Below are 72,089 nucleotides of genomic sequence, written 5' to 3' on the forward strand. Positions count from 1 at the left end.
ATATATATATATATATCATTTAAAGATAATAAAAACAACAATACTTTTATTGTTTATTAATATATTTATCTCTCTTTTACAAATTTTTACAGTTTCTCATCGGCCGCTTGTCGGCAACAAGCTTGTAGCAAACGAGATAAGCATTGAAAGTGAACAAGACGAATATATGAATGCGAGTAAGACAATGGCTGCGTTCAGCAGAAAAAGCAGCTTTGCAACTGTTGAAAAATTCTTTAATATGATTGGTTTATACCAGTGCTGGAATTTACTTGCACATTTCGGCCCGATTCTGTAGCTTACGCCTACTGCCCCCCACTCCTCGCTCGCGCGTTAGCAACGGGTCGCCAGATACGCGTAACTAAGGAGCGCGACGCTACGTCTCAGGAATGTCCGCATGTAAAAATGTCTAAATGCCCTAACCCTAAATATAACGATAAGACTTATTAAATAATTAAATCAATATATTATATATTCCGTTTATATAATTTACATACTTTTGTGATACTTTATTCAAAGCTTTCTCTTAACCCGATTTAGAATTATATCAATTTATAACGTTAAAATATATGTAATTTATTTTTGCGTACATTAAAATCATATTATCGATAGTAGTGTATCTAGGCCGGTTCTAAGCCATGGTCCTCTGAGGGGGGGTGAGGGGCGAGGGGAAACCGGCGGGGGAGGGGGGTGACGTCACGGGGGAGGGGGAGGGGGTGACGTCACCGTGGGGAGGGGGGTGACGTCACGGGGGAGGGGGTGACGTCACGGGGGAGGGAGATGACGTCACGGGGAGGGGGTGACGTCACGGGGGAGGGGGTTGACGTCACGGGGGGATGACGTCGGGGGGGGGGGGTGACGTCACGGGGGTGAGTATGACGTCACGGGGGGTGGGAATGACGTCATGGGGTGGGAATGACGTCACGGGGGTGACCGCGGCGGAACGGTAGGCGCGGGGTCCGCGGAGAGGGGGAGGGGACCGCGGCGGAACGGTAGGCGCGGGGTCCGCGGAGAGGGGGAGGGGACCGCGGCGGAACGGTAGGCGCGGGGTCCGCGGAGAGGGGGAGGGGGACCGCGGCGGAACGGTAGGCGCGGGGTCCGCGGAGAGGGGGAGGGGGACCGCGGCGGAACGGTAGGCGCGGGGTCCGCGGAGAGGGGGAGGGGGACCGCGGCGGAACGGTAGGCGCGGGATCCGCGGAGAGGGGGAGGGGACCGCGGCGGAACGGTAGGCGCGGGGCCGCGGGGAAGAGGGAACGCGGAGGTACGATGTCGCTTGTAGGTGTGGCAATGGTGTTGGAAAAGGATGACGTTCGCGGGAGAAAGAGATAAAGAGAGATAGCGCGAGGCATGCATGTACCGATGAGATAGCGCGAGGCGATGCGAGAGAGAGCATACGCGAGGCGGTGCGAGAGAGAGCATATGCGTGGCGGCGCGAGGCGATCACAGGCACGAGGGAGAGGATGACGTTCGCGGGAGAAAGAGATAAAGAGAGATAGCGCGAGGCATGCATATACCGATGAGATAATATTATAATATGTAAACCACTATCGAACGACTATCGAACGGCCATTGAACGGCTATCGAACGGCTTTGAACGACCATTGAACGGCTTTGAACGGCTTTTGAACGGCTTTGAACGACTATCGAACGGTCATTGAACGGCTATCGAACGGCTTTGAACGGCTATCGAACGGATTTGAACGGCTTTGAACGACTATTGAACGGCTAATGAACGACAAAACAATTATTTATACACCATTCAAATATTTAAAGTCTATGTGCATGTACTGAAATGTAACATCCGTAGCCTGATAAGGTGGCTGACGCCGCTATCTAACGTCACGTACTGAAATTTAATACTGGGCTATGAAAGAGGAAAAGGGAAGAATAAGAGAGAATAAAATATATTTTAACAGTAGTTTATTCTAAATAATGTTTGGTTGAATCTTTATGATGATTCGTCCACCAATTGAATATTTTAAATACATTTTGTAAAGCGCAATTTTTCAAATGTTTTTCACAGCGCATAGTATTAGTAACATCTAACTTATTTAACGAAGTGATATCTTCATAATCCGCATCCAAGGTCTCAATAATAACGTTGTTTCTCGCATCATCGTCAAGTATATCGACCAGCCATTCTCGTTTTTCGCATCCTTTAACGTACACGATAGGAGATGCTCCATCTTCCTCTTCCGTCGCACCCATCACAGCTCTCGTAATTAAACGCCTAGCGAAGCTGTATGGAACGTTTCCATCCTCCCATTGAAGTCCATGGTGATGTCCGATTAACCATGAAGCTTGGCATCTCTCAGATTTTGTAAGCGCACGCCATGGTACGGGACTTGCAAAAAAGTAATGAGAGAGAACAGATCCATTTCTCAATATCGCTACTTCCTTCACGACAAAGTTTCTCCCGATAATGAATCCCTGCAGATCCACAAACGTTGGCGCGATCATGCTGATAATATTACCGTACGATTACAAGAACGATGTACGACTGTTGCCGATCGTCAAAATCTCAATCTTTATATATTTTGACATTGGAGGGGATATTTGCTGATTTAGGTAATTTTACGAACTACGTTGGTCAATGGGCAATATTCGACAACACGATCGTGCAAGATGAGACAATAGGCGGTAGTATTTGTCGGTATATCCTCCTTGCACTCAAACTCTAATCTCACGTCCACGGTGGAATTTTTGACAGACTCGTTTTGTCGCGAGCAATCGATAACCGCGAGAGGACCGCAATGTAGAAATTTTGAAATGTTTAATAACACATCATCATTATCACATCCGTAATAAGATTTGCGAAAACGAGAATACATATCGAACAAGAGGGCGAATCTATTTTTATCGAAATCTAAATTCAAATCATCGTAGGGATAAAATTCCGAGTTCAGATAGAGTTTAACGTTGGTCAATTTGCAGTCGTCGAATGTAGTAATATCTTTTGACACAGCATTTTTTCTACCAGTCTGCAGCGCAAAGATCACGTATCGCGGCTTCTCCAGCTGAGAGGCGGCTTTCACGGTCCACGAATGCTTGGTCGTATTATGCAATAGAGGAAATTCGTATAGATCCCAAGAGCGAAAACTGATATTCAAGTATCGCCCGCTTTCCAACGCGCGCAGCAAGGATAGTTTATTGACCTCGCTCAATATTACATGTGGCATACGCCATTGTATCTTGAATAATTCGATATCAGCTTCAGCCGAAGCATGTCCAAATATGCAATTGTTATCGTTGCGCGAACGTATCAGAATTAATTCGTGACGAGCGTTGATCACAATTCGCTTATAATCTTCGCAAAAACCCAATAGTATGTTTAGCGGCACGCAAAAATTGAAGTAAGATTCAACAGCATTATGTGACATATTCCACGCAGCATTCCCCAAGATTTTACCTTTCTCGGTTGTTAGAGAGATATAGTTTTTAATCGTAGAAGTTATTCCAACGTTTCTGTTGCGGTCAATCTCCACACCGTCGAGTTCATATCGAAGTTCATCAAACATAAACGCGACACAATTGTTTCCCAATACCACTCTTCCCTCTTCAGCTACTTTACGCACCATCAACTTTCCTTCAACGTATAGAAAACTTTCACATGGTAACGTGTACAAATCTTGATGTTGTATCGGTATCCGTATCTCGTCGCTATATCCAAGCGTTGTGTTGGCGTATGGATTGTACGTATGAGTCTCAATCTTGATGATACGGTCGTCAAAGATCGGCTCATCTCCGATATTCAAGATGTCAATCATATTGTTATGTATTTCGTACGACGAATCCCAATGATTTTAAAAACTCGCGATTCAACGCGCTGAGCTTCTTTTTAGCGTAACCAGATATCTGATTATTGTCACCCGATACAGTAGTCACTCGCCTTCTAGCAAAAATATTGTCCCTCGCAAAGATATTGTCTCTCGCGTGCTCCGTGCTTCCGTTCAACACAAGCATTTCATTTGTCAAAGGCTTTATTTTTGCCGCCGCCGTATATGCAATCTTACGGTAATTTCCTCTCCTCGAAAATCGAGCAAATGTCCTTCTTGATCAACAATGCGTATCGTTAAATCAGTAATGCTCCGTGCGACGATCGGTAGATAAATGATCTGTGCTGGCGTTTCCGATATTTTATATCCTGGCGGCACGCTCGGTGAAAATTCATGTATCGTGTGTACGCGCTTGTCATTGCTGTACGCGCCAGTGGTTACGCTGCATTCTATACGAATAATATTTACGCTAATAATATTTATTGGTACATCCGATTCGTGCCATTTCCGAGGCTGTAATATACGATTCGACGAGAATCCCAACAACGATCCAACGTTGCCCGGTTTACTAAAATTTATTCTATAGACACATTTGATTTCACTTTTTAGCGTATTATGATTAGCGCGAAGCATTATTGGATATTCATCGTGTTCTTCGTCATCAACAATATCGTTGGAATCAACTACGCGTCGATGTCGTAAAATTGCATGTCGGAGATATTCGTTTATAGCGTGTAATTCGTACGATCCCTCGGGAATCGTAATTTCCTTATCGTCGTTATCAAAATAAAATTTATTATTCCAAGAATTCACGTTCGATATCGTATGATACGTTTCAAAGTCCGTTAAACCAAGCTCGTAATCGCCATCGTCTAAATCTATAGCCGGAAAGTAACTTACAGCAAGCGCGCTACTCTTGCCGGTCAACGTAAGTGTAAGTGACATGCTGGAAAACTGTCAAACGAATACTGAGTCGCGATGGTGAATTGTCAGGCTTTAAATTTATATCGATCATCGACCGTTTGAAGAAATCCAAGACACAATTGTCCACAAATACTTTGATTATAATTTTGATAGGCCGTGTGATTGTATTCTATATTTGCAACATTCTGTCCAAAATATCGCACTAATTCCTTGGGTGGTCGCAGATTTCCAAAACTATCGAAATATACTACACGATCTCCCCTCTTTGCATACGCAACCCAATGAGTACCGGAACCATCGACCTCATCCAAATTGACAATACCGCTCTCATTTCGTCGTACACCGTTTATCGGTAAATTATTGCGCATGAAAACACCTCTAAAAAATTGTATACGCATACGTCTTGCAAGCTGTTCCAATTGTACATTGGTTGTTACACCGACAGGCATTTTTATTTTGACATTTTTTTTTTTTTCTTGGCTGCTGTTGAGAACCCTCGTCCACGCTTGTATGGAGCGAGATAAAGTCCGTGACCTTCCATGGCGCGATTATGACGCTGCATTTCTTCGAGCTGACGTTGCGTCGCCTTGCTATCGTTCACCGCCTTCGCGATTCCCGCTGCTCCGCCAGCCAACGAACCGAGAACTCCCAATAATGGTAAAATTGGTAAGATACCACCGCGCTTCGCTATAGGAAGTATTCGTTTTTTCGCAGTCTTTTTCTTCATCGATGATTTTTTTGTTTTCAGCCCCATACCGAATTTTGTCTTTGCCTTCATAGCCGCCCAAACAGCTGTAGCGGCTGCTCTTTCGCCAAGAGTCGAATCTCTCGCGGTAATACGCGTTCGCGCTTTCGTAGCGAGTATATTATCCGCAACGTGTCGTCGACCAAGATCGTTGCTTCGGGAATAAGCTATGTCGTGCTCGCGACACGCGGCATCCAATGGATTGATACCTCGATCGCCTCTAGCCAATCGTGTTTCTAAATGAGTTCCTGGTCCGCAAAACTGATAGCCTGGAATATGTAATTCGATAGGAAGTGCGTTTATCGCACGATTTAACAAACCGCTACCTCTTATAATTTTTGCTGACATTTGTCACAATTTTTTATTAACGGTGTTGGACCGTCGAAATGTGTTTGTTGCCACGACAAATTATAATGTCGCGTGCATCGACGATACTGTTGAACCTCTGAGTCAGCTTTTATATGTTTGGGAAGCCTGTCCCACAATTGTTCCACGTAGCTACCAAAGTCTCGCAGTAAAACAATCTTGGAGATAATCTGTAACTGCTCGGTGGTAAGCTCGAGAATATCGCTGTCAACCGATAGAAGAAGAAACATTTTTGAGACTGAGCGGTCTCGATTCGGTGCGCCTCTATAAATAGGGCCCCGATGACTCATTTTCCAAAATCTGATTTGAGATTTGCGAGAGCAGACATGCGGTTCGCGCGACAAGCGACGATAATCAAAGTGATAAATTTTGACGATAAAACACGAGTAATGTCCGAGAAAGAAATACGCAAGCATGGAAACATGCTGCCGACTACTATACGCGGTATCATTTGCGGTCCTTCGAATTGCGGTAAAACTAACGTGTTGATAAGTTTGATAGAAAGTCCACACGGTGTACATTTCGAGAATGTGTACGTATATTCGAAATCGCTTCAACAACCGAAATATCGATACTTGGAAAATTTGCTATTATCGATCGATGAAATTGGCTATTTTACATTCTCTAATAATAGTGACGTTATTCCACCGAGCGAGGCGCTTCCGAATTCCATTTTTATCTTTGACGACGTGGCGTGCGATAAGCAAGATACGATAAGAGAGTACTTTGCAATGGGTCGACACTCGAGCGTCGACTGTTTCTATCTTTGTCAAACGTATGCCAAGATACCCAAGCATCTTATACGGGACAATGCAAATTTACTGATTTTATTTAAACAAGATGGTACAAACTTGAAACATGTATACAACGATCATGTAAATACTGACATGTCTTACAGCGATTTTCGCGCATTCTGTCAGAAATGTTGGCAACACAAGTATGGATTTGTAGTGATTGATAAAGACAGTTTACAGACTAATGGAAGATATCGAAAAGGATTTAACGATTTTGCAATACCCTAAAGTGGTTAGTCGCTATCGATACATCGATCGAGCAACATGACGACGACGATTGACAGTGACGATCGTGAGAAGATTGCGAGAGAGATTGTAAAAACGAGTGAATCAATCCGCAAAAAATATCGTTCTTTAAAAACCGGTCAAATGGAGGAAGACGTCGCATTGGAGAGGCGCTTTAAACCAATTATCAAACCTCTAAAACAACTTGTCGAAAATACAATCAATGTGGAATCTAATGAAGCGAAAATCGAACCATCGAGTATGCTCGAAGACAAGCATCTGAAAAAAGAGTCTGGAACAAAGCGAACAAGGTCAAATATATCATTGAACGGTTCGCTAATAACTTCTACTCCAAATCAATCGAAACGTAAGCGAATGAAACAATTATCGAATGTGATTACTTCTACTCCGATAAAAGATGTACAATCGAGTCAAATATTGCACGAAAGATCGTCTCCGTATGTGGAAGAAGTTTTCGAAACCACGCCTGAAACGCTTGTGACATCGGTTCAACATCTGCTACAAACGTCCGAGGGTCAAAATACATTGCGCACACATCTGGGTCCACTAGGGCAAAAATATGTTGGAGCTATTTTGAGTCAAGATAAAAATAACAGTATGGATTATGTTTACGGTGTTAAATTTTGCAACGAAGGAATGATGCTTGGTGATCAAATTTTTGATGTGGATAAAGATGACAATATAATTATCGGTGGAATAAGATACATGGGAACACCAGGTCTCTATGAGTTGATTTTCAAGAGAATACCCGACGGTGACGTATACAATGATGATGATAAAATTAAATACAAAAATATATTACTGGCGACAAATGCACATAGACGTGGCAATGATATGCGTAATCCAGTGTTAAGTAACAAGGGATACAAGTATAAAAATATAATAGCACCATTAATCTCTATTAAAAATATAATAGCGCCTGGAAAAAAAGCTGGAAGAGGTATAAACATACCGCGCGCTATGACGTTAAACGATAATAAGATCGATTACGTGCATTGGAATGATCCCAACGAGTTGGTAGATCGCTTGCGATTGCTGGAAGCTTCGCGTCAAGCCGGCAACAATGCCCACGACAATGAAATATTATCAATTATCGAGGAACTTTACGAAGCTGGCCTTATTATAAATTAATCTATGCGTCGGCGAAACGAGTCAGTCTGTTATTATTGTTTGTATTGAAATGTCGATTAATAAATTTGGATTATCGTTGGGAACACCCAGCAACTCATACTATCAATGGAATGGATTACTAAGAAATTACGTGCGCGATAACGCTCTGTGTCAGACAGCCTCCGGCTTTGACGCAAGGTCGCGCAAGATACGACGCGTAGCGCAACCAGAAGATGATACTGATGCAGCAAACAAACAGTACGTGGAAACACGTGTCAAGCTTTTGGAAGACAGACAGGAAGAACTTGAGAAAAAAATAGTCACGCTCGAGACGAATGTGCAAACGCTGCAAATAATGATGGATGAGATGAAGAAAATGCTTCGGTATGCAACTCACGCGCAGACTACATCTAATTCAGCGCAGGAGAAGAAAGATATATAAAGAATATATGTGGAGGAATTATCTCATTATTACAAATTATGCCTCGATCAAATATGTCGCAAAAGACCTCTGAAAAACAGCTGCTCGTGGAAGAATTGCATGCTCCAGCGAGAAAAAATTTTCCACGTAGACGTGTCATAGTACGCGGATACGACGATCTGTGGCAGGCGGACGTGGTCGAGATGCGTCTATATGCACGATTCAACAAAGGCTACAACTATATACTCACAGTTATCGATGTGTTGAGCAAGTATGCGTGGGCTGTACCGCTCAAGAGTAAGAGTGGAAACGAGACGGCTGATGCTATCGCAAAGATAATTCGAGACGATGGAAGATGTCCGAAAAATTTTCAAACCGACAGAGGAAAAGAATTTTACAACACAAATGTACAGAAACTCGTGAAGAAACACAGCATTAATCATTATTCAACGTACTCTATCATGAAAGCCTCGGTCGTGGAACGATTCAACCGAACGTTAAAGAGCAATATGTGGAAAATGTTTACGTTTAATGGAAATTACAAGTGGATCGACGCGTTGTCCCGGCTCGTTAGAGAGTACAATGCGCGAAAACATCACACTATCGGCATGAGACCTATCGATGTTACCCCCGCGATCGCCGATAAACTTTTAAATACGGTATACAACAACGTAAAGATTGCGGCACCGGCAAGATTCAAAGTAAGCGATCCGGTACGCGTGAGTAAATTCAAGACCATTTTTGACAAAGGTTATACGCCAAATTGGTCGACCGAAGTGTTTAAGATCGTTAAAGTGCAGAAAACTAATCCCGTGACCTATGTACTCAAAGATTCGCGCGGAAATGCCGTCGCCGGCGGATTTTACGAATACGAGTTACAACGCGTTGCCAATCCCGACATACATCTCGTGGAAAAGGTAATACGCAAAAAGGGCGACGAGGTTTATGTGAAATGGCTGGGATTTGATGCAACGCACAATTCTTGGATACATAAAAATAATATATTATAAATATGTTAACAATAATACATAATATTAAAGATATTTTACAAATATATAAACAAAATTGTACACTTTATAAAATATACATATAATTTACAATAAATATACATATAATTTTAATTTACAATAAATATACAATTTTTATTTACAATAAATATACATGATTTTTATTTACAACGGTATTTTGTAATGTCCCCACGGTAGCGTGTCGGTGGTTTCGGGTACGATATACCGCTTGTCATCGTACGGACTTAGAGCAATTTTTGTCTCGCGAATAGTGTATACTTCGTGTAATTTAGATCTTATACAAGACTGCTGACGCGTCATTTCAATCTCTTCGTTCAAACACTGCGTGTAATCGTTGAACGTTATCGTTCTCGCGACGACGTTACTCTTGACACCTTTTACCTTTTTTGTGTCTTTCTTACCATCTACTCGCAACGCGTACATTTTTGCCCTAAGCCCGACGAATTCGGTCATGATGGCGCCATTATTTTCATCCTTCATTAAACCCGGTATCTTTTTATTCGCGAGCGGTATACCGTACACATTGTCCACCGCATAATCGCTGGTATCGAATCTGTCAACGTTGCACTTTATATTCTCATATACATCTTCACACTCGATGTGATATATGAGACTGTCGGTGTCGGTGTACATGACTTTACATTTCTCTCGATACATAGGTATCATATAATCGTGGTGAAACTCGTACAAACATATCTTGGATATGTCGAGTATACACATACCCACGTAGATTGGTTTATTAAATTTCACCTCGAGATTGCGCAATTCAACGGCGATCAGATTCTCCGAAAACACGCTTCTACTATGAAAATTTGGTTTTGCGATCATTGCCTCTGCGCCATATCTTCCATCCCAATGTGTCACGAGCTTAATATTAACGTGATTGCGCACATTTTCCATCGTTTTGCCAAATACCGCATTATTCATTAATTTATATAAATTTTTTTCAAAATCATTTTTCGCGAGTGTTCGGAATTGTGTATTCAGTTCGATATAACTGTGAAGCCATGGAGATTGCGAAAACTGTAATATTCGATGTATTTTTGTAACGCGAAGTCCGTGTCGCGTGCATTGCTGCAGGTTGCGGTAATGTATTACGTAACGTTTCTTATCGTATAAGGTTGCGAGCAGCTTATCCTGCCGCTTACCAGGTGGTTTGTCGCGTGTCGGGCAAAACGGTAGATCAGTGTGCGCATCGTGAACACGTTGCGGATACTCGAGATCGACTTCAAGGATGTAGCCTATAGGCGAATCGAGCGCGATCGATGATGTATCAAAATCGGATACGTCGTCGACCCATCGAAAATCTGCATAGGGCAAGGGTTGGCACATTGCCCATCCGTACAAATTATTTACATCAAAGTAGGTAAGATACGTTGAAGGTTTCGATGGGTCGTACGATTGCATATACTTATTATTAGCATGTGCGTATCTGTTGGAACATTGACTCAAACCACCGCGTATTCCGCGTTCGATAAATAAAACCATGTCGATATCCGTAAGCAATTCGAATGTAATATTTGTATGCTTCAACATGGCATCCCACGTATATCCGGGAAGAGTGTAGTAATACGCAGGGTCGAGCCCATAACTTTTAATACAACTCTCGCGGAAATTTTCAAAAATGTCTGCTAATAACAAGACATCAATTTTGAGATACAAGTCGCTATATTCGCCCAGCGTTCGAATGGAGAACCGCTCCCACACGTTCTCGGCGTGCGCGTAATCGCTCTCGGATATCGTGTCACCGGTCAAGGAACTGTAAAATGATTCGCGCGGCGGTAAACACGTATCTTGCAACCTGTCGACGCAGTCAATATATTCGTATGGAAAGACGCCCTTCCGTGTTAATAAATTGAAATTGTCATTCGATAAATTTTGAAATTCAGATTTTAAAATTTTGAGTTTGTCTTTATTCAAGAATGATGCCAATTTATCGAGACTAGCTGTGAGAAATTTATACGAATCGATAAAACGCAATTTAATATGATGTTTTGATTTCTCTTCGGTAAGATTAACATTTTTCGTAAATGATATATATTTTTCCTTTGTTATTGGAAGTAACTCGATTCCCCCTTCGAACGCTGTAGCTATTTCCTTGATAATGAAGTGCGCGTCGTAACCGGATAAATTATGAAAAACTATTGGAATGCAAAAAGAATCTTTATAATTTAGATTACAATTTGAATGCGCGGGACCTCTGTATCGCCCGGTCAGATGGCAATGATCGCGTACGCGTGTATCGTCTTGTACAAATGGTTTCTCGCAAATGTGGCATTGTGTCGCGCTATGAAAATTTTCCCATTCATTAGATGTTAAATTTACCATGGGGACATTAGCTGATAAAATACTTTTTACACGCAGTGCTAAATTTTTAAGTTCTTCGACGAACCATGATATGCAATCGATATCGCGACGAGAATGATACGCGGATAACGAATCATCGTACAAACAATGTACATAATATGCTAAGCTAAATACTTTGTGATGTTGGTAGTTTCTCTCTTCCTCCGTCTTCTCTAAAACACACTCCAGATCGGCGTACACGACGAAAGGAAGCCGCTCCTTCCGATTATAGTTGGTGAATGTGAGCCACTTGTCCTTATCGCTCGGTAATCGGATAGCGCACTCGTTCATCTCGCGACAGTCCACCGTATGTGATTGTAACTTGTTGTTCGAGCCAAAGTAGTGCAAACATCTGTAATTGCGTATTTCTTTCTCGGACATTACTCGTGTTTTATCGTCAAAATTTATCACTTTGATTATCGTCGCTTGTCGCGCGAACCGCATGTCTGCTCTCGCAAATCTCAAATCAGATTTTGGAAAATGAGTCATCGGGGCCCTATTTATAGAGGCGCACCGAATCGAAACCGCTCAGTCTCAAAAATGTTTCTTCTTCTATCGGTTGACAGCGATATTCTCGAGCTTACCACCGAGCAGTTACAGATTATCTCCAAGATTGTTTTACTGCGAGACTTTGGTAGCTACGTGGAACAATTGTGGGACAGGCTTCCCAAACATATAAAAGCTGACTCAGAGGTTCAACAGTATCGTCGATGCACGCGACATTATAATTTGTCGTGGCAACAAACACATTTCGACGGTCCAACACCGTTAATAAAAAATTGTGACAAATGTCAGCAAAAATTATAAGAGGTAGCGGTTTGTTAAATCGTGCGATAAACGCACTTCCTATCGAATTACATATTCCAGGCTATCAGTTTTGCGGACCAGGAACTCATTTAGAAACACGATTGGCTAGAGGCGATCGAGGTATCAATCCATTGGATGCCGCGTGTCGCGAGCACGACATAGCTTATTCCCGAAGCAACGATCTTGGTCGACGACACGTTGCGGATAATATACTCGCTACGAAAGCGCGAACGCGTATTACCGCGAGAGATTCGACTCTTGGCGAAAGAGCAGCCGCTACAGCTGTTTGGGCGGCTATGAAGGCAAAGACAAAATTCGGTATGGGGCTGAAAACAAAAAAATCATCGATGAAGAAAAAGACTGCGAAAAAACGAATACTTCCTATAGCGAAGCGCGGTGGTATCTTACCAATTTTACCATTATTGGGAGTTCTCGGTTCGTTGGCTGGCGGAGCAGCGGGAATCGCGAAGGCGGTGAACGATAGCAAGGCGACGCAACGTCAGCTCGAAGAAATGCAGCGTCATAATCGCGCCATGGAAGGTCACGGACTTTATCTCGCTCCATACAAGCGTGGACGAGGGTTCTCAACAGCAGCCAAGAAAAAAAAAAAATGTCAAAATAAAAATGCCTGTCGGTGTAACAACCAATGTACAATTGGAACAGCTTGCAAGACGTATGCGTATACAATTTTTTAGAGGTGTTTTCATGCGCAATAATTTACCGATAAACGGTGTACGACGAAATGAGAGCGGTATTGTCAATTTGGATGAGGTCGATGGTTCCGGTACTCATTGGGTTGCGTATGCAAAGAGGGGAGATCGTGTAGTATATTTCGATAGTTTTGGAAATCTGCGACCACCCAAGGAATTAGTGCGATATTTTGGACAGAATGTTGCAAATATAGAATACAATCACACGGCCTATCAAAATTATAATCAAAGTATTTGTGGACAATTGTGTCTTGGATTTCTTCAAACGGTCGATGATCGATATAAATTTAAAGCCTGACAATTCACCATCGCGACTCAGTATTCGTTTGACAGTTTTCCAGCATGTCACTTACACTTACGTTGACCGGCAAGAGTAGCGCGCTTGCTGTAAGTTACTTTCCGGCTATAGATTTAGACGATGGCGATTACGAGCTTGGTTTAACGGACTTTGAAACGTATCATACGATATCGAACGTGAATTCTTGGAATAATAAATTTTATTTTGATAACGACGATAAGGAAATTACGATTCCCGAGGGATCGTACGAATTACACGCTATAAACGAATATCTCCGACATGCAATTTTACGACATCGACGCGTAGTTGATTCCAACGATATTGTTGATGACGAAGAACACGATGAATATCCAATAATGCTTCGCGCTAATCATAATACGCTAAAAAGTGAAATCAAATGTGTCTATAGAATAAATTTTAGTAAACCGGGCAACGTTGGATCGTTGTTGGGATTCTCGTCGAATCGTATATTACAGCCTCGGAAATGGCACGAATCGGATGTACCAATAAATATTATTAGCGTAAATATTATTCGTATAGAATGCAGCGTAACCACTGGCGCGTACAGCAATGACAAGCGCGTACACACGATACATGAATTTTCACCGAGCGTGCCGCCAGGATATAAAATATCGGAAACGCCAGCACAGATCATTTATCTACCGATCGTCGCACGGAGCATTACTGATTTAACGATACGCATTGTTGATCAAGAAGGACATTTGCTCGATTTTCGAGGAGAGGAAATTACCGTAAGATTGCATATACGGCGGCGGCAAAAATAAAGCCTTTGACAAATGAAATGCTTGTGTTGAACGGAAGCACGGAGCACGCGAGAGACAATATCTTTGCGAGGGACAATATTTTTGCTAGAAGGCGAGTGACTACTGTATCGGGTGACAATAATCAGATATCTGGTTACGCTAAAAAGAAGCTCAGCGCGTTGAATCGCGAGTTTTTAAAATCATTGGGATTCGTCGTACGAAATACATAACAATATGATTGACATCTTGAATATCGGAGATGAGCCGATCTTTGACGACCGTATCATCAAGATTGAGACTCATACGTACAATCCATACGCCAACACAACGCTTGGATATAGCGACGAGATACGGATACCGATACAACATCAAGATTTGTACACGTTACCATGTGAAAGTTTTCTATACGTTGAAGGAAAGTTGATGGTGCGTAAAGTAGCTGAAGAGGGAAGAGTGGTATTGGGAAACAATTGTGTCGCGTTTATGTTTGATGAACTTCGATATGAACTCGACGGTGTGGAGATTGACCGCAACAGAAACGTTGGAATAACTTCTACGATTAAAAACTATATCTCTCTAACAACCGAGAAAGGTAAAATCTTGGGGAATGCTGCGTGGAATATGTCACATAATGCTGTTGAATCTTACTTCAATTTTTGCGTGCCGCTAAACATACTATTGGGTTTTTGCGAAGATTATAAGCGAATTGTGATCAACGCTCGTCACGAATTAATTCTGATACGTTCGCGCAACGATAACAATTGCATATTTGGACATGCTTCGGCTGAAGCTGATATCGAATTATTCAAGATACAATGGCGTATGCCACATGTAATATTGAGCGAGGTCAATAAACTATCCTTGCTGCGCGCGTTGGAAAGCGGGCGATACTTGAATATCAGTTTTCGCTCTTGGGATCTATACGAATTTCCTCTATTGCATAATACGACCAAGCATTCGTGGACCGTGAAAGCCGCCTCTCAGCTGGAGAAGCCGCGATACGTGATCTTTGCGCTGCAGACTGGTAGAAAAAATGCTGTGTCAAAAGATATTACTACATTCGACGACTGCAAATTGACCAACGTTAAACTCTATCTGAACTCGGAATTTTATCCCTACGATGATTTGAATTTAGATTTCGATAAAAATAGATTCGCCCTCTTGTTCGATATGTATTCTCGTTTTCGCAAATCTTATTACGGATGTGATAATGATGATGTGTTATTAAACATTTCAAAATTTCTACATTGCGGTCCTCTCGCGGTTATCGATTGCTCGCGACAAAACGAGTCTGTCAAAAATTCCACCGTGGACGTGAGATTAGAGTTTGAGTGCAAGGAGGATATACCGACAAATACTACCGCCTATTGTCTCATCTTGCACGATCGTGTTGTCGAATATTGCCCATTGACCAACGTAGTTCGTAAAATTACCTAAATCAGCAAATATCCCCTCCAATGTCAAAATATATAAAGATTGAGATTTTGACGATCGGCAACAGTCGTACATCGTTCTTGTAATCGTACGGTAATATTATCAGCATGATCGCGCCAACGTTTGTGGATCTGCAGGGATTCATTATCGGGAGAAACTTTGTCGTGAAGGAAGTAGCGATATTGAGAAATGGATCTGTTCTCTCTCATTACTTTTTTGCAAGTCCCGTACCATGGCGTGCGCTTACAAAATCTGAGAGATGCCAAGCTTCATGGTTAATCGGACATCACCATGGACTTCAATGGGAGGATGGAAACGTTCCATACAGCTTCGCTAGGCGTTTAATTACGAGAGCTGTGATGGGTGCGACGGAAGAGGAAGATGGAGCATCTCCTATCGTGTACGTTAAAGGATGCGAAAAACGAGAATGGCTGGTCGATATACTTGACGATGATGCGAGAAACAACGTTATTATTGAGACCTTGGATGCGGATTATGAAGATATCACTTCGTTAAATAAGCTAGATGTTACTAATACTATGCGCTGTGAAAAACATTTGAAAAATTGCGCTTTACAAAATGTATTTAAAATATTCAATTGGTGGACGAATCATCATAAAGATTCAACCAAACATTATTTAGAATAAACTACTGTTAAAATATATTTTATTCTCTCTTATTCTTCCCTTTTCCTCTTTCATAGCCCAGTATTAAATTTCAGTACGTGACGTTAGATAGCGGCGTCAGCCACCTTATCAGGCTACGGATGTTACATTTCAGTACATGCACATAGACTTTAAATATTTGAATGGTGTATAAATAATTGTTTTGTCGTTCATTAGCCGTTCAATAGTCGTTCAAAGCCGTTCAAATCCGTTCGATAGCCGTTCAAAGCCGTTCGATAGCCGTTCAATGACCGTTCGATAGTCGTTCAAAGCCGTTCAAAAGCCGTTCAAAGCCGTTCAATGGTCGTTCAAAGCCGTTCGATAGCCGTTCAATGGCCGTTCGATAGTCGTTCGATAGTGGTTTACATATTATAATATTATCTCATCGGTATATGCATGCCTCGCGCTATCTCTCTTTATCTCTTTCTCCCGCGAACGTCATCCTCTCCCTCGTGCCTGTGATCGCCTCGCGCCGCCACGCATATGCTCTCTCTCGCACCGCCTCGCGTATGCTCTCTCTCGCATCGCCTCGCGCTATCTCATCGGTACATGCATGCCTCGCGCTATCTCTCTTTATCTCTTTCTCCCGCGAACGTCATCCTTTTCCAACACCATTGCCACACCTACAAGCGACATCGTACCTCCGCGTTCCCTCTTCCCCGCGGCCCCGCGCCTACCGTTCCGCCGCGGTCCCCTCCCCCTCTCCGCGGATCCCGCGCCTACCGTTCCGCCGCGGTCCCCCTCCCCCTCTCCGCGGACCCCGCGCCTACCGTTCCGCCGCGGTCCCCCTCCCCCTCTCCGCGGACCCCGCGCCTACCGTTCCGCCGCGGTCCCCCTCCCCCTCTCCGCGGACCCCGCGCCTACCGTTCCGCCGCGGTCCCCTCCCCCTCTCCGCGGACCCCGCGCCTACCGTTCCGCCGCGGTCCCCTCCCCCTCTCCGCGGACCCCGCGCCTACCGTTCCGCCGCGGTCACCCCCGTGACGTCATTCCCACCCCATGACGTCATTCCCACCCCCCGTGACGTCATACTCACCCCCGTGACGTCACCCCCCCCCCCCGACGTCATCCCCCCGTGACGTCAACCCCCTCCCCCGTGACGTCACCCCCTCCCCGTGACGTCATCTCCCTCCCCCGTGACGTCACCCCCTCCCCCGTGACGTCACCCCCTCCCCACGGTGACGTCACCCCCTCCCCCTCCCCCGTGACGTCACCCCCCTCCCCCGCCGGTTTCCCCTCGCCCCTCACCCCCCCTCAGAGGACCATGGCTTAGAACCGGCCTAGATACACTACTGATAATGTCACAAAATATACTCGTAATAAATAATTATAATATAGAACGATTGCAATAAAATTATAATTACGAGACAATAGACTTCCACATCACCCATGAGGTACTATTGTTAATGCTTTTTTTTTTAAGTGGTTTCCCCAGTAGGCCTATTCCACTAAAGAAGAATAATCCGTTCGCGTACATATATATATGGAAAAATTATATAAAAGATAAAAAATAAAAGAAAAAAAGAAGAGAACAATCGCGTAAACATCAAGTTGATTTTCTAAGCCGTTTATGTGAATTTACAAGGGATAAAATTGTAACGCGGTCACCTCGCTCGACGCTCGGATCGGCTCGTCGGTGTCCGGGTTCGAGAGAAGGAGAGACTCAAATTTACGAGACACAGTAAAGGGTTGAAACGATACTTTATTCAGTGAGAGAAAGATAGATACAGCGTGCCGGGCCGGGCGGTGTCGTGCGTGGAGCGGTGCCTGCTGGTAGCAGGATGCGGGACGCAAAGCGGAGGCGCAAAGCGATGGTTGCAAAGCGGTGAGAAGCGTAAGACAGGCTCGGCGGGTAATCGTTCCCGGTCTTATTTACAGGCGCTAACTGCGTGATTAAAACTAGAGGACTTATTACAAACAGGCCTTATAACTAACGGACTTAGTACTAGACAGGGCTTATTACTAACAGGTCTTATAACTAGCGGACTTAGTACTAGACAGGTCTTATTACTAGGATGCGGTTACAACTAGCGGACTTAGTACTAACAGGCCTTAAGACTAGCAGGTCTATAACTACGAGACTTAGAACTAGTGGACTTATCTCTATCGTGCGACTACTATTTACAACGCGGTCGGTACATGCACTTATGCGCTACGATCGGGTTAGGTGGCGAGGTATTGCCGGCAGGCTCGAGTGTCACGTCGAACACTGCCTTGGCAACGGAAGTCGGTTCAACCCGACGGGGCTGAGTACAACCTCGGCCCGCGGTAGGTAGGAGTCGGTCCAACCCGGCGGGGCTGAGTGCAACCTCAGCCCGTGGAGCGGTCGAGACAGGAGTCGGTTCAACCCGACGGGGCCAAGTACAACCTTGGCCCGAGGTATAGAGAGCCGGTTCAACCCGGCGGGGCTGAGTACAACCTCTGCCCTAAGAGGTGTTAGGTACTGGTTAGATCAGTGTTAGGAGCTGGATGGCAGGACAGGATCCGGTCTCGATTCCTCGGCCGGCCGGGCTTATATACCCGGCCGGGGCCTCCCACTATCCTGTCGGCCCGGGAGTGGGGTTGATTCCGCGTGGGGACCGCGAGAGAGATAGGGCGAGTCGAGAAGCGAGAGCGCATGCAGAGCGAGAGCGTGTGTGTCGGTGAGCGAGAGCGCATGCTGAGAGAGGCGGCGGCGGGACAGGTAGGGCTGGGTGAGTAAGCAAGCCGTGTATAGACATATATATATTTGTTGGATACAACAGGTCAGGCCCGTAGTAACGGTCCTACCGTTACAAAATATCTACGGGAATATTAGATGAACTAGAGCGCATCAAAAAAGATAATGATGTATCGCTCAAACAACAACGTTTATCTGTTTTCGTATATTTTAATTTTGAAAAAGAACATTCACATAAATACGTAGAACCGAACATAGAAAAAATTCGAAGATCAAATTTTATAAGTTCGGGATACTTTGATGAATCTAAAATCTTAAAGAATTCAATACTTTTTTCTGGCCGCGGTTTAAGAGACAGATCATTTTGAAAATCGCAAAGTTCTGCCTGAAGTTCTATATTTTGTTCTTCAATCGGAACAAGAAGAGGATTCTCAAAAAGAATTAGATCTTTTCTAAGCAATTCGAAATCATTAAACCGCATATCAAACTGGGTTATTAAAGAATTAATTAAATGAAGTTGTTTCTGAAAATTACAATCTTTGCCGTATTCTTCGAAAAGAATTTGGCAAGATGGATAAAAGTAAAAATTATTTTTTTCTAAATGATTTTTAAATAATAGTAATTTTCTACGGAATGAGTCGATATGACTAACTAAGTCTGATATCGTTTGGTTGGCCTTTTGCAGCTTCAAATTTAAATTATTTAAATGAGAAGTTAAATCTGTAATAACAGCTAACTCAGAAAGAAAATCTAGATCTTCGAAAAAGGATTTAAATTCGTCATAATTTATAGACATTTCTTGCAAGAAAAGGAAGATTTCTTTTCTTATTGCAAAGAATTTGTCTAGAGATTTCCCTGCGCTAAGCCATCGAACTTCGGAATGTAAAGGTATATCTCTATAAATTGCATTATGCTCTTCGAGAAAGGATTGGAACTTTCTGTGATTCAGAAATTTGTGTCCGCCTTTTATTGCATTAATAATTTTAGTAACTATCTGCATTGCAGTACACAATTTAATCGCTTTCCCACATAATGCTTCCTGGTGAATTATACAATGAATAAGGGGGAATTTTAAATTTTGCTGCTTTATTTGGCCGAAGAATCCAATTTTCGAACTTGTCATTGCTTTCGCACCATCAGTTACGATAGCCGAACATTTAGAAAAATCGATATTAAATTTTTCTAAGGTTTGTTCAACGGCTCTAAAAATATCTATCCCGGTTGTTGTGCCATGTAATGGTACAAAATTTAAAAGCTCCTCGACATATGAAAAATCGTTTTGTACGATTCGAGCAAAAATACTCAACTGGCTCACATGTCGATTATCGGTGCTTTCATCGAGGCACAACGAAAAATACGAGCACGTTGCTAATAAGTCTTTTAATTTTTCTTCTATGGAATAAGCGATGTGAGTAACTCTTGCTGCTACTGTTTTTTTATTTAACGGTATACTAGTAGCTTCTGCAAGAGTTAAAGAATTTCCAAATGATTTTACAGCTTCTATGAGGCATTCCTTTACAAATTCACCTTCAGTAAACGGCTTAGAATGTTTAGCGATTAAATGTGAAATAGCATATGATGCAGTGACTGCTTTTTCGGAAGATACAGCATTATTATCGATTTCAAAATTTGTGTTATCACTATAACCTTCTTCATATACTAATTTTAAACTATTTATTAAATTAATCTTTTCATCACAGTTATATTTTGCATATTCATTGAAATGTTTATTTCTATAATGTCTTTCGATCAAAAATTTTTTAACACGAGAAGGTTTATAACCACATAAAAGACAAACTGTTCTATTACGAATATGTGCGAAAAAATTATTCTCCCATTTCTTAAAAATTTTTGATCGAAAGACATTATAGAAATAAACAGAAAGTTCCAATCCTTTCTCGAAGAGCATAATGCAATTTATAGAGATATACCTTTACATTCCGAAGTTCGATGGCTTAGCGCAGAGAAATCTCTAGAGAAATTCTTTGCAATAAGAAAAGAAATCTTCCTTTTCTTGCAAGAAATGTCTATAAATTATGACGAATTTAAATCCTTTTTCGAAGATCTAGATTTTCTTTCTGAGTTAGCTGTTATTACAGATTTAACTTCTCATTTAAATAATTTAAATTTGAAGCTGCAAAAGGCCAACCAAACGATATCAGACTTAGTTAGTCATATCGACTCATTCCGTAGAAAATTACTGTTATTTAAAAATCATTTAGAAAAAAATAATTTTTACTTTTATCCATCTTGCCAAATTCTTTTCGAAGAATACGGCAAAGATTGTAATTTTCAGAAACAACTTCATTTAATTAATTCTTTAATAACCCAGTTTGATATGCGGTTTAATGATTTCGAATTGCTTAGAAAAGATCTAATTCTTTTTGAGAATCCTCTTCTTGTTCCGATTGAAGAACAAAATATAGAACTTCAGGCAGAACTTTGCGATTTTCAAAATGATCTGTCTCTTAAACCGCGGCCAGAAAAAAGTGTTGAATTCTTTAAGATTTTAGATTCATCAAAGTATCCCGAACTTATAAAATTTGGTCTTCGAATTTTTTCTATGTTCGGTTCTACGTATTTATGTGAATGTTCTTTTTCAAAATTAAAATATACGAAAACAGATAAACGTTGTTGTTTGAGCGATACATCATTATCTTCTTTGATGCGCTCTAGTTCATCTAATATTCCCGTAGATATTTTATCCCTTGTAAATTCACATAAACGGCTTAGAAAATCAACTTGATGTTTACGCGATTGTTCTCTTCTTTTTTTCTTTTATTTTTTATCTTTTATATAATTTTTCCATATATATATGTACGCGAACGGATTATTCTTCTTTAGTGGAATAGGCCTACTGGGGAAACCACTTAAAAAAAAAACGCATTAACAATAGTACCTCATGGGTGATGTGGAAGTCTATTGTCTCGTAATTATAATTTTATTGCAATCGTTCTATATTATAATTATTTATTACGAGTATATTTTGTGACATTATCGATAATATGATTTTAATGTACGCAAAAATAAATTACATATATTTTAACGTTATAAATTGATATAATTCTAAATCGGGTTAAGAGAAAGCTTTGAATAAAGTATCACAAAAGTATGTAAATTATATAAACGGAATATATAATATATTGATTTAATTATTTAATAAGTCTTATCGTTATATTTAGGGTTAGGGCATTTAGACATTTTTACATGCGGACATTCCTGAGACGTAGCGTCGCGCTCCTTAGTTACGCGTATCTGGCGACCCGTTGCTAACGCGCGAGCGAGGAGTAGGGGGCAGTAGGCGTAAGCTACAGAATCGGGCCGAAATGTGCAAGTAAATCCCAGCACTGGTTTATACATTTAGATCCGACAGGAATTAAGGGCAACAATCAATCATATTAAAGAATTTTACAACAGTTGCAAAGCTGCTTTTTCTACTAAACGCAGCCAATATAGGAATGAAACAATCACAGAAGCAAGCAAGAAAAAAATTGCAACGTCCAAAGAATAAGACTCGAAGATCTAGCCTTTGCCGTTCTTTTTCTTACTTGCTTTTATTATTGTCTCTCTCGTTTCTGATAATAAGACAATAATATGAGTGAGCGAGACGATCACAGGAGTGAGCGAAAGAGAAAAAGCAGCATTCATAAAAGCTCGATCATGATCCTCGAATCTTCTTTGCACGTTGCTACTCTTCTCTCGCTCACTCTTGTCATTGACTCGCTCACTCTTATCATTATCTCAGGAGCGAGCGAGACAATAAGAGGCAAGCCTCTTTCACATTTCGTCGTCTCATGATGAATTAGCCTGGACTCGCACCAGGGGCAAAGTCAACGGAGTTTAGCCCAGACTCAAACCAGGGGCAAAATGAGTCGGTAAGGGGCAAAGTGTGTTGCACGGAAATCCCAGTCTCGCCTACCGGAAATAAGTTGACGCTGGAAGTTCATATTTTTGAATAATTAACAGCTCAAACGATTGCTCCTTAATTGCTCTGTCAGAATCCACAATTGCTCCCCTTTTAAAATTAATAGTTTTTGAAATATTTACAAAAAACGTAAAATTTATCATTTTCACTAAAAAAACATATTTCCAATAGTTTCTTGCAACTATATTCAACATGAAACGATTGCTCCTTCATTATTTGCTCCATATTGCTCCATCATTATTTTTATAATTTATTGCATTTTTTATCAAATATTAACAAATTAATCATTTTCCAAGCGACACCGTCGCCACCTATCGGCCTCCTATCGGAACTATATGACTCAGCAGCCAACGGCGAAAATATTTAAAAATAATATAACAGCTCTATTGTTTATAACTACATCTAACTACTACTCAAAGAGTTTAATCAATGTTTCTTATTGATTTTTTGGTAGAATAATTGCACCTCGCTTGCTCTATGATGATATTCGCGATCGCTCCATTTGTATAATTAATCTTTTTATGATATATTAGCAAAAAAAACAATTATTTTCTTGTAAAAACATATTTTCCGTAATCTACTGCCAATATATCCAACATAAAACGATTGCTCCTTAATTGCTTCATATTTAAGATTAACTTAAGCCCGTATCAGACTACGCATTGAAAATTGAGATTCAAGATTCAAGATTAAAATTTGACCAATCAGAATAAAAAAATTTTAATCCTTTTTGTTCTGATTAGTCAAATTTTAATCTTTAATCTTCAATCTTTCTTTTTCAATGAGTAGTCTGATACGGGCTTTAAGTGTAGTCTTGGCTCGTCGTTATGCCCGTAAATGCCTTAAGCTCGTATCAGACTACGTATTGAAGATTGAAGTTTGACCAATCAGAATAAAAGGAACTAAAATTTCCTTGTCCTAATTGATTAAATTTCAATCTCAATGCATAAGTCTGATACGGGCTTAAGGCATTTGCTGGTCCTTCTTGAGCAATGCATATAGTTTTTGATGTCATACTGCGTATTAATGAGTGTTGAGAATGCGTACTCTTTTGAAATTAACATTAAATTTATCGGACGTAGCGATTGGCTATAGAATAGAAAATTTCTAGAGTCTTTATCGAGATTCTAAAAATTCTCTATCTGATTGCCAATTGATATATCCGACACACAAACATTTTGTCGTATGAATGTAATATCAGCCTTAAAGCTCGAATCAGACTACGCATTGAAGATTGAGATCGTAAATTGAAGATTGAAATTTGACCAATCAAGACAAAGAAATTTTAGTTCCTTTTATTCTAATTAGTCAAATTCCAATATTTAATCATTAATTTTCAATTCATAGTCTAATACGGACTTAAGACCATTGCATGTAAAAAAGTTTTAGTCATGCAATAAATCATGAAAATAATGATGGAGCAATATGGAGCAATTAGGGAGCAATCGTTTCATGCTGGATATAGTTGCAAAAAACTATTGGAAATATGTTTTTGAGTGAAAATAATAAATTTTACGTTTTTTGTAAATATTTCAAAAACTATTAATTTTAAAAGGGAAGCAATTGTGGATTCTGACGGAGCAATTAAGGAGCAATCATTTGAGCTATTAATTATTAAAAAATATGAACTTCCAGCACTAATTTATTACCGGTGTCTCACCTTCATCCGGGCCTTTGGCTATCTGTCTTTTAATCTGTGGTTCAGTAATGTTACATGTCACTAGCGCCTGACAAAATATCGAGGATCAACGCATATTGCATTAATAGGATTGATTAAACCGTAATCGAAACGCAAGATGGAATTAATCCGAAACGTATGGAGAAAGTCCACTTTTATATACAAAAACGGAGTGCAGTGTGTATCTGTGAGACACAGGTGTACATTTAAATCCCCTTATAACCTCAAAATACGTCGCGCGGCATGAATTATATGTTACGTTGTAATTGAATAACGAATAAGTATCACACATTACGCGATATACAGTAAAAAATATTATATTAAAGTTAGATGTAATTGTTAATTAACTCGACGATGACATCGTTGCAGCGGCACTACAACGTCAAACGTAGCTGAGGTAGCGGTATTTTCACGGGACGGTGATTCCGGACTGACAATCACAGATGCCGGAGACACGAAGCCGAAGGACGATATGATTTTCAACGCTCTCGGAGCGACCGACGAGCTGTCCTCTTACATAGGATTGGCGAGAGAATTTGCCTGCGATGGGAAGGTTGCACATCCGTACGTCGATAAGCTTAAGAGAGTGCAAATGATTTTATTCGATTTAAGCCATGCCATATCGAAGTCGGTACCTGGGAAAACCAGATCCTTTGAAAGCAAGCATACCAAAGACCTCGAAGAATGGATTCTCGAATATGCGAATCAACTCCCACCTCCAGAGGATTACATCATTCCAGTACGTATTTAGATATTATAAAATTGTTTCTCATATTTTTATTTTTTTAATTCTGCTATCTAATAATTTTATATTAGGGCGGTGGCAAAGCATGTGCCTCCTTACACGTTGCACGAACAGTATGTAGGCGAGCAGAGAGAAGTATTACAACACTAGTGCGAGATGGTGCTTTGGATAAAGAGGCACAAACGTATTTGAATAGATTATCAGACTTCTTATTAACAGTATCACGCATAGCAGCTAAATGTGATCAACGTACAGAGAATATTTATATTCCAAGAGCGGAACTGGCAGAGGAGAAATAAAAGGACTGAGATCTAGAAATTTTTGTAGGATTTACAATGATTCTTTTTGCACTAAAAATATATAGATAGTCAACAGCTCTATATGACAATTAAAGCATAACTATAAAGAATGACTAGCATCCTGATACTGTAATTAATTACTTCATTTGTTTTCAAATGCCTACATTGCTTATTACTCAATATATATTTTGCAGAGATTAGATATGTATCGTAATACATATATCTTAAATTGACAGTTTCAAACAGAATACAAATAGTTATAAATAAGAAAAGTATACTGTAATTATTATAGCTGCAATCTCAATAAAAAAATATTTATTGCAATTTTATCAAAATAATAGTATCATGATAGCTATTAGCTGTATGACATATACAGGGTGTCCCATTTTAATCTCCTCAGGCAAATATCTCAAAAACCAAGCCCGGAAGAGAAAAATGTTTCAAACAAAAGTTGTTTGGTTTCGAGGGGGCCATAAGATGGTGACAATGATTTGACCTTGGAAAATCATTTGAAGGTCATGTGAAGGTCAACTTTAAAATCTTAAATAGAAACCCCCAATTTTCATTTAGTATTCTTGTAGCTGACATCGAGAGCTTTCCAAAACATTATAATAAAGTATTTTTTTATTAAGTACTTTTTAAGTTATTTTATATTTTAATCTGACATATTTTCATATAAAAAATTAAATATCTCGTAAAATATTTAGTTTTTGATAATCTTACCGTAATACTTCTATGTATAGAATAATGAGACAAATCAATTAGAATAAAAAAAAATTGTTTTTAAGAAAATTATTTACAATGTATTTTTTTAAACAATCATTTGTTTTTTTTGGCACTAATTAATATTTTACAAAATATTTTATTTTTTATAACTTTCAAATGATTTTCCAAGGTCAAACCAATGGTACCATCTTACGGCTCCCTCGAAACCAAACAACTTTTGTCTGAAACATTTTTCTCTTCCGGGCTTGGTTTTTGAGATATTTGCCTGAGGAGATTAAAATGGGACACCCTGTATATGTAGATAGAATTTACTTATAAATAAGATTTGTAAATATACAAAAGCAAATTACTTTATTAACTATAACTATATTATTATTAAGAAAGAATTGTATCAACATATATTGAATTACACTTAATAAATTAGAATCTTTATAAACAATAGTTGATTAAAAGAAAGTAAATTATTTACTATTTATGTTAAGAGTTCTTCTCCTTCGATTACTTCATTTAAATTAACTAACTCTAATAAAGCAGTACCCTTTGCTTCTGATCGTATCAATTCATCTATTCCTCTATATTGTCCTGGATCAATTAAGCAAATTATTGTTAATGATCTATTGTCCCACTTCTCATTTTCCAATTTAGTTATTAATCTAATGACTTTGTCTTTCAATTTTCTTGCTTCTTTTTCTGGGATGACAATCCTAAGCCGCATTTGGGCACGTTCCAGAGGCATCACTTCTTTTAATTGCAAAATGACATCTAGTGCCTGTTGTTTGGCATTCCGATTAGGTTTAACAGAAAAATGTATTTCCTCTCTCATGGCATTCTCGATCATGGAAACTGGATATGGGTGTTTAGTTTCTGGATTTATACATTTACTAGCAACTGTTGTGGCAATATCTTTGAACATGGAGTCTAAAGCTGAATGCCTTTCTTTATCAGAAACTTGGAGCTCACCTTTGGCAAGAATCTGTTTACATATTTCAGTCTGATTGTCAATGCCAAAAGCTTTTATGAGATCTTCCTTCTTTGCCACCTGACCCTTTGATACATTAGTGAATATTGTATGCGTTTGCAGTACTTCATCAATATCTTTTTCTCTAGAATATATTTCAGAAAGAAATAATAAACAATGTCACGTTTATTTCTGCATGATAAAAGATCTTAGATAATAAAAGATACTCTGAAAAGCAGCTGGTTAGAGATAAATGATGTGCTATTACTTATTTGAACTATAGATATTAACTTAATAGACATTAATGGAAAGATATCAAAATGTAAACTAATATAACAGATAAAAAACAGAGAAGATAATGAAATAAGATAGTTTCGCAGATAAAATTGTTAAAATTATAAGTAACATATGATAATATAAATCATATGATATATATAAAGTATTCTTATGTGAATATGTGAGAAAAGAAATTATATAAATGAGGTTACATATGTATAGATAAATAGAAATATCTTTATCAGCCGCAATCTATTTATTGATACACAAAGACTTACAATTTATTTCTCCAGGATATTACTTTATTCTTGTAACAGGCAATTTCAAATCGCTTGCCACCTTTCTTCATGCGAACGACAGCAACGTTCGTCAGTCTTATTTGATTCGTCGGTGTAAATATTATTGACATTTTTGCAGTAAATTCTGAAAAATCAAACTGGCGTGGCCAAGATATCAGCTATATTTCGAACTGTCTAATTAATAATACTCTTGTTTATTTCTATTTAAACTTTGAGATGTTGCGAACACCGTTGCATCACGTTATGCCATGAGTTATTGAGAGACACACGATAGTCTTCTTCTTCTTTGTATAGGGGTTGGCTGTTGGCTCCGACGAATACTCGTCACACGGCCATGCACGATAGTTTTCTGGTTTCTGCCACCGACGAGATACTATTAACAGAGAGAAGCCTGAGAGCGGCCATCCCGGAGTTTTCCGTACGATAGCTTTTCGGTCCCGTACAGCAGCGCCTCTACGTCCATTTTACAGCCGCTTGGAATTACATAGCCACTTCCACTTTCGATGGCATGGTAAACCACCGTTTGGTGTGAGTCCGTGCTACATCCATAATTGTAAATTCACTAATACGTCCCGCATATAAATGTATTATTAAAGTAAATCTCGATAAAACAATTCTAGAAAACAAAATAATTTTTTTAAGATAATTCTTATACATATAAAATAACTTATTTTGTATAATATTTTTATCTTCGTTAAATGTTACGTACAATAAAAAATATTTAAAAAATATTTTACCTTCTACGTAATGTATAACATATATCTGTATTAAACAATTTTTTCCCTCTTTTTATTACCTTTGCAATAAAAGTATTAAAAACGTAAGAAGCAATACAAGTATGTAAGATAAGTAACGATTAAATTTTCATCTCATTTCTAACGATAAAGTGGTTAAATGGAAAGCGTTCAATTTCTCACGCCGTAGATCAGAGTTCGGATCCCCGCAGTTTGTCGAGATTTTTTTATTTATTTATTTAAATCTATCATATGTGCTCATACGCATTTCAAAAATGCGATTATATGAAGGAAAAAAAATATTTAAAAATTATTTTATTCATATTTATAATGTTGTAAAAATAATAGTAAACAATATTAAAATGTTCTAACGTTAATATTATTAATAAAATATATATGTTGTTATATATATAATTGTTTACTATTATTTTTACATTATAAATATGAATAAAATAATTTTTAAATATTTTCTTTCCTTCATATAAGCGCATTTTATATATATATATATATATATATATATATATATATATATATATATATATATAATAGTTTCGCACTGTATAAATGTCAAAATTTCGAGAGCACTTTGTATACATACAAATGAAAAATATGAAATTGAAATCAGAAGTTATTTTATTTTATTCATTGTTTTTTGATGAGTAAAATAATCGATTTTTGTTTAACCGTACACATGTTATACATGTTTTCTTATAATTTTTGAGTTACTGTATACACTATACAATATTATAAATTTTATTTGCAAAACTGTAAAAAATGATTAAAATTTGTTTTAAAGAAATCAAAAATAATTATTTTAGCTTATTTAAAATAAGATCATTTAGACAAAACTGATATTATCGTATTCGGTAGTACAAAGATTGTAAGAAAACATGTACAAATAAGACAAATAATATTTGATTTTTATTATTTTTATAATATTATATAATAAAATTTTTATATTAAATTAAAATATATTAATATTAATATTTTTTTTGTTTCAGGAACATTAGGAACAAGTTTTAGAAGAAGCAGAAGTAATTTGAGTGTTAATATATATTCTTTAAGTATACGTTAAAATAATTAAATAATTAAATTAAAATAAATAAGTTTAAAAAATATTTAAGTTTAAAGTATATTGTAATATAAGCATTTTTTTCTTATTGTACCATTTTGTTTCTGTTTTTCATTGTATTATTTGCGTGTGTTAATATATATTCTTTAAGTTTATGTCAAAATAATTATATAATATATTCTTCAAGTTTACATTAAAATAATTAAATAATTAAATTAAAATAAAGTTTAAAATATATTGTAATATATGCCTTTTTTCTTATTGTACCATTTTGTTTCTGTTTTCCATTGTGTCATTTTATTACACTGCTGTTATTTGTTCATGTATATTATTTATTTAATCGTAAAAAATTAGACATACAGGGTGTTTTAGAACAACCTTCCATCATTAAAATGACGTATTCCTGATACAATTCTAAGACGATTTTTCCTTTACCAAAATTTGAATTGAAGCGTAATTTTTGAGTAATAAGCAAAAATAGTTAGCAAATCACGCGTCGAGTACAAAAGACAGGCAGGAGCGGCGCAACGCGCCGCAGCTGACCGTCCAACGCGTGACTACCACCGCATGAGTCGCTAACTATTTTATCTTATAACATAAAATTATGCTTTATATAAAATTTTGGTAAAGAAAGAAATGTCTTAGAATTACGTCAGGAATACGTATTTCTTAAAATAACGTCAATTTAGCGAAAGTTGTTTCGGATCATCGCTTGTCGGATGCTGCGATCAGCTGATTGCTACACGCGATGTGTGTATGATGGAGTGTATGCGTAAAAGGAAGGAAGAGACAGATAGGGAGAGAGAGAGAGAGGGGATTTTCTAAATTGAAAAACGATCGATAACATTATTAACGACTCTTTTGGTCATAATATAAACATGTTTTCATTATTTAAAACTTAATAAGCTTTGTAATTGCATATTGATCATTAATCGTAAATATCGCATTAATCTTTGCTTATCAGCTATATCTAATCTAAAAATTTCTAGTGGATTCTGCGTTATCAAGCGATGCGGTAGCGTCGCGACGCCAAGTATATGAAAAAATTTCTTTCTGGCTTGTCAATGGTTTGCCTATGTACAGGGGCCGTGACGCTACCAAGTAGCTTATCCGGAGTTTTACGTCTTACGAATATTTCGAATATTTTCATGTAATAAATTATTTTATATTACATTGTAAATTATATTTTATATTAATCTTTGTATTATATTTTGTAATATATATTTGTAATATGATTAATTCTATTATTAGATATATATCAATTATAATCAATTATAATCAAATATAATCAATTATAATATATATTTTGTAAATATATATAAAATATTACTATAAATATTTATGTTTTACTTACTATAAATCAGGGTTGGGCATTTATCCATAAACTATTATAGTCTATGTCTACGCAATGTAAACTATGTGTAACATGTCATCTATGTCAATAATGAATAATCTATGGAATATGGTTTGTCAAAGATTTTCCATATATTTCGTTTTTTATGTTTCATGCTTGAAACATAATTACAAATAGAAATCTAAGCAGCCAAAGACTGATGACAGGGGATAAGGTGTCTGTCATAGTCATGGACGTAAAATAAGGCAGAGAAAAACGTAAGTCGTAAAAAGTTATTATACAATAGCGTTACATTTTTTTCTGTCTTACTTTACTAGAATCACTTATATAGATACATTAACTATTTTATAATATAATCATTCTTTTTTTTGCATTCTGACATCTAATTTATAAAACTTACATAGTTTACATTGTCTATGAAAAAAGTCCATGTAAACAATTCATGTAGACGTAATTTTCAAATCTACGGCACAACCCTGCTATAAGTATTATTATAAAATATTTATATTTTTTATATTTTAATATACAAAACGTTTATTTTGTTATTTTTCAGACAATAGAGTATTATAAAAAAAAAATGTTATATAAATTTTATTTTTAATCAAAAGTATATATTATAAAAAAATTATTTCCAAACTTTGAAGATTTTCCATCAACAATAAATAATTTAAAATAAAGAAAGAAAGATGATTAAAATTTAAAATTTTCACGTGACTTGTAAACGCTTCGTTATTGGTTAGTTCGTGCGTGACGTCACTTCGTTACTAAGACGTCGATATAATACAGGGAACAAGAAGATTGTTAACGTTTTTGACCCTTTTTAAAGAAAAATAGTAGTTAACGAACTGAGTAAAATGGAAGCGGGATATGTTAAGGCAAATTCAACAAATCTGCCAAAAATTGATGCGCTAATGGTGTATCAATTTATTAAAGAAGACGACCGCTTTAATGCTGCCGAAATGCGAGGAGTAAAAACATCTGCGTAAGTATACATAATAAGAAATTCATTAATTTATATTAAGACTCAATTGTTGTATCCGTAGTTAAAATATATATCTACTTTTAAATACAAAGATCTGTGTGCTTTATGTATATTTTAAGGTTATGTTTTTAATTGTCTGTTGAAAGTACATATATCTATTAATCAGTGTTTGAACAATTAGTCCTAAATGTACAAAATAATTTTAAATGCAGGGCATGTCGAGAAACATATGGAGATTCAGCAATAGGATATGTCTGCCTAAAACGAGAGAGTTCAAAGTGCACTGTGAAGGCAAGGATTTGTCCGGAGCATCGAGTAAGAAGTTAAAGTTACTCAGTAACTTTAATCGTGGATGAGGAAGAAGAGAAAGTGTTCAGTGTTGAATGTCATGATTGTGCAGCGTCGTTAGGTATAGTTTCATTATTCTCAGAACCAAAATATAGAATCAATGTTTACTATAACTTGCATGCAGTATTCGAAAAAAGTTTAAAGTTATATTTATCAAGAATGAAAAGAATGAGAACTATGTTCTTATTATATAAAAGATGTTCTGTAATATCCTATGGATAAACACTTCTCATTTAAATACGGTGTTTGAACAAGTATTTCGACTTTTTATGCTTTATGTGATGACAACACTGATTTTATATTTGCATATAAACTTAAGCAAATTACTGCGAGATATTAGTAAATGTTATTATTTATATTTTTAGGTGGTTGTAAATATTCGGTAGCCTTTTTAATGAGGATCCACAGACGAACAGAAAATCCAGCATCGACAGAGGTTGCTTGTTATTGGAAAAAGGCTGTTTAATCAACTATTGGAGCAACTTAAAAATACATTGAAACTAAGAAATTGTACAAAAAAGAAGTACAGAATATAGAAAATTTTCCTGACAACGCAACATTTCTGCAGGACATTGTGAAAATAGCCAAAGAGAAGCAACTTGACAGTCAGTTATCGCAACATCACTTTGAACTAAAGGAACGCCGATTATACTCATTGTCAATGCATCGACTGATTGTTGAGTTTTCAGCATGTGGAATGAAAACTGCAGATGATTTTTTAATATTTTGTATTTCCAAAATGTCAAAAGAATTATGTTTTGAAGCGGAAAATGCAACTAAAATGCGAAGTAACAGCCATTTATGGTTCGAACTTCTCTACGGTAGAATAACTGCTTCAATATTACATGAAGCTGCAAATTGTAACACCGAAGATGGAAGTCTTGTACAGCGGATCACTGGCGCATCCAAAGTATATGATACAAAAGAAATGGAAAAAGAGAGATGTCTTGAGAAAGAAGTACTTAAAAAAGTTGAGAAAATAGTAGGCCAAAAACTGAAAAATTGTGGTCTTTTTTTAATGTCAAATTACCCGATTTTGAGAGCTTCTCCGGATGCTATGGGCAATGATTTTATTGTGGAAGTGAAGTGTTCAAATTCAGACAAAGCTATTTCTCGATTTCCATCGAAAGAAAAAGTAGCTTCTAAGTGCAAAGCACAAATAAATCTTCAAATACTAGCTACAAATACAAAAAAGGGTTTATTTTGTGTTGCTGATCCTGATTTCGAAAATAATAGAAAAGTGACAACAGTTTGGGTAGATTATGATAAAGATTATACTACAGCTGTAACAGAACAAGCTATCAGTTTCTGGAAAAAAAATATTTATTGTAAATTGATGAATTCTATTTTAAGATAAAATATGCATTAATAAAAAGTTTGTTATGTGAACAATTAGTTTTTTATTTTTCGTATAATATAATTTTATATTAATAATTATAAATTATTATGTTCTTATAATAGGTGCTTGGAGGTTTATTAAAGCTGCTACAATACGAACAACATCATCTATGTATGGCATGATGTTATGGTTTAAAGTAGAATGTGGTTCCAAAAATGAAAATTCTCGTAGTCTTCTTATCATACGTTCTACGTATCTACGTGAATTCTTAAACTTGCTATACGCTTCGTTAACATTACTTCTGTCTTAGACGATTTACCTCCACTTTTTACACTAGGAGGTCTTATAAGTTCGTACTGAATTTTATTTAAAGATGTTTGAATCTGCTTAAAACCACGATCTGCCATAATTTCATATTATTTTGGCAAAACATCCATTATACCGCATTGTTCAAACAACTCAACATCATTTACTCGACCTCCATAACCAGAAGAAATAAAATTAATAAATCCATCCGGTGTACAACATATTAAATACTTCAATGTATTGCACTTTTTATATTCTGACCATGTTAAAGACTGTTGAAGAGCGTTTGATGGTTTCTCGATTTAAATTTCGAAACAGTCAATTATACCATAAACGTGAGCAAAATTTGCACGAAACGGTATAGATAATGCCATTTTAACACTTTCTCTAGGAGGACAATAAATAAGAGTTTTTAAGAAATGACATAATTTTGGTACACTATTTTGAAAAATTGTTGATGCTCCTGCTGTGCTGATTCCAAATTGGTTACCTAATCTTACCAAATTGTCATTCAGTTTGATTTTCATCAAAGTCAATTTTATATTTTCTGTTGATAAACAGTTGTGTTTATGCAATTCATCAACAATCCATAACCAGTCATTTGGAATTCCAATGTATTGTTTTGTCTGTGTGCTAATAAAATAATTTGTTAAATGTAAAGCGCTTCTTTTTGCTTGTAGGTCTTTTTCTTCACAATACTGCAAATAATCTTCATGACATGATTCATATTCGCTCCTAGTAGTACCAGTTGTAATCGTTTTGGAAAAATCGGTTACAACTGCACCGCTATTGTCACTCTCCGTTGGTACATTAATGGGTGAACACATTTTATTTACAGTATTAGGCAGTGTTTGGCAACTTTCTTCAACAGTACTGCACTTTATATTGCATTGAATTTTTTTACTTCTAAAAAAAACCTTCGTGTTCTTGTTTTCTTTATCCCAAGTACACTTCTTATTAATTTCTATTTTGTGATTCGATTGCAATAATACTTCTCCTTCTTTTTCTGTAACGATTAATAGAACTACATTGCTTTTTTCAATATTAATACTATCCGACTTGCTCGGTATATTTGAAAAATCAATTTCATCATTTATTTTATTATTCTCTGTAAATATTGAAAAACTTATCGAAGCACAGTTTTCATTTGTTGAAATTTCTTTTTGTCTGCATACTTTTTTTGGAACTACAATATTTCATTGTTACTTTTAACATTTGGTGATCTATTTTCATTGGTTTCATGAGTTTCGCAATGAAATAGTATTTCGGATATCATTCTTTTATTATTTAATTTTTTAAATGCACCTCGGTCGTGAGTACTTGCAGCTGTTCGACGGTTAGGTTGACAATCAAAAATATGAGGTGCTGCATTTTTCTTCATTTTTATTGGTGCTCCCATTAATTTGAAAATCATAAAATTTTTCATACCTTCTTTCAACTAAAACAGGAAAATTAAAATTCTTATAATATAAATATGCATGTAAATAATAGAATAATAATTCTTTTAACAAAAAAACTACTTTAGTAACAATCATAAAAATTAAGTCGTCTTCCACGCGATTGATTTTTTTTCACCTTTATGCATTTACGATAATATTAAACAATGTTCCAAAATATAGGAAAATATCACTATGACTTTGACATATGAAAGTATAATATTAATTTAATATAATAATTAAAACTTATATATTTAAAAAAAAATAAACACATTGATCTTTATAATATCCTATATCTCGTTTCTTTTCATTACACATTTCATTGAAATAATCAATGACATAAAATTGATGATCAGATATTGCATAATGTGAATGAAAGGATGTATATACTTATAGATATATATTCTTTTTTCAGAGAAAATCATAAATTAATTTCGGAAACCGCTCTTCAAAAGTGACTGACTTTCGAAATTAATCCATGATCCATAGCTATATGCCATATATAGGCGTCTTTTTTCGGCAATATTCATTTGCAAATCATTATCATAATTAATAATTATTTATTTTCAACATATCTGAGTAAAAATGTAATAAAATAACAATAAAATTAATCCCACCAAAATTTTTGTATTGATATTTATAATTTATTTGTCAGAAAAACAATGGAAATTGAAGCGTTGCCTATCTGATAAATATTATCCTATTTTTAAATTGTGGATTTTCTTCACGTATTGTGTGTCTATCCGTCATCCAGATGATCTAAAGGTAATAAAAAAGAAATTTAATTGTCTATAGACATTACAATTTAGTGAGATTTAGGAATCTTGCATTTCACAAAAATATTTCTGCTCGTAAACAGAAAGGTTAAAAGGTTAAAAGCTTAAAAAGATAAGTAGAGGAAATGTCTACATATTCGACCGAGATTAGATAGAAATTTGCGCTACAATAAATAAATTATTTGCGCATCTAAAAGATCGAGTAATATAATATAAATTAATGTTTTTCTCTTGACATGTATTTGATGATTTCAGACGATACTAACCAGCACCAAGCGCTTTGAAAAAAATTATTTGTATAATTTGTTTTATCCTTGGCTCGCACAGGTCTTTTCACCAGCACAGGTAACATAATGGCATTAATATATAACCGTACATACTTTATTATTACAATTTGTTTTCAATTTGTTTTCATCACACAAAATCAAATAGAATACAGAACTAGTTACAGAACTATACTTGAATATTATTTTTAACGATAAACTCTTACATAACTTCTTTTTGGTACTGTAAAAAGTAATAAATTTGAAAGAAATTTGCAAGTAATATCGTATTGAGAGATGATCTCGTCGTGTATTCTTAAGTAAATAGACGTAATAGATGTTAGAGATAATAGATAAAAGTATAGATATTTTTTGTTTGTCTTATATAATATATATTTCGTATACTTTGAAAATTATAAGATTAAGATTAATTAAAGATTAATTAAAGTTATAAGATTATAAGTTAAGTCTAATAAGAACTCGATCGCTTCAGCCGTTATTCAAATTTGAAAATCTCAGATACTCTTAGTTGGCCGACGCGCGTATAAATACACGGAGTACCTTGTCATTGTGCGTGACTTAGCGCGAGACACTACCGTATCTCTTAATATCAATTTGAAAAAGATGTGAACCAATTAACTGACATTTATTACAAATTATTTGCGCTTGCAAAAGGAAATCACTGATGGGAGAATACATATAATTTTCATAAAATTCTACGCAATTAAAAATAAAAATAAACATGCAGTTGAAATTTAATATAATAATTAAAATTTATATATTTAAAGAAGAATAAACACATTGATCTTTATAATATCCTATATCTCGTTTCTTTTTATTGCACATTTCATTAAAATAATCAATGACATAAAATTGACAGTCAGATATTGCATAATGCGAATGATAGGATGTATAAACTTATAGATATGTATAATTTCTTCACACCGAGAAAAAAAAAATTGTTAACTTGACTAAATTCGTCCAACTAATTACTATTTCTTTAATTGAAATATTTTAATATTTTAAGTAAATACGACATATTAAATAATTAAATCTAACATGAGGCATATTTGATTTAAATAGTTAAATATTCCAATTAAAGAAATACAAAGAAATAGTAATTAGTTGGACGAATTTAGTCAAATTAACAACTTTTTTTTCTCAGTGCAGAGAAAATCATAAATTAATTTTGAAAGCCGCTCTTCAGAAGTGACTGTGACTTTCAAAATATATACCCCACGGAGGGGGTATTATAACTATATAATTATAGCTTAAATTTATTTTCGGTATTCGTGTTTCACAAATTTCAAGCTATTCAACACATTGAATCACGTGTAATATTATAATAGCATGTTGCAATGCGAGATATATATTCATAAGTTTTATGAACATTATCAGAGAGAAATCACTGACATTATTACATTTTTGATAAAATCGTAGGAATTTATAAGTTTTACTTCATAACTATATAATCAAAAATATAATAATGTCAGTGATTTCTCTCTGATAATGTTCATAAAACTTATGAATATATATCTCGCATTGCAACATGCTATTATAATATTACACGTATGCACAGGAAGCCAAAGTATTCATACGTAGTATTTATTTATTATTCTCAAAGTGGATCTTACTGCAACAAAATTTTGATCGTTTTAATTTATTAATCTGTTCATCAATATACATACATAGTATGTATACTTTAGCTTTCTTTATACGTATAACTATATTACATTATTTAAGAAAAAGAAAAACCTATGATAATTATATATCACATTGCACAGCATGCTATTACAATATTAGTTATACATATGCGAAGAAAGTCAAAGTATACCATAGTAGTATTTATTATTCTCAAAGTGAATCTTATTGCAACAAAATTTTAATCGCTTTAATTTATTAATCCGTTTGTCAGCATATATACGTAGTATATGTATATTTTGGCTTTCTTTGCGTACATATTGAAAGACAGAAGGACGAATTAAGTGTGACTTGAAAAGAACTATATTTAATTATAATGAATATAAATATATTTCACATTACACATATGTCTCGCAATTGTACAACATGCTATTATAATATTAGTTATATCTATACAAAGAAAGCCAAAGTATGTATATACATAGTATTTATTATTCTCAAATTTTGCTTTTTTGTGCCCGCTGCCAGCGCGTGTGGAAGAGATATGTACACAAGCGTAAATCGTACACGTGTAATGCGCAGAACTCTCTGAAAGAAAGATCGCAACGTACTCGACTCACTGTACTCGCGCTTCTTGTGCTTACGTGTATATATACTGGGTGTAACAGAGCGCCCGTATCAGCAGTATTTTGAGGAAACAACGCATTTTCGTGAAAAATGTTTCATGCAAAATTTGTAGAGCTCTAAGTGGTGCATTATATAATAATATTAGTATGACCTAGAATAGCACTGTCAAGGTCATATAAAACTCACTTTAAATTTTTTAAACGAAACCCCCTATTTTTCATTACATATTCTTATAGCTTACATCGACAGCTTTACAAAACACTATAATAAGGAATTTTTTCATTAAGTACTTTTTGAGTTATTTTATATTTTAATCTGACATATTTTGATATAAAAAATTAAATATTTCGTAAAATATTTAGTTTTCGATAATCTTACCGTAATACTTTTATGTACAGAATAATGAGACAAATTAACTAATGCAAAAAAGCTGTGAGATAAGCTACAAGAACATGCGATAAAAAAGGGGTTTTCATTTAAAAAATCAAAGTTGACCTTCAATTCACCCTCAAGGTCAAGTTCAAGGTCAATTTCAAGGTCACCATTCGATAGAGCATACCCGAATTACTTAAAAAATGTTTGCGATTTTTGATAAAAGGCATTTATTTATTTTCTTTTTAGAAGGGGTGTACGGATGGTTTGGGACACTCTGTATATATCGGCTCTCCTAAAGGCGATGTCCAATTTATACAAATTATAGCTTGCCACTCGGCCATGAGTATTCTGGAATGCGCGATCTATACTTTATATAAGAAAACGCGCATTACTTAAAGTTGATACGTAACAGACGGATATATGCGCACGTTGAATAACTCCGATAAATTTCGATGGATCTGAATAAAATTTTGTATCCTAAGTAAAGTTAGGTTCTTTTTGGACATATGGTTTTAGAGATGCGCGATATCAAAATTACGACTCCGGATTCGAAATGAACAACCACAAAAACGATTATACCGATTTTTGAAACGTAATCGATCTTACCAATTTTGGTACAGAAAATGGCTCAAGCACGGAAAAAAAATTTTCGCTACCATAGCTAATAATGGTTTCCAAAATAAAACTCTAAACTGCAGCAAAACGGTTTGCTATTGCACCTAATAAATAGGTGTCACAGCTAAGATGTTTGCTGCCCATTTATTATGATTGAAATCTAGTTACCATACGCAGTTTTTATCTAATTTCTTTTCCGTGAGTGTTAACCGGTTTAACTAGTTTGCCTTTCAAGATATGACACTCTTATTTTTAATACGTTTATATCTTTAGGTGGACAAAGTACAGTATAGTCTGGCTATAAATACAGGCCTCAGATTTTCATGATCAGTTTGCAAAGATTTGTTTTACTGACATATGTATCTGCTTAAGCTTAAAAATATTTGCAATTTCATTTTAAACATATAGCGAGTAGTGTTTCAACTAATTATCGCATCAAGTGAATCTCTTAGATAATCGGCAGTATTCGCATGAAATAAAAATTTTATAATATTTTATTGCAAAATCTAAACAATATTTAATAATATCAAAATAAGTATAAACGCGTTATTCTTACATACAAGTTTTTTCAAATATTGCAAGTTGTTAGCTTGATCCAATTATTATAATATTATTAAATATATATTATATTATTTTTACGGAAACTTTTAACAATTAAATGAACAATAAAAATAAAAAAGATTTTTGTAACGTGTATTCAAGTATCAGTAAAATAGTAAGCTGAAGAAGATCAAGATCAATAAAACGGTCCAGAACATCAAGAAACGATGTTTATCACTATATTGTTGACATCAATGTTTATTTTATTGGTATATTATTATTACGTACGTTATGGAAGAAACGGACGACTGGTTAATCTTTTACCAGGACCACCGGGCCATTCGATTGCTGGAAATGCATTACAGGCATATATTTCAGCAGGCAAGTATAAAATTTCTAATCTATTTACATTAATTGATAAATGACTCGTTATTCATGCATACATACAAGTAAAAAGTAAATTCATAAAAACTTATGATCTAGTATACCTATCAAAAGTATGCAAATTACATATCTTTCAAAGCTAAGACTTTTCTCTCGGCAATATCCATTTGCAAATCATTATCACAATTATTATTTGTCTATTTTCAACGTATTTGAGTAAAGATGAGATGAAATAACAATAAAATTAATCCCACTAAAACTTTTGTATTGATATTTATAATATATTTTTCAGAGGAACAATGGAAATTGATGTGTAATCTATCAAATAAGTATTATCCCATTTTTAAATTCCGGATTTTTTTCATATATAGTGTGGCTATTCGTCATCCAAATGATTTAGAGGTAATAAAAGAAATTCAATTATCTGTAGATATTACAATTTAGTCAGATTTAGGAATTTTGTGTTTCACAAAAAGATTTTTGCTTGTAAAAAGATTTCTTAAAAAGATGAATAGAAAAAATATCGATATATACTCGATCGAAACTGTATACATAGAAAAGACGATGGGTAAAATAAATCGATTTTTGCCTAAAGAGTGTAAGTTATACATGCAGTCTCACGCTTTTTGGGTCGCTGAGTACAATGGTAACAGTTTTATCCGTCTAAACTCATGGGGAAGAGGTCAAAATTTGCCTTAAAGAAACGAATTTGTAATTAGCAGCTACATAATTTTTTTTAAAACAACTATATGTTTTTTTTTTACACCATTGATTCCTCTCATTATTTTGTGCATAAAAATATTGAGGTAAATTCTTCGGAAAATTAATGTTCTACGAGATACTTCCAAGTTTATGTAAAATTATATCAAATTTAAGTATAAACTATCTCGTAAACTATTCACTTTTTAGCCATCCTGCCCTTATAACTTTTTAAAAAATCTATTAATATAAGAAAAATTAGATTCCATTTAAAAAAAAATGAGAAGGCCCCTCGTTTTGTCCCTTAGGAGTCTTCAACATTTTTCTTTTATCTATCGAATTGTCAGCCGCCGTTACCTCAATATTTATATGCACAAAATAATGAGAAGAATCAATTAGTATAAAAAAACACATAGTTGTCCTTAAGAAAAATTATGTAGTTGCTAGTTACAAATTCGTTTTTTTACGACAAATTTTGAACACTTTTTCGCGGGTTTAGATGGATAAAACTGCTAACCATCATATTCAATGACGCCAAAAACATAAAATAATATGTATAACTTACATTACATTTCTTAGGCAAAAATTTACTCATTTTACCCATCGTTCTTTGTGGTACCATTAATAAATTATTTGTAAGATTAAGTGATATAATAAATTAATATTTTTTTCTTAACATATTTTCAATAATGTCAGACGATATTAAGCAATACCAAGCGTACCGAGAAAAGTCATATATATAACTTGTTTCAACCTTGGATTAGCACTGGTCTTCTCACTAGCACAGGTAACATAATAAGCATTAATATATAAACGTACATACTTTACTATTACAATTTACGTTCGATTTTATTTTTAACGATAAACTCTTACATAACTTCTTTTTGTCGTAAAAGGTAATAAATTTGAAAGAAATTCGTAAGTGAAATTATATTGAGAAATGATTCCGCCGTGATACATGTATTCTCAAGTAAATAGAAGTAATAGACGTTTCAAGTAAAAAAGATTTTCAATTAAATAAATTATAGTTTTTTTTGGCTGCCAATTTATGAAGTTTTAATTACAAAATAATAATTTAATTCAAATTTGTACTTGCAACTTCTTTCGTCGCAAAAATTTTATAAGAAGATTTAAAAAATTATAAAAGAATTTTGCGCGGTATAAGAGAAATAAATTTAAAATAATAATATATTATTTGAGAATTGCTCAATAAATATTAAACTAAAAAAGAGAATAATCTTATATAATATTATTTTTATATATTATTATTTTTATTTTATTTCACAATTTGCACTATTTTAATTTTGTTGTAGGCGCTAAGTGGCATGCGCGACGAAAGTTATTAACAAATGCATTCCATTTCAATGTATTGACTCAATATGCTGATATATTGATCCAGGAGGGCGATTATATGACAAAATCTTTGAAAGATGTTGGGGGGGCAATTGTAAAAGATTTAGTACCATTTATTAGTGAACATACGCTGAACGCCATATGTGGTAAGATTTCTGTAAAGTTCTTATTGTTCTGTTGTATAGATAATTTCGTTCTAAATGATATCATAACTTAAGATTTCATAGCTTAAGAAGATAATTTGTTCGCATACAAAGTATCGATGCTGCAGAAAAAATAGATAATATCCGATTTTTTATACTTAAAGCTATTGATAAAATATTCAATTGTAAATATCTTCGACTGTATACCCGGTCTTATATAATACATGCACTTGCAGAAACTGCCATGGGAATCTCTCTGCGAAAATTCAATGAGTTCCAGCAGTATCGAAATGCGGTTTACGACATATTAGAACTGATATGTTACAGGTACTTCATGTATATAATAAATAATTGTATGATATATTTATAAGCTTTTAAGTTATGATTGTATGTGATATATATTTTCTATATATATTTTGAATAACAAATTAAATATTGAATAATTATGTAAAGATGAACAATTAATTTGAGATGTTTAAAGCGATAATTAAAAATCAAAATTTATTCTAGGTTAAATGTTTTATTTTAAAATGAAAATTGTTTGTAATCTTTAAAATGTTGAAAATATTGCAAATGTTAGAATATTGAAATATTAAATAAACTAAGTTGTGCAATACAATCTGAAGAGACATTATCTTCGATTTTTGAAAAAATCTATTGTTAAAACAAAAAGTATAATGTTTTTAGAAAATTTTAAATATCTTTTTTGTAACATATATAGTTTAAAATTTATTTTTTTACCTATATTCTTTACAAATAATGAGATTACTTACAGATTATTATAGAATTTTATACGACTTTAAATAGAGCTTTTATAAAATCACGTCATTATTGAAATTATATAGTTTTATTGAATTATGGTTTAGAGCACTCAGACCTTGGTTCCATAACGATTTGTTATTTTCATTATCGAAAAAAGGGAGAAAGCAAAAAACGATCTTGAAAATATTGCATGGATTTACGGAAAAAGTATGCTATGTATCATTTTATTTTAAATCCGCCACACACACACAAACACACACAAACGTTATCTTTTATATAAAATTACAATAAGTATTAATACTACATTATGCTATTAATATTTATGATATAATACGATGTGTGCTATTGTTATTTAATACAAAAAATTATTTTAAAAATTTAATATCGTACTTTTGTGTAGGTCATCGCGGAACGAAAACTTTATCACGAACGCACCAATGGTCGACATTTGAAAAATCTTGAAAATAACAAAGAGACAGAGATAGATGTCGAAGTATTTGGAAGTACGTAAAAAATCGGAGCTAATATTTAAGTTTGATTACGCAATCGAACATTAAATTATGCCTGTAATATTTATACTAAACACATAATCACACGGAATAATGGAACATATGTCTGCTGTAAAATTGAATCATTATTATTTTTAATAGAAATTCTGAATTTTTAAACAAAAACAATGTTATATAATTAAAGCGCGACATGCAAAAATAAAATTCACTAACGTGTTTTTTTATTTCTAGTTAAAAAAAGGCGGCTATCCATGTTGGATCTCTTAATAGCGGTATCTCGAGACAATTCGTTGACTGATTTGGACATCAGAGAAGAAGTCGATACCTTTATGTTTGCGGTATGTATCTGAATCTTTTTTTCTAATTTTTTGTACATATCATCTAAGCACATTTAACTGTATAACGATATAACGATGATTACAGGGTCACGATACTACAGCGATGAGTATGACATTTGCTTTATTGCTATTAGCTGAACATAAAGATATCCAGGTACTTTTTTCTCAGTATATTGCGATATACACGACTAAAAAAAAATAGAGAACACTTTTTATACTCTAAAAATTGAGCTATGTTCAAACCGTTAAAATTCGACGAAAAATCATCGTAAATAAAAAATTAAAAAAACAGTTTGAAGCTTAAAGTTTCAACTTTAACGCACTATTGTTGGTTTTTAAAAATTTTTTTATTTTTCTTGTTCTGTGCTTTAAGAAGGAACCCATTGTTTTGTTCCTTAAAATTATGTTTTTTTGACACTTTGCGGCTCGATAAAAGAATTTCTCTCAAAAATTCAACTCAAGTTCCATAAACTACAATATTTTAGCTACAAAATGCTTCCTTTTAATTTTCCTACCATTTTTTTTGACTAAGTTACACGATTTTGAAACTAAAAAACTGTATTTTCTAAAAATGAAAAAATAAAAAAATTTTATAAAACTGTTGATATCACGTTACAGTTGAAACTTCAAGCTTCAAAATGTTTTTTCAATTTTTTATCTACAATGATTCTTCGCCGAGTATCGACAGTATTTCTAAAAATACAGGTTCAGTTTCAAAATCGTGTGATTTGATCAAAAAAAATCGTAGGAAAATTTTTAAAAAAGCATTTTGTAGGTAAAATGTTATAGTTTATGGAACATGAGTTAAATTTTTCGAAAGAAACTTTTTTCTTGATCTGCAAAGTGTCAAAAAAACATAATTTTAAGTAACAAAACAATAGATTTGAAATATATGCCTGTGATGCATTTCCAGCAATCAAATGGCCCGGTGGTCCTGGTAAAAGATTAACCGGTCGTCCGTTTCTTCCATAATGTACGTAATAATAATATACCAATAAAATAAACATTGATGCCAACAATATAGTGGTAAACATCGTTTCTTGATGTTCTGGACCGTTTTATTGATCTTGATCTTCTTCAGCTTACTATTATGTTACTGATACTTGAATACACGTTACAAAAATCTTTTTTATTTTTATTGTTTATTTAATTGTTAAAAGTTTCAAGAAGTAAAAATCAAGAGACACGATAGTGTCTTGCGCTAAGTCATGCGAAGCAAAGATCACACACAGCAATAGCGAGACATACCGCGTATTTATACGCGAGTCGAAATCAAGAATATCTAAGATTATCAGTTCTCAATAACCCCTGACCGGATCGAGTTTTTACTAGTTCTTATTAGTTCTTATATATATATATATATATATATATATATATATATAATCAATAGCTTGAGTTTGATTTATATAAAGAAAATATGTTTATTTTTGCTCTACATGTTTTATAAAGCAGAGATATTACGAAGCGAAATCGAAATGTAAAAATTTTCATTTAAGAAACGTCCCACTCTCCGTCAAAAAAATGTACTTTGTCAATAAAATCAAGAATGTCGAATGAAATGACAAAACGAGCCAAGCACGATATTAAGAGCGCATAAATGTTTATTATAAAAGAATTACATTAAAATTTAAACTCACGAAAGGCGGATGTTTCGGGCCTCTTTTTGGCCATCCTCTGCGTACATGAATAAATAAAATTAAAATATAAGCATATAAGTGATTCTTAGGCGGTTAAGAAGCGCGTAGATAACGCAGGTTTTTCACATTATCACAGTAAAGGCAAAAAAATATTTTCAAGGATATCCATGTCGTTACGAGGAAGAAATCCTCGATACTGTGGTCATAAATTGAATTCAAAAACATGGCGGTACATTAATTATGTCTGTAAATTAAGCGGAATGGATTATGTCAAAATGACGAGAGAGAAAGTCTTCGGAAATTACATTCGTAAAACTTGCAGATAAGCAAAGTAACGCACAGGTCGACAATAAATAATCGGGATGTAAATTCGCAGAGAACTAAACTCACTGATTATCAACGTAACAATGAGCATAAATTATCGTTAGACGAAAAGATAAAATAATAAAAGCAAACGTTACCGCCACAGACAAACAACGGTGCAATTAAATTTAAGAAGATTATCGATAATTTCCCGAACTACTCGATCCCGAAAAGTGATTTTAACACACGCATAAACAATTAACTGTTAATACCAAAAAATTTTTTAAACATGATAATGTAATTGCCTCTAGCGCATACAAGAGGAACATTACAGTTGCTCTCGATAAAGATGAATACTTTAATAAGATCGAAGAATTGTTGAAGGATAATAACACTTATAATATCGTCAAAGAAGATTCTATAAAAAGACTTACGTAACATCTATGGGACTTGCTAACGAGTTGGTGATACGAAACGATTGGGTATACATTTAATAAAATTATAACAATCAAACCAAACTAACAACTTGCGGTATTTGAGAAAACTTATATGAAAATAAGTGTTCAAAATGTTTATTAAAATTTTTATTTTATACAAATACTGTCGACTATTTAAGAAACTCAATTGATGCGACGAATAGTTGAAACACTACTCAAATGTTTAAAATGGAATTGCAAATATCTTCAATTAGATAATGCCAATAAAACGAATTTTTGCTAACTGATAATACAAATCGAAGACGCCTATACGTATAGCTACGGATCATGGATTAATTTCGAAAGTCACAATCACTTCTGAAAAGCGGCTTTCAAAATTAATTTATGATTTTCTCTGCACTGAGAAAAAAAGTTGTTAATTTGACTAAATTCGTCCAACTAATTACTATTTCTTTGTATTTCTTTAATTGAAATATTTAACTATTTAAATCAAATATACCTCATGTTAGATTTAATTATTTAATATGTCGTATTTGATTTAAAATATTAAAATATTTTAATTAAAGAAATAGTAATTAGTTGGACGAATTTAATCAAGTTAACAATTTTTTTTCTCGGTGTGAAAAAATTATACATATCTATAAGTTTATACATCCTATCATTCGCATTATGCAATATCTGACTGTCAATTTTATGTCATTGATTATTTTAATGAAATGTGCAATAAAAAGAAACGAGATATAGGATATTATAGAGATCAATGTGTTTATTCTTCTTTAAATATATAAATTTTAATTATTATATTAAATTTCAACTGCATGTTTATTTTTATTTTTAATTGCGTAGAACTTTATGAAAATTATATGTATTCCCCCATCAGTGATTTCCTTTTGCAAGCGCAAATAATTTGTAATAAATGTCAGTTAATTGGTTCACATCTTTTTCAAATTGATATTAAGAGATACGGTAGTGTCTCGCGCTAAGTCACGCGCAATAACAAGGTACTCCGCTTATTTATACGCGAGTCGGCCAATTAAGAGTATCTGAGATTTTCAAATTTGAATAACGGCTGAAGCGATCGAGTTCTTATTAGACTTAACTTATAATCTTATAACTTTAATTAATCTTTAATTAATCTTAATCTTATAATTTTCAAAGTATACGAAATATATATTATATAAGACAAACAAAAAATATCTATACTTTTATCTATTATCTCTAACATCTATTACTTCTATTTACTTAAGAATACACGACGAGATCATCTCTCAATACGATATTACTTGCAAATTTCTTTCAAATTTATTACTTTTTACAGTACCAAAAAGAAGTTATGTAAGAGTTTATCGTTAAAAATAATATTCAAGTATAGTTCTGTAACTAGTTCTGTATTCTATTTGATTTTGTGTGATGAAAACGAATTGAAAACAAATTGTAATAATAAAGTATGTACGGTTATATATTAATGCCATTATGTTACCTGTGCTGGTGAAAAGACCTGTGCCGAGCCAAGGATAAAACAAATTATACAAATAATTTTTTTCAAAGCGCTTGGTGCTGCTTAGTATCGTCTGAAATCATCAAATACATGTCAAGAAAGAAACATTAATTTATATTATATCAATCGATCTTTTAGATGCGCAAATAATTTATTAATTGTAGCTCAAATTTTTATCTAATCTCGGTCGAATATGTCGACATTTCCTCTATTTATCTTTTTAAGCTTTTAACCTTTTAATTTTTTTGTTTACGAGCAAAAATATTCTTGTGAAATGCAAGATTCCTAAATTGTAATGTCTACAGACAATTGAAATTTTTTTTATTACCTTTAGATTATCTGGATGACGGATACACACACAATACGTGAAGAAAATCCACAATTTAAAAATAGGATAATATTTATCAGATAGGCTACGCTTCAATTTCCATAGTTTTTCGGACAAATAAATTATAAATATCAATACAAAAATTTTGGTGGGATTAATTTTAGAGAAGCCTTCACTTGCGTACACTACAATTGGACACGTTGCAATCGCACACTGTGATATTAGACACATAAAGTTGCGCACCGTTCGATTGGACACATTTCAATTGCGCACGGTTCGTTTAGACACATGTTATTTGCGCACCGTTCAATTGGACACGTTGCTTTTGAACACAACACATATTTTTGTATAATTTAAAATACATACACACGCATGTATGCATGTATAATTTTGAAATTTTTTGACATTTATTATTAATATCATTTGGTAAATAAACGTTTGTTACTGTTCGTTTACACACAGTTCGTTTGCACACAGTTCTTTTGCGCACAGTTCTTTTGCACACATTTCTTTTGCGCACATTTATTTTGCGCACAGTTCTTTTACGCACAGTTCTTTCGCGCACATTTCTTTTGCGCACATTTCTTTCGCGCACGTTTCTTTCGCGCACAGTTCTTTCGCGCACCTTTCTTTCGCGCACATTTCTTTTGCGCACAGTTCTTTCGCGCACATTTCTTTTGCGCACATTTCTTTTACGCACATTTCTTTTGCGCACATTTCGATCAAGCGTATCGCATCTGAATATTCATACATTCTGACTGTTGATATATTTAAGAAAAGGCTGTTACAACTGTGATTTCTTGCTGTCAGATTTGCTGTAATCGCTTATAATTAGAAAAAGAAGATGAAAAAGCTTATAATTATAAACATATTTCTACTTTTTATATGGTACGTCCATAATTTTATATGGTATGTCCATAAATAATAATTAATAATTTTATTATACCATTTTGTATCTTTGCCTTGGACATAGTTATTATGACAGATTTCCTAACCTCTCGTAATGACACAGCGTAATAATTAATTTTTTATTTTTAAAGAGTCAAACTTGACTGTAAATTCTCCAAATCTTTTTTTCCGGTCGGTGTTATTGCACACGTAACAGACACAACGTAATGTAATCAGGAAGTAAGAAAACATATCAGTTAAATATAAAGTTAAATTAATTGTAATTTTCATCTGAGATAAATTCTTCTTTGAGCTTCAATTAAATACATCACAATTTCAGTAAGTATTGTGTATTCAAATACTTCGAAATAAGACAAGAATGCAGTTTAATGATATTCCTAGCAATAGTCCATAAAGTAATAGATCTTTCTTATTTTCAGTGATGAATCATATCTTTGTTATAGATAGCATATCATGGTATTTTGTGCAATATCTCCATCAGTTCCTTGAAAGAATTCTGTGTATGAAATTCTAATATATTATGCTATTTATTAACATTTTTTAACGCCTATTTCAGATATAAGAGAACTGAGAGCCATGTATGCTATACATTCATAGTAATTTGCACAGCAGATCTGTCATCGAGCACTAAAAAAGAATTCATTAACAAAATACGAGATTCTTTTAAGCGAGAGTATTAAAATTTTTTCCGCTATTAGAATCTTGTGAAATGTTATGAAAATATCAATATCTCCATCAGTGTTGTGAAAGAAGTAATTTACAATACAAATTGCTGTTTCCGTAGCCTTAGGGTAATCTGCTATTTAATAAACTGTACGTACGTATACTATAATATAATATAATAATATAATATACTCTTGAGATTTGATAATATTTCTACTAAAGTTATTCTGTATATGAAATTCTAATATATTATGCTATTTATTAATATTTTTAAACGGCTATTTCAGATATAACAGAAGTAGTATAGAGGCAACTATAGCGAGACACAACAAACCCCCACTCCTCGGCCACTGGCGCCGACCCCCTGCTGTGTGCCTGTCTGGGGCCCTCCCCCCTAAGGGTGTCTATGGAAAAAAAAAGAGTGGAGAGGACTCGTGGACGTCTACGAGGCAATTTTCCCTTTAAATTTTTTTATTTTTTTATTTTTTATTTTTTCGGTCGCGTGAACATGCTCGAACCTGGGTCCTCCACATTTCCAGACAGAGTCCTAGTATGCTGGGCTAGCTGAAATCTTATTAGAATAAGAATTAGATGTAGTATTTGTAGAGAGTAGCCCTCCGGCATAGGGGACCCTGCGCTCTGATTGGCTTCTCTATAGTGGCCGGCAGTTTGATTGGATGAGGAGCATTGTTTCTGAGTGAGAGGGAAAAACGCGGCAAAATAACACGTGTGTAAGAATCGGCAAGATGGCGACTACCGAGGATGGAGATATCGTGCAGTATACGCATCTCCGCTTCACCACCCCTACGGAAAAACCGAGAAATGTACGGTATATTTCATCCTCTCCTCCGACCTCTTTGTGAAAATACAAAATCGGATAAAGTACTGCTAGAATAAAGTAATTGATACGTCGGGGCTGAACGTGCGTACATGTACGGGTAGTGTTGACTGGGCGGCCGAGGTGCACTAGGCAGGTAGACGTTCGGTAACGTCATCGCTGGAGAGGATAGAAAGGGTCATGAAATACGGGTACCTGAGACTGTTTGACACGGAGTCTTAGGACGGAGACTATGACGTCACGGAGACGTCGGGAAGAAAGGATAGGAAAAGAGAAAATGTTTTTACGTAGCATTATTTTAAAAACAGTTTTATTTATATTTATTTATATTTCTTACATAAGAATATTATGCTTTGTACAATAAAAAATTATTTTACATAAAAATATTTGTACAATAAAAATTCTTATTTACAATTAAATATAACTATATTGCGTAGCAAAAAAGATTATCTCTTAGCACGAGGGAAAATACGTGAATTCGTTATATTGCAACTTTAAAAACGAGAGTTGAGAAAACAGAGAAGAAAAATTATCGTTCTGCTACATAGCCGTATGGTAACGAACAATGACTATTGATAAATTTACGTTTCATCAATACAGGAGCACATACTTCAGTTTCATAGCGTGGTACCAGCTCATGAAACACAGTACGCCAAATTGCTTTAAACCGTAAGTTTATCGAAGTTCCAGCCGATTCTTCCTCATTTTCTTCATTTTCCCGTACCCTTTCTTTAGCTAACATCAAATTTCTAATACTAAGAAAATTGATTAGTTGAAAGTTTTCAAAATTTAAGGTTATGTCCTTCACTTTGCAGCATTCGTGTGTTCGTCCGTCCGGTGCACGAACAATGTACGCATAAAATTTAGGGCCACCAGATACGAACGTCTCGATATAGCTACCGCGGCCGTAACTTTCAAGCTCGTCCGTCATATCGCCTAGAAAATTTCCCGTACGTGGTTCATACGTTCGGGTCACCGCTACTCACGTAAATACATGAATCCGTATCATAATACAAAACGCGACGATCTAATCGCTCTAAATAAGAATATAATTTTAAACGCGTCTGCGCCGTCGTATATGCAGCTATTACAACATTCGTTATCGATGGGGGAATGACAGCGTCTTGTCGCAATCGCCACGAAAGATATATTACCTCGTCGTTTACGGGTAATATGCCGGTTATCTCGTGCTCAACACTCATCATCAATGTCGCAAAACGCTGAAGCGTTCTCACGACTTCGGTATTTGGTAAATTGGATCGCTGACCGAATTTTCCCCAAAAAGAATTTAAGCACAGCTTCGCGACAGAACGTAAACCGGGATTCCGAGTGACGTTACGTTTATCAAGAACGATACCTTCGGTTTTCTCGTACTCCCTCAGATATCGTTCTTTAGCATCGTCGTCGTTTTCCCCGCATTCACACGGCCATCCACTGGCTTCTTGTTTAAGCTGCAAGAATGTATTTATATATTCGGTGAACAATCCGCCTTGACGTGTCGTATGATCGAATTGGCTAACTTTATATTGCCAAATCTCGCTTACAGCTGTCACGAGATAACCCTTTCCGTTGGCCTTGCGTAATTCGCAGGTCACCCACGTATCCTCGAATTCGCGTTCACGAGCATCGTCATGTGTACAGGGCACCTGCGAAAATGTTTCGCAACAACTGCGGCATAAAGCAAAAAGCAATTTTCCCTGCACACGATATGGGAGTACCGGATGAAATAGGTCGCGTGGTGGGAGTACTCTGCAACGTATGAGTCCTTCAATCGTATCGAAATTATAATTCGGTGCCCTTCCGATTATTGCGGAACATTCCTCGCCGACGTAAATATCCGGATGGTCGATTGGGAACAAAGAGGGTACAAAGAGCACACGTCCACGTATCGTATTTTCTCCGTACCCGTAACCTCATAACGAGTCACGATATTTCCCGGGTGGCCGCCGAAAAATGCATCGCGAGGATCGAGCGGAGATGTTTCCACCATCGGATGATTTTCGAGATATTCGCGCATTTCGTGATTATCGCGTCATAATTTATCAAAATTATTTTTAACAAAAAAATTAATTGTTCAACCAAATCTTTTTTTCATTGTCAATATTATAGATCTAAATTTACTTCCGCGATGTGAAATATCATTCGCTAAGTCTGCATATTTTTCTTCCTATATAAGATGCAAAGATCATCAAGCGAATTATCTTTTCAAATAAACATATTCAAATAATCATCAAGCAAGAGAGTCTTTTCAAATAAACAGTAACATGTACCGACACTATCTGCGCACGTACAAATTCGATACGATACAACACACAAAAATAATATTGTTTTCTAAAATAATAAATTATTGTTTATTTTACAATCACCAAAACAATGAACAGCTAAAAGCACTTATTAATAATTATAAATTATTTTACTTTAACAATAAATTTGTATTTTTAAGTAAATAAATTGAATCAGCAAAAATTGTTCTATTTCACCGAAAAAAGAAGTTTTGTTGTAACATTAAACTTGTTAAATTCGTTAAATTTAACAAATTTTTAATTTAATAAAATTTTTATTTGTTAAATTTGTCATATTTAATTTTTAATATTAAATTTGTTTCTTTATTTTGTTATAATATTAAATAATTCATTATAATAGCAAAATATGGACATATTTTTCATATATGCAATAACAACAATTGTATTACTGATTAAAATTCTTTTTCTCTATTAGATCAAAAAACATTTTAATAATTTATAATGATATGTTTATGAAAGTTTACTCTATTTAACTATTGAAAAAAAGTTTTGTTTTCTTACGATATTAAATTACTATTTATACACACACATTTACATCGCAAAAAATATAACCGATACTTTACTATAAGATTTTGTTATACTATTAGTAAGATTCTTTTCATTCTTACCTCTAAAAGTTCGGGTTTATAGATATTAATGGACGGTTTCATGCCAACCCTAATTATAAAAATACCTTCTTTAGAATGAAACATATATTGCTCAAGCCATTGTTTGCGTTCTACGATAAGTACATAATTAGATATTTAGTATTACTTTGTTTTTGTGACAAAATTTACTAATTATTATACTGATACTGTACTAATACCTTTTCACTACGCGGAATTACTTCCTCTTTATTTAGCGTTCGTATTACGTTAATTTCTTCTGTTTCGCCTCGTTTGATTTCCTCTATATTTACTTGCGGCATTAGCATTTCGATTGTGTTATCCGTTGTATTTATAATGCTGACTGCACATAGGTAATTCGTAGGTTCTATCAGACAATTACCTATGAATATTCCTGGTATCGTTTCTTCTGCCTTTATCACGCCTATCGTGTTCTTGTCAGTAGCGACCTGTATTATAGTTTCGCTACGTGGTTTCAGCGTCATTTTTAGATAGGAGTAGAGCTTTAAGATATGCTGTCCTACCTTTAATTGTTTTGTTTTATAATTGCAAGTGGCTTGATGCTTTCGTAGGAAATCAACTCCTAGTATTCCGTCATATTCTATCGGAAAATCATCCTTAATAACGTACATAGTGTGGTTAATTCGGCGCTCTCTCAGAGTTATTGTCGCCTTAAATTTCCCAAGTGTACATATCTTATGTCCCGTTACGCCGGTGAGCGTTATTTTTTCTTCTTCTATTAACGTTTCGCCTTTTAAATGTTTCACTTTAATTAATGATATTGCGGCTCCTGCATCGAATAGTAAATTTATTTTTTCGCGTTTCGCTTCTCGCATTGGTAATGTGACGAGGTCCAATCCTGTCTGTATATGCGGCGTATTTTTGAAGTGTGATACTTGATATTCCATTGCAGGTCGGTGCGATTTTCTTTCGTTCCTTTCCTCCTCATCGCTATTTTGCGTGGAGTTAAATTTCTTTTTTCCTTGCTCGCTATTCTTGCGGTTTTTATTTTCCGGTCGCGAATTATATTGTTTGATTCGGCTCGATTGATCTCTATTGGGTCGTCCGTGTAATAACCAACATTCCTCGCGATCATGTCCGGATTTCTTGCAATAGTGGCAATATTTATTGACCGTGTTTACGCGGGGTTGTCTATCGGGTTTCGGCAATGAGAATCGATTTGTATATCGGCTAGTTCGACAATCTCGGCCGTAATGCCCAATTTTTCCGCATTTTTGACATTGCACGTTTATTTTATTTTCTTGTTTATAGGTCGGTGTGAAATTTATTTTGCTTCGCGTACCGGTCGCGGGTGGTCCTTTAACCTTTTCTTCCGCGCTGGCCGCTGCTATTGCTTCTTGCAACGTAGCATATCCTCGCGATCGAACAATTGTTTTAATTTCGTCCTGCAATCCTATCTGGAAATTCTCTAAGGCTTGTTGTTGTATTATTTCCATTATTGCGCGTTTATTATCTACTGTATGATGTCGTCCTTCCATCATTGATTCGTATAGCTCCATGGCTAATTTGTCTGTTCTCAGTCCGTAAGTTCGTGCGCTTTCTCCGTTTTTCTGTTTTAGCGTATTGAATTCAATTTGTAGATGTGTCGTACTCTTTTTACTCGCATAGCAGACCTCTAATTCATTTTTTAATTGTGCGAAGTCTCGAATTTTTCGCGTTTGGAAATCTAGCATCGCTCTGCCTTTTAATTTCGTGTATAATACTGCTCCTAATAGCGTTACTTCATCTAACGGGTCGATGTGTTCTACTGCATATGTGGTCGCGCTCAAAAATTCTTGTAATTTATTAGGTGATCCGTCGAATTCCGGAATCATTCCACGAGCCTCTTTTAATTGTAAAAATCCGCGTCCTCTTTGATGTCGTACATCCTCGGGTGTGAACTCGTATACGGTCTCGGTTCTTTCTCCCGGCGGAGTTCTATGCCCGTTGTTTTGTCGGGGTTGCGGTCCTCTAATTTTCAAATCGTATATCTCGGCATGCATACTTCTAATTTCTCGTCTAATTTCCTCTCTCATTTCCCGCAATATTTCCCTAAAGTCGTCGGCTGCTTCGTCCGTTTTTTTCTGCGGTTTGTGCTGAGCTTGCGCGTTTGATTGTGTCGCGTTTCTGATTGCTTCTTCTTGTAATCGCCTAATTCCCTCATCGATATCTTCTGATGTGATGGGTTGCGATGCGGAAGCGTTTGAGTTATACATGTCTCGAATGCGATAGATTTCGTCGGGGTCAAGGATACTTGAATCGTATGACGTTAGTGAGAATTCGCGGCGGTGTGTTAGTCTACTAGACGCGCTTATTGATGATTCGACCTCAACATCTAGTTCTATATTGTTCGCTATTAAACTGTTATCTAATTCGCCAAATGGAAATTCGCGTTCGATTACAACGTTTGCTCCGAGTTCTGGTTCGGACAAATTCTCGCTTGAATTTAATGCGCTTAGATTTCTTCGTACGTTATCGCGTATATCCCGGAGTGCTTCTACTGCTACTCTTATAGGGTTTACTGCGCTATTTCTAATGGCTCTATTCGCTGGTTCGCTAAATAGCCACGATTTATTCGCTACGCTTTTCTGTGGTGCGTTTCGGTTTTCCGACATTCACGCGTTTACAAATTTTGATTTCTCGACTTACAATAATACGATGAGCAGCATTCTCTCGTTCGATGTCGGCCGTCGGGCGTTGATCGTCGCGTGCCGTTGAGATAGGTCGGTGCGCCTTCTCAGGTTGCGCTTCTCGTTGTCGCCTCGATATACCGGGTGTCTCGAAGTTCCTGCTAGACTTCCTTTTCCCTCGGTTGTAGGTGTCGACTGTCTGACGGAGTTATCCTCGCTGTCTCTCATTCTGTCGATTCCACGGAATTTTCTGCTTTGTGGTTATGGACCTTTACCGGTGTTGATCTTGTTAGAGCTGGCGTATCCCACCCGCTGCCACCAATTAATGTTGTGCCTCTAGCCGCTAAGGAAGAGGTCTTTTGGGATTTGTACGCCCAAAGGATTAGGATCCACGCTCGAAATAAGACACTCCCGGACGTTAGGTATAATTTAGTATATTTTGCAAGATTTAATACACTTTCACTTATTCGCGATTATAATAGTCGGGCGCGATACGTACGGTACTTCGATAATATTGAGCGAGCGAGTAGTCTGCGAGTCGTCTCTCGCGAGTCGTCTCTTTTTCTTCCGCTCGCGAGGTGCATCTCGCGCTTATTATATCTCTTAATTAATTAGGTCGTTGATTGGGGAGGAGTGTGGTGTCCCTGACCGGAGCATGTCTCGTGCTCCGCTTATCAGTCTGTCTCGTCAGCTGCTTACTCAGCTTCCGAGAACTTGACCGTGACTTCCTTCTCTTTAGTCACGTATCTTACTTTTATTTTATTAATATCCTTTTATTACTTTGCTCTTTCTTAATTATCTTTCCTTGATCTCTTTTCTAATTTTAATGCTTTGCTTTACTCAGCTCTTTCTTACACTTTTCTGTTTAACTTTATTGTTTTATTCTTTAATATATTAAGAAATTGGTCGGGTTACGACAGAGTCAGCATTAGTGAAAGAGTCCATTTTCTATAAAATTTTGAATTTTTTGAAAAATGTTTGTATACGAATTATACTCGGAAATAATTTTCGCAAATTCTGAGATATCGGGTTAAATTTTTTTACATAAATAGAGTATCATCAAAAACGCTGAAAGTGAAGATAATTTCCAACACGTGCAAAAATGTTTTGGTCAACAACGGAATATTAGTATTGAAACAGTTATCGTCATTAAAATGCATTACTGACAGCTCCGTTCTTTTAAACTGTTTATCAATGTTTCTTGTGTGTTATCTTTTCTTATAATAAAATTAATTAAGTTTTTCTTAAATGAGTTTTTATATTTCTGAAAATCTATAATCTACAATGTGAATGTATAATTTACAATTATATAAAAATAAAAAAGTATGTAAATTAGAAAATAGCATATTGCTTCTTTATCTTCTATATCTTTTTATTTCGCTCACAAAGTTTCCTCTATAGGGAAGTAAAAATTGAAAAACCCACTTACTTTAAGGAACTTAAGTTTTGTGAGATAAAATAAAATAATGAGGAAGTAATGCGCAAGTTTCTAATTTGCATGATTTTCAGTTTGTTTAACAATCCTTTAAAGATATGATATATATACGTGTTCACAAAATATTAAAGCAATATTGAATTTCAAATTTTTGATTAAACGTACATTTGAGCACAAGCGCTCCATCATTACTGTTTAATTGAAATATATGTACAGTATATAACCGAGTTTCAAAGAATTATAATTTGCAAAATTAAGTATCCGCCCGTATTTTGTTTCATGAGTTTCATTATTAAATTATTACATTTTAACTTTACACGAATTACTTTGTGTCTTGAAAAAAATAAAAAGCAAAACCACGAATTTTATCTAAATGATACTGAAAAAATGCAAGATTTCGGTACTTACTGTTTGTTACGTTGGAGCAAACAATAATGCTTTGCCAAAATATTTGTCACTTTTAGCAAATATCGTTGCGCTTTACTACTAATTATAAATCATAATTTATCGTGCTTTATATATAAATATAGTATAACTAAATATAATAAAATAACCGAGAAAAAGAGAGAGGAGAAGAATAGATGCTTTAAAAAAGATGTTTTAGAATAACTTTTTTTTTTAAAGCGGAATATTATATAATTGTTTTTACTTCTTCTCGACACAAGATTCGATCACGAAATGATGCATCTTAATCTTTATTATTCAAGTCTTAATCTTTATTATTTTATCTTATCTTATTTTTATTTTTAATTCTCGTTTTGCGCGACTCGAACCAGCAATATATAATATGCAATGCAATACACACAACGAAACCGTATCACTTATCTTATATGATTTCTCCTCGCAAACATTTGAAATATTTCTATACGATTGTATACATAATGTAAGCGCGTTAAGCTATAATGCATAATTTTATTGTGCCGTATTATCAAATTATATTTATCATTACGTCGCTATGCATTAAATAGATCTTGCACCTTCTTAATTCTTAATCTTTTTATCCGAGTTTCGTTTAAAAGGACTCGAAGTGGGTCAAAATGTTTGAACTATTTGTAACACATAGGTAATGTATTCCTAAAGAAAGATAGATAATAATTATTGTTCATGCTCTAAGTACAGCGTCCGGGCTTCAATTGATCTAGATTTTTATTTATTATTGATTCTCATCCATTATTTGAGCTTTTTTAACTACTTAATTTTTTAATTCTATTGACTTATTCAAACACTTATATTCTCTTATTTTAATTATTTTATATATTTTAATTAAAAGAATAATAAACTATTAAACGCATTTAGACAATAAAATGCGCTTAATAAATGTAAAATTGCAATAAATGTATTGTATATTATCTAATACGTGTGCACACATCACTAATGGAACAATAATTTAACAGTAATTACCGATTGTAAAAAATTTTCTGTCAAGAATAAAGCAAGAATCAAGTATTTATAAAATATTATCGTAACCGATTTGGCAAGTAACAATCATGATCAGCTGAATACGCAAGAAGATCGCAAATTATAAACGTAATGTCATTATGTGGCGGTGCTATTCAAGGTCATACTAATATTATTATATAATGTGCCACTTAGAGCTCTACAACTTTTGCATGAAACATTTTTAACGAAAATGCGTTGTTTCCTCAAAAAACGGCTGATACGACGCTCTGTTACACCCTGTATATTATTACTTATTGTTAGATATACTATGTATATGCAAACAATTATCGTTTTTATCTCGTTTACATCTCGTACCTCATTGTTATCAAAGGGTAGTTCACACAATCGTATAGAAATATTTCAAATGTTTGCGAGGAGAAATCATATAAGATAAGTGATACGGTTTCGTTGTGTGTATTGCATTGCATATTATATATTGCTGGTTCGAGTCGCGCAAAACGAGAATTAAAAATAAAAATAAGATAAGATAAAATAATAAAGATTAAGACTTGAATAATAAAGATTAAGATGCATCATTTCGTGATCGAATCTTGTGTCGAGAAGAAGTAAAAACAATTATATAATATTCCGCTTTAAAAAAAAAAGTTATTCTAAAACATCTTTTTTAAAGCATCTATTCTTCTCCTCTCTCTTTTCCTCGGTTATTTTATTATATTTAGTTATACTATATTTATATATAAAGCACGATAAATTATGATTTATAATTAGTAGTAAAGCGCAGCGATATTTGCTAAAAGTGACAAATATTTTGGCAAAGCATTATTGTTTGCTCCAACGTAACAAACAGTAAGTACCGAAATCTTGCATTTTTTCAGTATCATTTAGATAAAATTCGTGGTTTTGCTTTTTATTTTTTTCAAGACACAAAGTAATTCGTGCAAAGTTAAAATGTAATAATTTAATAATGAAACTCATGAAACAAAATACGGGCGGATACTTAATTTTGTAAATTATAATTCTTTGAAACTCGGTTATATACTGTACATATATTTCAATTAAACAGTAATGATGGAGCGCTTATGCTCAAATGTACGTTTAATCAAAAATTTGAAATTCAATATTGCTTTAATATTTTGTGAACACGTATATATATCATATCTTTAAATTATTGTTAAACAAACTGAAAATCATGCAAATTAGAAACTTGCGCATTACTTCCTCATTATTTTATTTTATCTCACAAAACTTAAGTTCCTTAAAGTAAGTGGGTTTTTCAATTTTTACTTCCCTATAGAGGAAACTTTGGGAGCGAAATAAAAAGATATAGAAGATAAAGAAGCAATATGCTATTTTCTAATTTACATACTTTTTTATTTTTATATAATTATAAATTATACATTTACATTGTAGATTATAGATTTTCAGAAATATAAAAACACATTTAAGAAAAACTTAAATAATTTTATTATAAGAAAAGATAACACACAAGAAACATTGATAAACAGTTTAAAAGAACGGTGCTGTCAGTAATGCATTTTAATGACTTGATAACTGTTTCAATACTAATATTCCGTTGTTGACCAAAACATTTTTGCACGTGTTGGAAATTATCTTCACTTTCAGCGTTTTTGATGATACTCTATTTATGTAAAAAAATTTAACCCGATATCTCAGAATTTGCGAAAATTATTTCCGAGTATAATTCGTATACAAACATTTTTCAAAAAATTCAAAATTTTATAGAAAATGGACTCTTTCACTAATGCTGACTCTATCACCAAATTCATAACCAACCATCCTTTTATAATAATCTATTCATATAAAAAAATTTGATCAGATATCTCAAAAATTGCGGAAGTTAGAGTTGTACAAACATCCCGTACATACATACATACACAGATACATACATTTTCTAGGAATATAATTTTTTGACGTTTTGGAACATTTTGAACACATTGGCATAAAAAAATTCGAAAAAATATTTTGTCACAAAAACAAAGCTTCCTCTATGAGGAAGCAGAAAAGAATAATTATACGTTTTAAACCGCAAAACTTTTTCAAGATCTCAATGAAATACGGTAGAAAAATAAAATATAAATAATTTATTGCATGAATATAAATAATTTATTTCGTGAATCTTTCGATTAATGAACACAGATTCCAAATTTGGACGAGTTACATAGAAATAATCGAGAAATGTTTTGCCGACGAAATATTCTCAACCACATTAATTTTATACTCAATTTTCATCGATGATATATATTTATATACACATTATATTCCATCTTCTTTAATAAAGTATCTTTATATAATTTTCTGAATTAATAAAGATAATAATGATATAAACATCGTGTCAATAAAATATTTGTCAATGTGTGAGTGTAAAATTCAATTTTACAAAGTATTTATAATAATTTATGCATTACATATTTGGTAACTTGGGCTGTTTAATATGTTTACAGGCTACAAAAATGGACTTAATCTTTTTGATATTGTGCACCTTATTCGTAGTTTTAATAATTCCCGCAATTATGTCGATAGTACATCATCAATACGTTCTTCGACAATAGCTCAAAAATATTTCTCAGATCGGTAGATTTCCTTTTAGCATGGCATTTAAATTAATGAAGCAAACGGACTATGGTAAAAAATCTTATACATAAGATATTGTTATTATATGCTTTTACAAATATTGTTTATATATTTTTAGTAAAAAGTTTAAAGGAATTAATAAATGAAAAAAATTATCATTTACTGTAAATCAATATAATAATTAATAAATTTTGTCACAAAAACAAAGTAATACTAAATATCTAATTATGTACTTATCGTAGAACGCAAACAATGGCTTGAGCAATATATGTTTCATTCTAAAGAAGGTATTTTTATAATTAGGGTTGGCATGAAACCGTCCATTAATAACTATAAACCCGAACTTTTAGAGGTAAGAATGAAAAGAATCTTACTAATAGTATAACAAAATCTTATAGTAAAGTATCGGTTATATTTTTTGCGATGTAAATGTGTGTGTATAAATAGTAATTTAATATCGTAAGAAAACAAAACTTTTTTTCAATAGTTAAATAGAGTAAACTTTCATAAACATATCATTATAAATTATTAAAATGTTTTTTGATCTAATAGAGAAAAAGAATTTTAATCAGTAATACAATTGTTGTTATTGCATATATGAAAAATATGTCCATATTTTGCTATTATAATGAATTATTTAATATTATAACAAAATAAAGAAACAAATTTAATATTAAAAATTAAATATGACAAATTTAACAAATAAAAATTTTATTAAATTAAAAATTTGTTAAATTTAACGAATTTAACAAGTTTAATGTTACAACAAAACTTCTTTTTTTCGGTGAAATAGAACAATTTTTGCTGATTCAATTTATTTATTTAAAAATACTAATTTATTGTTAAAGTAAAATAATTTATAATTATTAATAAGTGCTTTTAGCTGTTCATTGTTTTGGTGATTATAAAATACACAATAATTTATTATTTTAGAAAACAATATTATTTGTGTGTGTTGTATCGTATCGAATTTGTACGTGAGCAGATAGTGTCGGTACATCTTACTGTTTATTTGAAAAGACTCTCTTGTTTGATGATTATTTGAATATGTTTATTTGAAAAGATAATTCGCTTGATGATCTTTGCATCTTATATAGGAAGAAAAATATGCAGACTTAGTGGATGATATTTCACATCGCGGAAGTAAATTTAGATCTATAATATTGACATTGAAAAAAAGATTTGGTTGAACAATTAATTTTTTTGTTAAAAATAATTTTGATAAATTATGACGCGATAATCACGAAATGCGCGAATATCTTGAAAATCATCCGATGGTGGAAACATCTCCGCTCGATCCTCGCGATGCATTTTTCAGCGGCCGCACGGGAAATATCGTGACTCGTTATGAGGTTACGGGTACGGAGAAAATACGATACGTGGACGTGTGCTCTTTGTACCCTCTTTGTTCCCAATCGACCATCCGGATATTTACGTCGGCGAGGAATGTTCCGCAATAATTGGAAGGGCACCGAATTATAATTTCGATACGATTGAAGGACTCATACGTTGCAGAGTACTCCCACCACGCGACCTATTTCATCCGGTACTCCCATATCGTGTGCAGGGAAAATTGCTTTTTGCTTTATGCCGCAGTTGTTGCGAAACATTTTCGCAGGTGCCCTGTACACATGACGATGCTCGTGAACGCGAATTCGAGGGTACGTGGGTGACCTGCGAATTACGCAAGGCCAACGGAAAGGGTTATCTCGTGACTGCTGTAAGCGAGATTTGGCAATATAAAGTTAGCCAATTCGATCATACGACACGTTAAGGCGGATTGTTCACCGAATATATAAATACATTCTTGCAGCTTAAACAAGAAGCCAGTGGATGGCCGTGTGAATGCGGGGAAAACGACGACGATGCTAAAGAACGATATCTGAGGGAGTACAAGAAAACCGAAAGTATCGTTCTTGATAAATGTAACGTCACTCGGAATCCCGGTTTACGTTCTGTCGCGAAGCTGTGCTTAAATTCTTTTTGGGGAAAATTCGGCCAGCGATCCAATTTACCAAATACCGAAGTCGTGAGAACGCCTCAGCGTTTTGCGACATTGATGACGAGTGCTGAGCACGAGATAACCGGCATATTACCCGTAAACGACGAGGTAATATATGTTTCGTGGCGCTTGCGACAAGACGCTGTCGTTCCCTCACCGATAACGAATGTTGTAATAGCTACATATACGACGGCGCAGACGCGTTTAAAATTATATTCTTATTTAGAGCGATTAGATCGTCGCGTTTTGTATTATGATACGGATTCATGTATTTACGTGAGCAGCGGTGACCCGAACGTATGAACCACGTACGGGAAATTTTTTAGGCGATATGACGGACGAGCTTGAAAGTTACGGCCGCGGTAGCTATATCGAGACGTTCGTATCTGGTGGCCCTAAATTTTATGCGTACATTGTTCGTGCACCGGACGGACGAACACACGAATGCTGCAAAGTGAATTGGTTAATTTTAACAGCATTAAGAATTTATTGTTAAATAAAGAGAGAGCACAGGAAAATGAAAAGAACGGAGAAGAATTGCCGAAAACTTCGATAAATCTATGCTTTAGAGCAATTCGTCGTACCGCGTTTCACGAGATCGTAACACGGGACGAAACTAAAGTATGCGCGCCCGTATTACTAAAACGTAGATTTATCGATAGTCGAAATTCGCTACCGTATGGTTATGTATCTGAACAATGATTTTTCTATTTTTTCTCGACACTCTCTCTTTTATTGCTATATTACGTAATATACTTTTGTGTACTTTTCGCAGCGGTGAAAATAATCTTTTTGTAAATAAATATTAAATTATATGTAAATTTTTCAATGTACAATGTTTCATATTCCGCATAATATAAATAATGATGTTTTTTATTTTAAAGCAACCAGATGAAAAATATTTTTCTTTCCTTCCTTTCTTCCCGACGTCTCAGTGACGTCATAGACTCTGCCCTAAGCCTCAGCGTCAAACAGCCTCAGGTACCCGTATATATTTCAAGATCCTTTCTAACGTCTCCAGCGATGTTGTTACCGTATGTCTATCTGTGCAGCGGGGCTCACCCCCCTCGGACAATCGTACCCGTACATGCACGCACGTGTTCGTTACCACGTCATAGCATCTAGTTTATTCTAGCAGTACCTTATCCAACTTTCTCTTTTCAACAGGAAGGGTGGAAGAGAGTGGGCGACATATAGCGTACATCTCCCCTGGTTTTCCTCTAAGGGGGGGCGATAGGACGATGTTGTATACCGCACGATATCTTTCGGTTTTCCGTAAGGGGTGGGGAGGCTGGATGCCTTATGTCTAGACGCATCTCCAGTCTCGACAGTCGCCATTTTGTCGGTTGTTGTCACGTCTGCTTTCCGGCAGACATCTTGCCCGCTTTCTCCCTCGCACTATTTTTTGGCTCGTTTTTCCAACCCGCTTTTTTAAATCGACGGAACCGTCGGAACCTATTGGAGGATTGGGCACTATGGGGAGAACAAATCGAACCGCCAGGACCCCTATCTTAGCGCTGGACTACTCTCCATAAATACTACGTTTAACTTCTATTCTAATAAGTTTTCAGCTAGCTTAGCATACTAGGACCCTGTTTGGAGAGGCGGAGGACCCAGGTTCGAGCCCGAGCATGTTCACGCGACCGAAAAGATAAAAAATAAAAAAAAATAAAAAAAATAAAAAACTACTCTCCATAAATACTATGTTTAACTTCTATTCTAATAAGATTTCAGCTAGCCCAGCATACTAGGACCCTGTCTGGAAATGTGGAGGGAGGACCCAGGTTCGAGCCCGAGCATGTTCACGCGACCGAAAAAATAAAAAAAATTAAAGGGAAATTTGCCTTGTAGACGTCCACGAGTCCCCTCCACTTTTTTTCCACAGACACCCTTAGGGGGGAGGGCCCCAGACAGTCACAACAGGAGGTCGGCGCCAGTGGCCGAGGAGTGGGGGTTTGTTTTGATGTCCCATAGTGCCCAATATCTACTAATGTTATAAAATTTTATTCTATACAAATACTGCTGATTACCTTATAGAATCGCTGATGCAACGATCAATTGAAACACTACTAAAATGGAATTATAAATCTCTCCAAGTAGATTCATGTACCAGAAAACAAATCTTTGTGAACTGACAATAAGAATTTGAGCTCTATATTCATAACCGTTTTTCAACTAAAGAGTGTAATAATAATGAAAATTTATTAGAAACAGAGAAAGATATGAGCACTAAAAATTTTTTTTTCTTATTTGATATTTTTGAAATATTAAATATTAATTAATGTAAAAAAAATATGAAGATCCGAAAGTAATAAAATATATGAGAGAAAGATCACACATAAAAATTATAGAAGAATTAATTAGAAGTAAAATATATTTAACGTAAAATATACACACAATTACATATTGGATCATTTTGTACGATCATTTTGTGAGATCATTTTTTGTAAGATTCGACAAAACATTTTCATCAGTTTCTTACATTCATGTGGTATCCATGTTAGTTTTGCAAAGTTTGTTTGCGGCTAATCGGAATAAACTTTATATGAACCGGATGAGAAGGACAAATCACTAGATGGAACTTTAACTGGATATCCTTTAAATAATCTATGGGCTCCAGGTAAAAATTGTGCACCAAAGGAGCAATCATAGCTTTCATCTCCAACAGAGCGAATCGTTGACCTACAATTCGAAGTCTTATCAAATACTATCGACAAGAAGAAAAGAAAATCGCGAGCAATTTACCTATGCAATTTCTCGGTCCTGCGCTGAACGGTAGATAAGAATAAGGATGACGATTCTGTATCCTCTCGGGCAAAAATCTATCCGGATCAAATACTTCTGGATTTGGCCAAAAATTGGGGTCTCTGTGAACTCCGTAGATATTAAGATATAAGATTGTTCCAACAGGTACGATATATGAATCTGTGAAAAGTATATTATAAAATTAGAAAATATAAAAATTCATGAAATTAAGAGTTCTTCTGAGAAATAAAACATGAACATAATATTGCATTCTTAAATTTTAAAAACAAGTAAACTTATTTTACATTCGATAATATATATTCTGTAAAATGTGACATGTTCAAAGATATTTGCAGCAAAAAAAGTCATTAATTACTTAATTTTACATCTTTTTGAACGTCTCGTAATATAAAAAATGCGGTGGGATATAAACGTAGCGATTCCTTTAAACATCTATCTAAATATGGTAAATTTTGCAACGATCTCATGGTAAGTTTGCCTCCGTTCTCTTGCATCGCGGTATCGACTTCAATCCTCACACGTTCCTGTGTCATGGATAATCATTTAATTGTATTTTATAATATTTTGGTTTTTATATGTATAGATACAAATAAATTTTTAATAAATGACAAAATACATTGCAACAAAAGATTGATATCTATATTACTTTGAAAAAAATCGAAAGTTAAATAATACACAACTAAAAAAAAATTTCTCTCGAAAAATTCAACTCATGTTCCATAAACTATAACATTTTGCCTACAAAATGCTTTTTTAAAAATTTTCCTATGATTTTTTCTGATCAAATCACACGATTTTGAAACTAAACCTGTATTTTTACAATAGAAATACTGTCGATACTCGGCAAAGAATCATTGTAGACAAAAAATTGAAAAAACATTTTGAAGCTTAAAGTTTCAACTGTAACGTGATATCAACAGTTTTATAAAATTTTTTCATTTTTTCATTTTTAGAAAATACAATTTTAGTTTTAAAATCGTGTAACGTGATCAAAAGAAATGGTAGGAAAATTAAAACACAGCATTTTGTAGCTAAAATATTGTAGTTTATGGAACTTGAATTGAATTTTTGAGAGAAATTCTTTTATCGAGCCGCAAAGTAAAAAAAAACATAATTTTAAGGAACAAAACAATGGGTTCCTTCTTAAAGCACAGAACAAGAAAAATAAAAAAGTTTTAAGAAACCAACAATAGTGCGTTAAAGTTTCAACTTTAAGCTTCAAACTGCTTTTTTAATTTTTTATTTACGATGATTTTTCGTCGAATTTTAACGGTTTGAACATAGCTCAATTTTTAGAGTATAAAAAGTGTTCTCTATTTTTTTTTAGTCGTGTATATCGCAATATACTGAGAAAAAAGTACCTGGATATCTTTATGTTCAGCTAATAGCAATAAAGCAAATGTCATACTCATCGCTGTAGTATCGTGACCCTGTAATCATCGTCATATCGTTATACAGTTAAATGTGCTTAGATGATATGTACAAAAAATTAGAAAAAAAGATTCAGATACATACCGCCAACATAAAGGTATCGACTTCTTCTCTGATGTCCAAATCAGTCAACGAATTGTCTCGAGATACCGCTATTAAGAGATCCAACATGGATAGCCGCCTTTTTTTAACTAGAAATAAAAAAACACGTTAGTGAATTTTATTTTTGCATGTCGCGCTTTAATTATATAACATTGTTTTTGTTTAAAAATTCAGAATTTCTATTAAAAATAATAATGATTCAATTTTACAGCAGACCTATGTTCCATTATTCCGTGTGATTATGTGTTTAGTATAAATATTACAGGCATAATTTAATGTTCGATTGCGTAATCAAACTTAAATATTAGCTCCGATTTTTTACGTACTTCCAAATACTTCGATATCTTTCTCTGTCTGTTTGTTATTTTCAAGATTTTTCAAATGTCGACCATTGGTGCGTTCGTGATAAAGTTTTCGTTCCGCGATGACCTACACAAAAGTACGATATTAAATTTTTAAAATAATTTTTTGTATTAAATAACAATAGCACTCATCGTATTATATCATAAATATTAATAGCATAATGTAGTATTAATACTTATTGTAATTTTATATAAAAGATAACGTTTGTGTGTGTTTGAATGTGCGTGTGTGCGTGTGTGTGTGTGTGTGTGTGTGCGCGCGCGCGCGCGCGTGTGTGTGTGTGTGTGTGTGTGTGTGTGTGTGGCGGATTTAAAATAAAATGATACATAACATACTTTTTCCGTAAATCCATGCAATATTTTCAAGATCTTTTTTTGCTTTCTTCCTTGTGGCGATAATGAGAATAACAAATCGTTATGGAACCAAGGTCTGAATGCTCTAAATCATAATTCAATAAAACTTTATAATTTCAATAATGACGTAATTTTGTGTGTAAAAACCTTATTTAAAGTCGTATAAAATCCTATAGTAATCTGTAAGTAATCTCATTATTTGTAAAGAATATAGGTAAAAAAATAAATTTGATACTATATATGTTACAGAAAAAATATTTAGAATCTTCTAAAAACATTATACTTTCGGTTTGTAGATTTGTTGATCAAAGATAATTTCTCTTCAGATTTTATTGAATAAATTATTTTACTTAATAATTCAATATTCTAACATTTACAATATTTTTAACATTTAACGGAGTACGTACAATAGATATTGATATCTAATTGCCGCTTTAAACGAATCGACGTGTCAAACTAATTGTTCACCTTCACATGATTATTCAATATTTAATTTGTTATTCAAAATTATATATCACAAACATCCATAACTTAAAGTATTATAAATATATATCACAATATTATTTATAATATTCATAAATTACCTATCAAATATCAGTTCGATCATATCGTGAGCCATATTTCGATACTGTTGCGATTCGAACTTGTTAAGTTTTCGCAGAGAGATTCCCATGGCAGTTTCTGCAAGTGCATGTATTATATAAGACCGGATATACAGTCGAAGATATTTACAATTGAATATTTCATCAATAGCTTTAAGTATAAAAAATCGGATATTATCTATTTTTTCTGCAACATCGATACTTTGTATGCGAACAAATGATCTTCTTAAGCTATGAAATCTTAAGTTATGATATCATTTAGAACGAAATCATCTATACAACAGAACAATAAGAACTTTACAGAAATCTTACCACATATGGCGTTCAGCGTATGTTCACTAATAAATGGTACTAAATCTTTTACAACTGCCCCCCCAACATCTTTCAAAGATTTTGTCATATAATCGCCCTCCTGGATCAATATATCAGCATATTGAGTTAATACATTGAAATGAAACGCATGTGTTAATAATTTTCGTCGCGCATGCCACTTAGCGCCTACAACAAAATTAAAATAGTGCAAATTGTGAAATAAAATAAAAATAATAATATATAAAAATAATATTATATAAGATTATTCTCTTTTTTAGTTTAATATTTATTGAGCAATTCTCAAATAATATTATTATTTTAAATTTATTTCTCTTATACCGCGCAAAATTCTTTTATAATTATTTAAATCTTCTAATAAAATTTTTGCGACGACAGAAGTTGCATGTATAAATTTGAATTAAATTATTATTTTGTAAATAAAACTTCATAAATTGGCAGCCAAAAAAAAACTATAATTTATTAAGAAGTCTGTTATGTGATAGTGTTCGATTTAATTGAAAATCTTTTTTATTTGAAACGTCTATTACTTCTATTTATTGTACTTGAGAATACATGTATCACGGCGGAATCATTTCTCAATATAATTTTACTTACGAATTCACTTTCAAATTTATTACCTTTTACGACAAAAAAAAGTTACGTATGAGTTTATCGTTAAAAATAAAATCGAGCGCAAATTGTAATAGTAAAGTATGTACGTTTATATATTAATGCTTATTATGTTACCTGTGCTGGTGAAAAGACCTGTGCCACCCCAAGGTTGTAACAATTTATTTAAACGACTTTTCTCGGTAAACTTGGTATTGCTTAATATCGTCTGACATTATCGAAAATATGTTAAGAAAAAAATATTAATTTATTATATCACCCAATCTTACAAATGATTTATTAATCGTACCACAAAGGACGATAAGTAAACTGAGTAGATTTTTGCCTAAGAAGCGTAATGTAAGTTATACATGTTATCTTATACATAAAATAATGAGAGAAATCAATGGTGTAAAAAAAAACATATAGTTGTTTTAAAAAAAATTATGTAGCTGCTAGTTACAAATTCGTTTCTTTAAGACAAATTTTAACCTCTTTCCCATGAGTTTAGACGGATAAAACTGTTACCATTGTAATCAGCGACCCAAAAAGCGTAAGATTGCATGTATAACTTACACTCTTTAGGCAAAAATCGATTTATTTTACCCATCGTCTTTTCTATGTATACAGTTTCGATCGAGTATATATCGATATTTTTTCTATTCATCTTTTTAAGAAATCTTTTTACAAGCAAAAATCTTTTTGTGAAACACAAAATTCCTAAATCTGACTAAATTGTAATATCTACAGATAATTGAATTTCTTTTATTACCTCTAAATCATTTGGATGACGGATAGCCACAACATACATGAAAAAAATCCGGAATTTAAAAATGGGATAATACTTATTTGATAGATTATACATCAATTTCCATTGTTCCTCTGAAAAATATATTATAAATATCGATACAAAAGTTTTAGTGGGATTAATTTTATTGTTATTTCATCACATCTTTACTCAAATACGTTGAAAATAGACAAATAATAATTGTGATAATGATTTGCAAATGGATATTGCCGAGAGAAAAGTCTTAGCTTTGTAATTTGCATACTTTTGATAGGTATACTAGATCATAAGTTTTTATGAATTTAATTTTTACTTGTATGTATGCATGAATAACGAGTCATCTATCAATTAATGTAAATAGATTAGAAATTTTATACTTGCCTGCTGAAATATATGCCTGTGATGCATTTCCAGCAATCAAATGGCCCGGTGGTCCTGGTAAAAGATTAACCAGTCGTCCGTTTCTTCCATAATGTACGTAATAATAATATATCAATAAAATAAACATTGATGCCAACAATATAGTGATAAACATCGTTTCTTGATGTTCTGGACCGTTTTATTGATCTTGATCTTCTTCAGGTTACTATTTTA

At 34.3% G+C, this 72,089-nt stretch overlaps 5 protein-coding genes and 1 long non-coding RNA gene across 8 annotated transcripts; 3 read left to right on the plus strand and 3 right to left on the minus strand.

The window, feature by feature from the left end:
- The first annotated feature begins 24,784 nt into the window (after positions 1-24,784).
- LOC138943186 (corrinoid adenosyltransferase MMAB) lies at positions 24,785-26,894 on the plus strand. The gene is made up of 3 exons (XM_070313771.1): positions 24,785-24,888; positions 25,060-25,429; positions 25,507-26,894. Exons 1-3 carry the CDS (start codon positions 24,809-24,811, stop codon positions 25,732-25,734), a joined length of 678 nt encoding a protein of 225 aa, XP_070169872.1. The 5' UTR covers positions 24,785-24,808; the 3' UTR covers positions 25,735-26,894.
- On the minus strand, positions 25,962-28,425 carry Sbds (SBDS ribosome maturation factor). 2 transcript variants are annotated; one of them, XM_070313770.1, is made up of 4 exons: positions 27,973-28,425; positions 27,421-27,563; positions 26,930-27,303; positions 25,962-26,725 (listed from the first exon to the last, which is right to left on the minus strand). In XM_070313770.1, exons 1-3 carry the CDS (start codon positions 28,101-28,103, stop codon positions 26,933-26,935), a joined length of 645 nt encoding a protein of 214 aa, XP_070169871.1. In that variant the 5' UTR covers positions 28,104-28,425; the 3' UTR covers positions 25,962-26,725; positions 26,930-26,932. The 2 variants fall into 2 exon arrangements, with proteins under 2 accessions (XP_070169871.1, XP_070169870.1); XM_070313769.1 differs by having other exon boundaries at positions 25,972-26,725; positions 26,930-27,563.
- Positions 28,426-31,941: 3,516 nt separating this feature from the next.
- LOC138943206 (uncharacterized) lies at positions 31,942-33,772 on the plus strand. Its single transcript, XR_011448428.1, has 3 exons — positions 31,942-32,135; positions 32,348-32,544; positions 32,849-33,772. It is a non-coding gene; the product is annotated as an uncharacterized lncRNA (long non-coding RNA).
- Positions 33,773-40,315: 6,543 nt separating this feature from the next.
- On the plus strand, positions 40,316-45,949 carry LOC138943127 (cytochrome P450 4C1-like). Of its 2 annotated transcripts, XM_070313669.1 has the most exons (10): positions 40,316-40,782; positions 41,078-41,187; positions 42,181-42,271; positions 42,798-42,983; positions 43,217-43,307; positions 43,847-43,949; positions 44,143-44,245; positions 44,483-44,589; positions 44,675-44,743; positions 45,503-45,944. In XM_070313669.1, the coding sequence occupies exons 1-10, from the start codon at positions 40,629-40,631 to the stop codon at positions 45,536-45,538; spliced, it is 1,050 nt and encodes a 349-aa protein (XP_070169770.1). In that variant the 5' UTR covers positions 40,316-40,628; the 3' UTR covers positions 45,539-45,944. The 2 variants fall into 2 exon arrangements, with proteins under 2 accessions (XP_070169770.1, XP_070169769.1); XM_070313668.1 differs by having other exon boundaries at positions 44,675-45,949.
- A 5,782-nt stretch (positions 45,950-51,731) lies between these two features.
- On the minus strand, positions 51,732-53,219 carry LOC138943177 (uncharacterized). Its single transcript, XM_070313760.1, has 3 exons — positions 53,071-53,219; positions 52,263-52,951; positions 51,732-52,180 (listed from the first exon to the last, which is right to left on the minus strand). The coding sequence occupies exons 1-3, from the start codon at positions 53,217-53,219 to the stop codon at positions 51,732-51,734; spliced, it is 1,287 nt and encodes a 428-aa protein (XP_070169861.1).
- Positions 53,220-66,670: 13,451 nt separating this feature from the next.
- On the minus strand, positions 66,671-72,030 carry LOC138943109 (cytochrome P450 4C1-like). Its single transcript, XM_070313638.1, has 12 exons — positions 71,877-72,030; positions 71,481-71,590; positions 70,847-70,937; positions 70,100-70,285; positions 69,770-69,866; positions 69,168-69,270; positions 68,796-68,898; positions 68,452-68,558; positions 68,298-68,366; positions 67,292-67,460; positions 66,916-67,095; positions 66,671-66,852 (listed from the first exon to the last, which is right to left on the minus strand). The coding sequence occupies exons 1-12, from the start codon at positions 72,028-72,030 to the stop codon at positions 66,671-66,673; spliced, it is 1,551 nt and encodes a 516-aa protein (XP_070169739.1).
- Between the last annotated feature and the right edge of the window lie 59 nt (positions 72,031-72,089).

This window comes from Polyergus mexicanus, unplaced genomic scaffold (genome assembly GCF_030449975.1).
Source record: "Polyergus mexicanus isolate NDT 795.1 unplaced genomic scaffold, iyPolMexi1.0 SCAF_25, whole genome shotgun sequence".
NCBI lineage: Eukaryota > Metazoa > Arthropoda > Insecta > Hymenoptera > Formicidae > Polyergus > Polyergus mexicanus.

Bases quoted from the DNA above. Each gene is read 5' to 3' on its own strand.
- Sbds (XM_070313769.1), bottom strand. From the start codon at position 28,103: ATGTCAATAATATTTACACCGACGAATCAAATAAGACTGACGAACGTT. The intron at 27,564-27,972 runs GTAAGTCTTTGT...AATATATTCTAG, and splicing joins ATATCCTGGAGAAATAAATT to AGAAAAAGATATTGATGAAG.
- LOC138943177 (XM_070313760.1), bottom strand. From the start codon at position 53,219: ATGCGCGAATATCTCGAAAATCATCCGATGGTGGAAACATCTCCGCTC. The intron at 52,952-53,070 runs GTACCCTCTTTG...CATACGTTGCAG, and splicing joins TACGTGGACGTGTGCTCTTT to AGTACTCCCACCACGCGACC. The intron at 52,181-52,262 runs GTTTAAAATTAT...TTACGTGAGTAG, and splicing joins ATATACGACGGCGCAGACGC to CGGTGACCCGAACGTATGAA.
- LOC138943109 (XM_070313638.1), bottom strand. From the start codon at position 72,030: ATGTTTATCACTATATTGTTGGCATCAATGTTTATTTTATTGATATAT. The intron at 70,938-71,480 runs GTAATAAAAGAA...CGATAATGTCAG, and splicing joins GTCATCCAAATGATTTAGAG to ACGATATTAAGCAATACCAA. The intron at 67,096-67,291 runs GTAATTAATGAC...TACTTTTCACAG, and splicing joins TCAAAAAGATGTAAAATTAA to ATTCATATATCGTACCTGTT.
- LOC138943127 (XM_070313668.1), top strand. From the start codon at position 40,629: ATGTTTATCACTATATTGTTGACATCAATGTTTATTTTATTGGTATAT. The intron at 42,272-42,797 runs GTAACATAATAA...ATTTTGTTGTAG, and splicing joins TGGTCTTCTCACTAGCACAG to GCGCTAAGTGGCATGCGCGA. The intron at 43,950-44,142 runs GTATGCTATGTA...ACTTTTGTGTAG, and splicing joins TGCATGGATTTACGGAAAAA to GTCATCGCGGAACGAAAACT.
- LOC138943186 (XM_070313771.1), top strand. From the start codon at position 24,809: ATGGAATTAATCCGAAACGTATGGAGAAAGTCCACTTTTATATACAAA. The intron at 24,889-25,059 runs GTGTACATTTAA...ACATCGTTGCAG, and splicing joins TGTGTATCTGTGAGACACAG to CGGCACTACAACGTCAAACG. The intron at 25,430-25,506 runs GTACGTATTTAG...ATTTTATATTAG, and splicing joins CAGAGGATTACATCATTCCA to GGCGGTGGCAAAGCATGTGC.